Source organism: Pleurodeles waltl, chromosome 5 (assembly GCF_031143425.1).
Source record: "Pleurodeles waltl isolate 20211129_DDA chromosome 5, aPleWal1.hap1.20221129, whole genome shotgun sequence".
Taxonomy (NCBI): domain Eukaryota; kingdom Metazoa; phylum Chordata; class Amphibia; order Caudata; family Salamandridae; genus Pleurodeles; species Pleurodeles waltl.
The window spans coordinates 246,473,273-246,545,361 of NC_090444.1; positions in this window are offsets into that span (position 1 = coordinate 246,473,273).

A 72,089-nucleotide genomic window follows, 5' to 3' on the forward strand; every position below is an offset into this window, starting at 1 on the left:
ACTTGGTGGTAACCATGTGCAAAATTTAAAAATGCATTTAAAATGCATTTTTAAATTGTACATGTAAAACACACATGCCCTTTTGGAATGTGTGCACCTTGCATGTCCCCCCACAAATTTTTGGGGTGCAGCAGAGGGGGCCTTAGCCCCCCAGCACCCTGGGGTTTTGCATTTCCAAAATTGCGATTTCTGGTTCAGAAATCGCAATTTTCTAAATGCAAAAAATTCGCAGATATGGGCCAACATGCCCATAGCTGTGAATGGGTCCGGTATCGCAATTTGCGATTCGGTAATAGCATTTGCAATTTTTAAGAAATCGCAATTACCGATTCGCAAATGTGATACATGCACTTTGCGAATCGGAAATAGCGATTTCTTAAAAATCGCTATTTCCGAATCGTAAAGGGCCTTGATGATACATCTGGCCCTTAGTTTTTAATATTTTACTGCAGATCGCCCACAGATTCGCTATACCATTAAAAAGTGTTTTTTGCCTCGGAGGTACCTCTGGCCTACAGTGTTAGAGTATCTCTACCCTGCTCCATAAATGTTTATTTAATATATTTTCAGGACATGAAATTACGGGCCTAATTAGGAGTTTGGTTGATTGGAGCACTTGTCTGCCGAACTCCCTACAGGGTGTCCGCCACTGTAGAGGCAAATTCCTCCCCGCCGGCCCCATTATGACTTTCCCGCTGGGTTGATGGATGGAAAACAAGGTTTCCGCCCATCAGCCCAGCGGGAAAGTGATGGCAGCATTGTCGCCCGCTCGTAAACGAGCGGCGGCAATGCTGCTGCCCGAAGAGGGCACCAACACCCTTGTAATGCGCACTGTCTGCACAGCAGACAGTACTCATTACGAGGCTGCTGGGCAGGGGGCAGTGCAGGAGGCCCCACTTGTGGCCCTCTACACCTGTTCTCCCCCAGCCTTTTGATGGCGGTGAAACCGCCATGAAAATGCTGGAGGAGAACCGGGTTCTAATCAGCAAGGTGGTGCTACGTGCAGCACCGCCCTGGCTGATTGAAGCCTACACCTACCATCAGCCCATCAGGCTTACTGATTCCGGTAGAGACAGCAGTACCCTGGCGGTCAGACCTCTAGGGTAAAAATTTGCCAGTCAGACCACCACAGCAGTTTGGAACCAGCCCGCACCGCGACTCTGGTGATCTGGTGACCACCAGAGTCGTAATAATGCCCAAAGTCCCAGAGTCTTAGAAAGGCTTCTGCAACATCTTTGTTGATGTTGTGGCAGCCAATCAGATCTTATCTTTTAATCTGTTCTGTCCAGGTATCCTCTGCAACAAGAAATATACATACATTTTCAGCCCTAATCTCTCAAAAACTGCTGAAAGGATTTATACCGAGTCACACAAAAAAAGTTTTCTAGTAAAGATCTAGCTTTCAGTGGACAGTATGGAAATAGCATAAGCCCTTGAAACAACTGTATTTGTGGATTTGAAAAGTTATATTGTGCACCATTTACAGATCCAAGTTTGGGTAGAATAAGAACTTAAGGCCAAAGCCTGTTCGAAAAATCAGTGAGAAAAGTCAAAGCTGCTGTTGACAATACATTAACCACCTGTGTATGTTTGTGAATCACTATGCGAAATAGTTGTAATACAGTGATAAAAACAAATATTTTAAGCTGTGCATATTTATTTCAAGAATGTCACAAATGATTCACGGCATTGCAGATTATTGAATAAAGTAGAATGTTATAGTTAACTAAAGGAACTATAACTCAAATCCTTGCCATGCACTGCTTATGACTTCACCTATTACTTAACCATGACATATTCTATCACATAATTGATAACATCACTTTAATGGTGGTTTGAAATGACACCATTGATGACAATACTGTACATGGCAGGGCTTCAAGTTACAGTTAACTATATCCAGTGAACTCCAGTGGTTTTTAGAGTTTAAAACACTTTGGTGGTCATTACAACCCTGGCGGTCGGTGTTAAACTGGCGGTAAAACCGCCAACAGGCCGGAGGTAAAAAAAATTGGAATCACGACAGTGGCGGAAACCGCCAACATAGACAGCCACTTTAACACTCCGACCGCCACGGCGGTACATACAAACACTGCGGCGGTAACCGCCAACAGACAGGCGGAAGACAATGTACCGCCCACAGTATTGCAACAGTCCAATCTGCCACCTTTTCCGGGGTGGATTCACTGCGAATGAAAACACGGCGGAAACAGGACTTGGAAGCGAAAACGCTCACCTCCATACACCCCACGAGGAACCAGGATGCCATGGAACCGGAACTCCAGATACTCCCTGCCTTTGTCTTCCTGCTCCTCTACCAGGAGCACGAATGCCGGCGGGGAAGACCACAGTGAGTACTGCACCTACGATACAGGGGAGGGGGAAGGGAAAAAAGAGTGACACACACACGCAACACGCAACACCCCCACCCCCACCCTCACCCACGACAACACACATGCTAATACATCATGATACATTGCAGTTACACCCCCTAACCCCCTCGGAACAATGCAAAGACAAAAGGAAATGATTTGAACGTTTGTAATCTATTAAAATCCAGTACTCAAAAATATATATACAATATAAACAAATATATACATCAAGAATACAAGTCCAAGGTATTCCACCATTAAAGTCCGTGGACCACTGGGCCCAAAATGCATGGGCGAGGCCCACACAAGATACCCGATCAAAACGGAGAGAACACTGCTGGGACATCAGATCGAATACAACAGGCACCTCAGGGGGAAAGGAACGGGGGCACCTCAGCTGGATGAGTGCACAACGCCATATCCACGAGGGGGCTCCATGCCCATTGATGTATCCTGGGGAGGGCAAAGCCACAGTCTCTCAAGTGGGTGGTTTGCCCACTGATTTATCCTGGGGAGTGCAAAGCCACAGTCTCACAAGTCTCTCAAGTGGGTGGTTTTCCCACTGCTTTATCCTGGGGAGTGCAAAGCCACAGTCTCTCAAGTCTCTCAAGTGGGTGGTTTTCCCACTGCTTTATCCTGGGGAGTGCAAAGCCACAGTCTCACAAGTCTCTCAAGTGGGTGGTTTGCCCACTGCTTTATCCTGGGGAGTGCAAAGCCACAGTCTCACAAGTCTCTCAACTGAGTGGTTTGCCCACTGCTGCATCCTGGGGAGTGCAAAGCCACAGTCTCACAAGTCTCTCAAGTTGGTGGTTTGCCCACTGCTTTTTCCTGGGGAGTGCAAAGCCACAGTCTCACAAGTCTCTCAAGTGGGTGGTTTGCCCACTGCTGCATCCTGGGGAGTGCAAAGCCACAGTCTCACAAGTGGATAACAGTCTCCACTGGTTCTGGAGGGGTCTTGGTGCCCAGAGTGCTTCATCCTGCCAAGGACTGAGGTAGTAGATGCCTTTCTCCATTGGTTCTGGAGGGGGCTTGGTGCCCAGAGTGTTTCATCCTGCTCGTGGCGGCCTCAGTAGCGTTGGGGCTTTTGGCGCTCATTGGCCTGCGGTGCTGGTGGCGACGGTGTCCTTGGTAGCGGTGCTGGTTGCGGCGGTGTCCTGTGAAATGGTGCTTGTGGCGGCGGTGTCCTTGGCAGCGGTGCTGGTGGCGGCGGTGTCCTTGGCAGCGGTGCTTGTGGCAGTGGTGTCCTTGGCAGCGGTGCTGGTTGCGCCGGTGTCCTGTGAAGTGGTGCTTGTGGCGGCGGTGTCCTTGGCAGCAGTGCAGGTGGCGGCGGTATCCTTGGCAGCGGTGCTGGTGGGGGTCTTGTCCGCCGTGCAGGTTTTTGGCAACTTGCCTGTCTTTCTGTGCCCCTTCCCCACCTTGGACGGTGATGCAGCTGTCTTCCCACTCCCAACTGTACTCCTGGGAGAGGCTTTAGTGGTAGATGTTTTGCCTTTCTCCCACTGGGCACTGGCCAACTTTTTATGCTTATGAGGTGGAGGACTGTCCGTGGTCTGGCTCCTTGGGACACTGGCTGCCCAGCTGCTTGGCGCACTCCAGAAGCCGGTTACTGCTGGCACCACTGTTCCCGCTAATGGTGTGGCTGAGGTGCTGGGTTGGGACCTAGAAAGACGGGCCCAAGGGGACTGAAGGGGTAGGGGAGATGAGGGGAAGAATTCAAGGTTGGACAGGAAAAGTTTTTTGGACACACTGGGACGGGTAAATGGAGGGGGTTTGGGAGTGGAGGAAGAGGTAGTGGTTGTAGGAGGTGTACGTTTGCTGACTTTGGGTGAAGGTGCATGGGCTGGATGCTGTTGTGAGGTGGATGGCTGTTGGGTGGGTGTGTGGCTGCGTTTGTGTACCTTGGGAGGTGGGCTCACAGACACACTGGGAGAGGACACAGGGGATGTGTGAATGGTAGTGGGGGTGGTGACTGCACGTGAGTGGGGTGTGGTGATGGGTGTGCTGGTGATGGACGTAGTGGCTGAAGATGTAGTGCATGCAGGTGTGAGTGGAGACGAGACAGGGAGGGAGGAGGGAGACGTGGAGGAGGGGGACACAGTGGAGGCAGTGGATGTTGGTATGTGTGCATGGGTATGATGCTTGTGTGAGTGCCTGTGGGATGTGTGATGCTTACGTTTGCCAGAGCTTCCCATGTGTGTTGAGGTGTGTGCATGCTGGTCTGATGGTGTGCTTGGGATAGGCTGAGGTACAGGGGTTTGGGTCTGGGTAGAGGACGTTGGAGGGGGGAGGCTGGACACAGGGACAATGGCTGCCATCAGTGCTGAGGCCAGAGTCTGAAAAGCTCGCTGTTGGGCTGCCTGACCAGAATGAATGCCCTCCAGGTATGCATTGGTCTATTGCAACTGCCTCTCTACACCCTGGATGGCATTCAAAATGGTAGACTGACCAACAGTGAAGGACCTGAGGAGGTCAATGGCCTCCTCACTGAGGGCAGCAGGGCTGACTGGGGCAGGGGCTGAGGTGCCTAGGCCGAAGGAGATGCCCACCCTCCTGGGTGAGCGGCCATGGGGCACACGCTGAGGGCTGCTGGGAGGGCGGTGCTGGTAGTGGGGGTGGCGGCTGTACCTGTAGATGCGGTGGGCACAGAGGGGCTCGCCACCGCAAGGGAGCTCCCATCAGAGAAGGAGTCGGTGTCGCTGTTCTCAGCTCCTGTCCCCGCCGTGGAGCTCCCCTCGCCCTCTGTCCCACTGGTGGCTTCAGACTCCGTTGTTGCGCCCTCCAGGGCCATGTGGGATGCAGCTCCCTCCTGCTCCGGTGCCACTGCTCCTCCACCTGATGATGCTAATGCACACAAGAACAGGGAGACCACAAAAAGAGGGGGGAAACAAAAGAAAGACATGTTGAGTGCATGCGATAGCGCTACCGTTGGCGGACACTACAGACACAGAAGCCCACTGCACTACGCTGTGCACTTTGAGTTCACTAATTAATCACAGGGACATGGGGTACAAGGCCTATGCCCGATTGCTGCACACATGGAAGTCACAGGAGCCTGACTAGGTGTAGTTGGCTCTGAACACAGGTGGGGTGGGGTGCCACATGGCCTGCTTTACGACGGAACCTTGCCTACTAAACTCGCCCTGGCCTGGGGGAACTCACAGCCCACCTCCCCCATCCAGACACCTCCACTGCACGCAGAATCAGCTGAATGAGAGTGTACTCACCCCCTTTTGGCTGCTGTGATGCCCTCAAGTGCCCATCCAACTCCAGATACGGCACCGCCAGGATCCAGTACATCAGGGGGGTCATGGTGCGACGGGCACCCCTCCCACGTTGTGAGGCCATCCTCAACTGAGCCTCCGCCATCTTCTTGCTCCAGCGGCGAATGTCCTCCCATCTTTTCCAGCAGTAGGTGCTCCGTCTGTGGTGGACTACCAGGGTCCGGACTTCCTTGGCGATGACATGCCAAATATCCTTCTTCTGGTGGGCGCTGACCTACAGGAATAGTACAGGGGAAAAGGAGAAGATATAACCTTCCGCACCGTCACAGTCATTGGCCCGCATCCCAACCCTTGCCATGACGCACATGCACTCACCGTCGTTTCATGCACGCCTCATTCTCCCCCCCCATCTTCCATCCACACCACTCCACACAGGCATTGCCCATTCAGCATGCTCACAGTGTACTTACCTGTTTGTCTGGAGGACCGTAGAGTAGCGTGTACTGTGGGAGGACCCCATCCATTAGTTTCTCCAACTCCTCCGAGCTGAAGGCAGGGACCCTTTCCCCAGACACATGAGCCATTGTCTCTTCCAAACTGAGGTCACAGCAGCACTTGCAGTGTAGGTCCTCTCCTGTCGAAGATCAGGTATCAAGTGAACAGAGAAAAAATGTTAGTGACGTCTGCGGTGGTGCGTACCGTAACTGCCGGAGTACATCGTCATTGGCTCCTCAGACCCATAGGGTCCAATGTTAACCAATGCAGGATTGCTCTGCGGTCTTCGACCGCCTACCGCGACAGTGTACAACACCAGCGCAGTTACCTCATATCCCCTTGTCCCACAATACAGGTCAGCCAGACGCCATTTCAGGGGCCCACATGGCATTAATTTTAAATGCATCACACATATCTAGGCCTTGCATTCACAAAAATACAGGCACATAGCTGTTTTAAAAAAATTAGGAATAAAGTTGTGTTAACGTACCTCAGTGTTGGTTGACTCTCTGCTGGCTGTTCTCCTCCATAGAGCACATCTGCTGGGGCAGGTGAGGAGGTGGCGGCATCCTCCGGTGTACAGACCACTGGTGGACCTGTCGACAATAGAGGAGCAACATGTAATTGTCACCTACAGACTTGATCGTGCCACAATCCTGGAACTGTGTGCCCAGTTGGAGCCAGACCTGATGTCAGCTATCCGCCATCCCACAGGAATCCCCTCTCTAATGCAGGGGCTGTCAGTACTCCATTTCCTGGCAAGTGGGTCTTTTCGAACTACAGTGGCCATAGCATCAGGGAAGTCCCAGCCTATGTTCTCCAACGTGTTGTCCAGAGTGTTGTCTGCCCTGCTGAAACGCATGCGCAGCTACATCGTTTTCCCTCAGGTGGAGGATTTGCCAACAGTGAAAGGTGACTTCTATGCCCTGGGACATATCCCCAACATCATAGGTGCCATTGATGGGACACATGTGGCCATGGTACCCCAGCAGGAGTGAACAGGTGTACAGAAACTGGAAGAGGTACCATTCAATGAATGTGCAGATGGTGTGTTTGGCCGACCAGTACATCTCCCATGTGAATGCCAAGTTTCCTGGCTCAGTGCATGACGCTTACATTTTGAGGAATAGCAGCATAACTTATGTGATGGGGCAACTCCAGAGGCACCATGTGTGGCTATTAGGTGAGGACATGGACCCAATACAGGGTGACTGGGTGTCTGGGTCTGGGGATGTCCCTAAGAGTTAGTGTGTGTCTAACAGATTCCCCTTGACATTTGCAGGTGACTCAGGCTACCACAACCTGTCATGGCTACTGACCCCAGTGAGGAATCCCAGAACAAGGGCAGAGGAATGCTACACTGAGGCCCATGGGCAAAGTAGGAGGGTTATAGAGAGGACCTTCGGCCTCCTGAAGGCCAGGTTCAAGTGCCTCCATATGACAGGTGGTTCCCTATTCTACTCACCAAAGAAGGTGTTCCAGATCATCGTGGCCTGCTGTATGCTTCACAACTAGGCGTTGCAACGACAAGTGCCTTTTCTGCAGGAGGATGGTCCAGATGGAGGTGTTGTGGCAGCTTCTGCAGGAGGATTGTCCAGATGGAGGTGTTGTGGCAGCTGTGGAGCCTGTGGACAGTGAAGAAGAGGAAGCAGAAGAAGAGGACATCGACAACAGAAACACGGTGAATTCATCAATACTTCCAGTGAGACACAGGTAAGAAGACATCACTGCCTGCTACATCTGATATAATTGTTCCACCTCTCATCTGTCTGTCACTGTCACCCAGTGTATGGACCCTGAGTTGTCACTTTCCCTTTCAGTTTCACCGATGTGGGTCCCACTGTGTGACATCTGCTTTGTTTCCGCATGGGCTAGAGCTATGTGACATAGGTATGTTGACAATACAATGAATATAGGATTTTTACTCAGTTATTGCAAATACACATTTTCGAAAGCACAGACTGACTCCAGATTGTTTTGTGCTTTAAGGGTGTTTAATTAAGTCCTAAATATTGGAGGGTGTTGTAAAATGGTCAGGGGTGATGGTGGAGGAATGTCCATGGCAGAGTCCAGTCTATTAGTCTCACAGGTGCATTGTCCAAAGGGGCATGGGAAGTGGAGCTGGGGCAGTTTAAGGATGGACAGGGTGACAAAGTGGGACAGAAGGATGACAATCAGGGTGGTCTCATTTCTTGGCAGAGGTCTTGGCATTGTTCTCTGTCCTTGTTCTGGATCTCAGGGACTGCTTGCGGGGTGGTTCTTCATCTGCAGGGGGTAGGGTGCTGGTGTTGTGGTCCTGTGGCGGTGCCTCCTGTCCACTAGCGCTGGCAGAGGTGGTGGGCAGTTCATCGTCCAGGCTAGTGTCAGGGGCCCCTTGTTGTGCCACAGTGTCCCTCCTGGTGTTCACGATTTCCTTCAGCACCCCTACAATGGTGCCCAGGGTGGTGTTGATGGATTTGAGTTCCTCCCTGAAGCCCAAGTACTGTTCCTCCTGCAGCCGCTAGGTCTCCTGAAACTTGGCCAGTACTGTTGCCATCGTCTCCTGGGAATGGTGGTAGGCTCCCATGATGTTGGAGAGGGCCTCGTGGAGAGTGGGTTCCCTGGGCCTGTCCTCCCCCTGTCGCACAGTAGCCCTCCCAGTACCCCTGTGTTCATGGGCCTCAGTCCCCTGAACTGTGTGCCCACTACGACTGCCCCCAGGTCCCTGGTGTTGTTGGGGTGGTGGGTTAGCCTGGGTTCCCTGTAGTGGTGGACACACTGCTGTTTGACCTGTCCTGGGTACAGAGGTATGGGCCCGCTGGGTGGTGCTGTGCTGGTGTTTCCAGAGGGGGGAGGCTCTGTTGTGGCTTGTGCCAGTGTGAGGGTAACCGACTGTCCCGAGGTCCCAGATGGGCCGGGCTGGTCATCTAGATCCAGTTTGACAGAGCTGCTGTCATCACTGTGGGCTCTTCTGTGGGTGGAGTGGACATGTCTGGACCCTCCTGTCCGGTGACGTTGGGTAGGGGTCCTGCAGGGGTGTAAAGGCATGATTATTGCATCTGTTTGTGCCATGGTGTGCAATGGGTGGGTGACCCTGTACCCCAGTGCTTGCATTCTTGTGTGGGACCTTGTGTGCTAATTGTTTAGGGGTGTGTGTGGGTATGTGCAGTGGCCATGCATTGGTGATGGGTGCCCATGCTTTGGTGCTGCATGCAGGGCTTGGTGTTGGGATGGGTGGGTTGTGAAAGTGGGACATCTGTGAGGAGTTGGAGTAATGGGGGTGAGGGCGAGGGTGGGGGTATGTGATAGCATGCAGGTAGGGTGGGGGATGTAATAGTTAAGATTTGACTTACCAGAGTCCATTCCTCCAGCTACTCCTGCGAGGCCCTCAGGATGCAGTATAGCCAAGACCCGCTCCTCCCATGTTGTTAGTTGTGGGGGAGGAGGTGGGGGTCTGCTGCCAGTCCTCTGAACTGCAATGTGGTGTCTTGAGACCATGGAACGTACCTTCCCCCGTAGGTCGTTCCACCTCTTTCTGATGTCATCCTGTGTTCTTGGGTGCTGTCCCACTGCGTTGACCCTGTCCACAATTCTGCGCCATAGCTCCATCTTCCTAGCTGCGGTGGTGTGCTGCACCTGTGATCCGAATAGCTGTGGCTCTACCCGGATGATTTCCTTCACCATGACTCTGAGATCCTCCTCAGAGAACCTGGGGTGTCTTTGCGGTGCCATGGGGTGGTGTGGGTGATGTGTGGGGTGCTGTGTGTTGTGATGTGTGGGGTGATGTTTAGGAGTGTGTGGTGTTTTGTGCATGGATGTTGTGTGAGTGATGGTGTTGAGTGCCTGTGGATGCTAGTTTGTAGATGGTGGTGTCTCTCTCTGGCCTTCAGTCGCAATTGTGGTCGTAAGGGTTTGTGGGTGATGTGGGTGTGTGTTTTATATTGTATTGGATGTGTGGGAGTGGTGTGTGTATGTGTCTCAGGTGTGTGTATTTCGATTTGTCCAATGTGGTAGTGTTTTGTAAATGTGTGTGTATTTTGAGCGGGGTGTTGTGTACCGCCAATGGAATACCGCGGTTGAAAGACCGCCGCGTGGATCCGTGGGTCATGATAGTGTGGGCGTATTCCTGTTGGCGTGACGGTGGAGGTTTTGTTATCGCCAGTTTATCACTGACCTTTGGTGTGGCGGACTTGTGTTTGTGTCTAAATTTTGGCAGATTCCGAGCTGTGGGTCATAATAGCTGTGGCGAAGTTCCACGGCCACAGCGGTGTGTTGGCGGTCTTCTGCATGGCGGTAAGCGGCATTTACCGCCAATGTTGTAATGACCCCCTTTGGTTTAATGGATATTTTCACTCTAAAGTCAGTTGAGCCTTCGTTTTTTCAGTGAATTTCTAGGGTGTTTTTTAATGCAAAATAATATTTTATTACCATAACTAAGAAGGCCTATCGCTCAGAGTGCCCCCTTTATTCTGGTTGAGCATGATATAGGGCGGTACAGTGTGAGGTGGCCCAGGGCCTGAACCGACCCCCTCCGGGCAGCCAATCCTGCGTCCCATTGAACCTCTGTGGGTTGCCAACCTCCCATTGTTGGACAACCCCTCATGGTGGCACAATAACCCATAGAAGCCCACCCACTTTTAAAAATGTGTTTGGTCCAACAGTTATTTCACTAGAAGTTTGCATTACTCCCTCAAATTTCCAAACTCAGTATCATAGGTTGGCAGCTATTCTATTTTTTTTGTTTTTCACTTTGACCCCATGGCAGAGATGCCACAGGGGCAAATGGTTCAGGGTACCTGTTAGAGGCTGAGTACTGGCAGGGGTAAGTACACACCTACCAATAACAATACACTCCCAACACAGGGTTGTGCCCAGTCAAGGCCCCTCAAAGTGGCCTCTGGCTCAATCCTTTCAATTTGGTAAAGAGTAGTCAGGCTTAACTCAGGAGACAGGTATGTAAAGCATTTAAGTATACCAATACAGTAAATAAGTAAGGTACAACACACAACACAAATCCCACACCGATTTATAAAAATAGTAAATATTTGTATTTTTAAAATGACACCAAAATAACGAACACACAATATAGGGATCCAGAAATAGAATTTTTTAAAGATTAAAAGGAAGGTTGCACTGGACTGGGACACAGTCATGAGTTCCAGCAGTCCACAATGTAACACTTTTACACTTATTTCCAGAAGTGTTTCTTGATGCAGGAAAGTGATCCACATCCCGAATCCAAGGTTCCAGAATCTCTGAGTTGCTCCTTGGGACGTTGGGACAACAATTCCCACAGTGCACCTGGTCAAATCCTTGCAAGTCCACTGGACACTCTCCAGGCTGGGGACTTTTGTGGAAATTTGTACAGGGAAGCTCTACCTATTGCTTCACAGAGTCCACCCCTGAGTCCTTTTTGAACCAAGGCAAAGTCCTTAGTGCTGCAGTTCCAGTGTGCAACAGGCACAGTCCTTAAGTGTGCAGGCCTCAGGGATACAAACTAGGGTTTCAGCAGGGCAGTCCTTCTTCTTGTGGGTGCAGGCAACAGAGCTGAATTTCAATGCAGGTCAGCTACTTTTATTCAATCATCTTTGGGGGACAGTCAGTGGGCATCCTTGTCCAAGGAGCTGCAGAATACCACCCAGAAATGTGGCAACTTATTTCAAGTGTGGCATCATCTTGTGTCATAAAGCACTGCATTTTAACATTCCAAGATGGGTGTTTTTCATCCAGAAGAGGAAGATCTCGCTAAACCACCCCCCCTGGTGTAGCTCAGTTCCATTAACTTCCCCTCTGGACATCTTCAAATACATTTCCTAAGCCCTTCGTCTCTCTGTGGGGTCCAGGGGTGAGAGGGCAGGCCTGGTTGCATTCCTTTCTGACCAGTATCCTCTTGAAGCCTCAGCCTCAGCTTGATTCACCCAGCCCCCTTCTTGGCCTGGCTTCACCATCTGTCTACCTCCTCCATCAGTTAACCTCTGCTTAGTGGAGACCACCTATCACCTCATCAAAGCAACCTGGCTAATCCTGTTAGGGTTGACCAATTAGGAGAGACCACTAGCAGGCTGTATTTTAGCTCACAGTAAAGAAAGTCTCATAACGTATTTTCTGTATAAGATATGATAAATTCAACAATTGCAAATTGTTGCATTTATCATTACCATTCATTTGAGTCCTTTCATGGCATTTTATTTTTTTCTAGGAAAGTTTAGGCTTATGAAAAATATTTCCATTATAGCCCATGAAGCCAACTTTTTACAATTATGAAAGGTGCAGTTTTTCCCTCATCAGGGCATAGATACATCTTTTATAATGTCCCTGATTATAGTTATTTGACACCCTACTCCTGGGGCATCTAGGGGAGAGCTTGGGGGTGACATCTGGAACACTAAGGTAGATTGTTACTTTGGAAGTACCTTTAATTCCAAAGTCGAATTTGCATACATTTTACACTTTAGACCTGTCTGCAAGGCTGCCTTTAAAAATGACAGCAGACACATCAGCGCACACTCTAGTGCAGAAAATCTACATGGCCTCTAAACTTCCCTGCCCTATTATATACTAGGGACTCATAGGAATTTGTAATCCACCTAGTGCTTTTATCTACTAAGGACTTACCGGGACTGTCATTGCCATTTAGAATTATAACATTGTGCCATTTGAACATATACTTTTTATTTAGAGGACTGGGCCTGGGCATGTTAAGCAGAGCCCAAGGCACAGTCAGGGTCAGTTACCATTAGTATCAGATTAGAAACATTGGGGTGAACATGCTAAAACATTGACTTTCTCAGAGTACCCCTACTCTGCTTCCTTTTTATTTATTTTTTTCTTTTTTTTCTTTTTAGAACATGGGGACTGAGTACCTGAGTCCTAAAATGGTTGCTGCAACATTCCACTCCCTATTTCCATCAGTCAATCACGCCCATCAGTTCCGCAGGACCAGTCTGATCCACCGGATACAGCCAATCAATTTGCTTCATTTGCCATTTAGAATCTCTGTACTCCCTCAATGCTCGCTCAGTATTCCCTTGGTAGTACTGTATTGTTAGATGTATATACATTTTGAAGTTTAATTTCTCTAAAATGTCTAAACGGATTTACACCAAATCACAAAAAAGCAAGCTTTATGGGTATAAATATAGCTTTCCATCAAATTTGGTGTAATTGTGGACGGCAGTGTTGGCTATAGTGTTGTCTAAATTTCCTATGGGAAATTACATGTGGAAACCCTGTTTTGGGACCCCCTTTTTGTAACAGATCACCCCGTAACGTTTTAGAAAGGAACAAAAGTGGCTGAATATTTTTGATGAAAGTTTGGAAACAATTTGCTAAAGGTTATTAGCACACCTCAAATATTCATTTATTATGGAAACAATGTCCTAACTATAACTATCCAGTGATGACGAGGGAACATTTGTTAAATAGGAGGAGTCCTGCACAATGTCGAACCTCACTATGAAGAGGTCTCAAAGTTGTCCTAAGGTTGATTGACAGAAAGACACATGTTGAGAAAGACATCAAAACATCTTTACAAGACATGGTGAAGTTGTATCAGGATTATCTTTGTATCGAGGGAGGGGACACGAGGTGACGTGCCTTGGTCATGCAGAAATTACAGGCCATATCACACATGTGCCTGTTTCAATCTGCAGGGCCAAATCATACTCCTCAATCACCTGTGGTCCATCAACCACTTGCAAAGCCCACCTCTCCCACAAATCCCAGCAGCTACTCACCTGCACCACTCACAAACCCACCTGCTCCCACTTCACAACTTCAACTTGTACCCTGTATTGTGTGGCCAGACTTGTGGACAACCTCCCTCCACAACTGTATGGACAACCTTTAGCCTCAAAAACTGTTTACCTACACCTCAATTACCCATTCTCATAAAACACAACTCTCTTTGGTGAAACCTCTATCACACAACGTTTGATCTATGTATATTTATATGTATCTATAGAAACATTGTCTTTGTTCCGCTATTTCAATAAGCATCACTTGCATTTAATTTTCACTTATGTGTCATCTTGTGTACGCATAGACATCAACACTCTGGAACTTATAATATTAGCCATTCCAACACACAAAAAGAGCAAGGGCGCTACAAAGTTTGAATTTCAAAAGGAAAAGAATCTTCAGATGTAGTTTGAAAAAATGTAAAATAATATTATTAATACCTTTCGTGAAAGTCAACCGGCTGTGGTGGTGGACATAGTTTCTGGGAAGGAGTGATTTTGCTGGTGGTGGTTGTGTTGAAATCTCTGACGATTTTGAAGATTTCTTTGTTGCTGTTGATTGTGGCATCAATGCAGTGTGCTAGGGCAGTCCACTTGGTGTTTCTGATTAATTTAAGGCAGATTTGAAGACATCCTTGTCTGAGGTTTCCTGGCTCACGCTCAACTTGTGTTACAGTTGCTTCCAGTTCAGTGTAATTAAACTGAGTTTTTCCATGTACCAGCTGACCTGGGTGTGTTTTCTTGCAGTTTTGCTTTGTTTGTAAAGTTCCTGGGTGTCAGAGTAGGTATTGATCCTGCTATTTAAGTTCTCAATGTATTCTGTTAGCTTGCCAGTGTGCTTAGGGTAGCTTGGGGAGAGGGCCAGTCCTTCTCTGATATGTTCTTCCATCAGCTGTGGGCCGGGCCTGCAGTGGGTAGTCTTCTGCGGTGCAGGATGTTGATGTTGAAAACAGACATGATTGTGGTAGTTCCAGGTAATGGATGATGGTCTGTTGATCATAATGTTGTTTCAAGAGGTGAACACAGGATCAAGGATGTGTCCAACAGATTTGTTTGGTTAGGATACATGTTGGGAAGGCTGAGTTTTCCCAGGCTTTCGAGGAGGGCAAATGAGTTGGGGTCAGTGTAGTCCTCCAACTGAATGTGTAGGTCTCCACAGAGAATGATAGCACTGGAGTCGATAACAAGTGAAGCAACAAAGTCCTGGAGGTCAGTAGACTAGGGTGCCACATTGGGTCATGATAGATCTCTTGAAGGTTGGTGGTGTAACTTTTGGTGCCCTTGAAAATATCACTTTCAGAAATTGAGTTGCTGGTTGACCCTATATATATATATATATATATATATATATATATCTCAATTTGTACTTAATCCTCTGGTAGCTTGGCACAAAAGCAGTCAGGCTTAATGTAGAGGCAATGTATAGCCTGTTCTGTGCCGAGGACGTAGTGGTTACGTCTTTCGGCACAGTGCTGCTGTGCCGAGGACGTAACCATTACGTCCTCGGCACACAGCCCAGAGGGAGCGCTCTCGCTCCCTGTGTGTGCTTCCCCCTTTCCCCCCAAAGGCAGGGATGAAAGGGGAAGCCCTTCCCCTTCCACCCCCGACCCCACCCCCACCCCCGTGACATCAGCGCGCGAGCGTGCACTGTTTGTCACAGAGCCTCGCCCATCCGCGATCGAAAAAAGCATTTTTCTTTCGATCACGTGGGGGAGGCCCGGAGAGGCTTCAAAGGGAAGGAAATGTATTTCCTTCCTTTTGAAGTCTCTCCAAGCATTTCAAAAGCCGGATTGCTTACAATCCGGCTTTTGAAACGCCCACTAGACACCAGGGATTTTTTTTTTTTAAATTGTCATGAGGGAGCGACCTCTTGGGCAAGGGTCGCTCCCAGGGGGGGCATTTTTTGGGAAGGTCTTTTCTGCCCCCAGGGGGGCAGAAACAGGGGCCCCCAGAGGGGCACCAGGGATATTTTTTTTTTCTTTTGTTTTTGTTTATGTTTTTTTTTTAAATGTGGGGAGCGACCCCTTAGGCAAGGGTCACTCCCCTAGGGGGCAAATTATATTTAGGCCATTTCTGCCCCCCTTGGGGGCAGATTGGCCTATTTTGATGAGGCCATTTTTTTTTAACGTGAATTTCACGCAAGCGGAGCGACCCCTTAGGCAAAGGTCGCTCCCCTGGGGGGCGGAATTATTTCAGGACATTTCTGCCCCCCGGGGGGTAGATCAGCCTATTTTGATTAGGCTGGTCTGCCCCCAAGAGGGACAGAAACCACTAGGCACCAGGGATTTTTTGTTTTTTTTGTTTTACAGATGGGGAGCCACCCCTTGGACAACGGTTGCTCTCCTGGAGGGGAATATTGTACTTAGGCCATTTCTGCCCCCTTTGGGGGCAGATCGGCCGATTTTTGCTACGCCAATCTGTCCCAAAGGGGGGCAGAAACCACTAGGCACCGGGGATTTTTTTTTTGGCACCAATGTCACGCAGGGGGAGCGACCCCGTAGGCAAGGGTTGCTCCGGGGGGGGGGGGGAATTTATTTTAGTCCAATTCTGCTCCCCCTGGGGGCAGATCGGCCTATTGGTATTAGGCCGATCTGCCCCTAGGGGGGGCAGAAACCTCTAGGCGCTAGGGCAAATTTTTTTTGTGTGTTTTTTTTGTTTGTTTGTTTTTTTAGAGATGGGGAGCGACCCATTAGGCAAGGGTCGCTCCCCTAGGGGGCAAATTGTATTTAGACCATTTCTGCCCCCCCTTGGGGGCAGATTGGCCGATTTTAGGTCAATCTGCCCCCAAAGGGGCATAAACCACTAGGCACCGGGGATTTTTTGTTTGGCGCCAATGTCACGCAGGGGGAGCGACCCCGTAGGCAAGGGTCGCTCCCGGGGGGAGGTTGGGGGGGTGGGGGAGCAAATTTATTTTAGGCCATTTCTGCCCCCCAGGGGCAGATCGGCCTATTGTTATTAGGCCGATCTGCCCCGGGGGGGCAGAACCCTCTAGGCGCCAGGGCAATTTTTTTTTTGTTTGTTTTTTTAGAGATGGGGAGCGACCCATTAGGCAAGGGTCGCTTTCCTGGGGGGCAAATTGTATTTAGACCATTTCTGCCCCCCTTGGGAGCAGGTTGGCCGATTTTAGGTCAATCTGCCCCCAAGGGGGCTGAAACCAGTAGGCACCGGGGATTTTCTTTTGGTGCCAATGTCACGCAGGGGGAGCGACCGAGTAGGCAAGGGTCGCTTGCGGTGGGGGTTGGGGTGGTGGGGGGAGCAAATTTATTTTAGGCCATTTCTGCCTCCCCGGGGGCAGATCGGCCTATTATTATTAGGCAAGGGTCGATCCCCTGGGGGTCAAATTGTATTTAGACCATTTCTGCCCCCCTTGGGGGCAGATTGGCCGATTTTAGATCAATCTGCCCCCAAGGGGGCAGAAACCACTAGGCACTGGGGATTTGTTTTTTTTGGCGCCAATGTCACGCAGGGGGAGCGACCCCGTACGCAAGGGTCGCTACCGGGGGGAGGTTGGGCGGGTGGGGAACAAATTTATTTTAGGCCATTTCTGCCCCCCCTGGGGCCGGCTGAGCTAGACGCCAAAATCCACAGGTAGGCACTGTTTTCTATGAAAAAATGTGATGTGTCCACGTTGTGTTTTGGGCCATCTCCTGTCGCGGGCGCTAGGCCTACCCACACAAGTGAGGTATCATTTTTATCGGGAGACGTGGGGGAACGCTGGGTGGAAGGAAATTTGTGGCTCCTCTCAGATTCCAGAACTTTCTGACACCGAAATGTGAGGAAAACTTGTTTTTTTAGCCAAATTTTGAGGTTTGCAAAGGATTCTGGGTAACAGAACCTGGTCAGAGCCCCACAAGTCACCGCATCTTAGATTCCCCTAGGTCTCTAGTTTTCAAAAAAGTACAGGTTTGGTAGGTTTCCCTAGGTGCTGGCTGAGCTAGAGGCCAAAATCTACAGGTAGGCACTTTGCAAAAAACACCTCTGTTTTCTTTAAAAAAATGTGATGTGTCCACGTTGTGTTTTGGGGAGTTTCCTGTCATTGGGGCTAGGCCTACCCACACAAGTGAGGTATCATTTTTATCGGGAGACTTGGGGGAACGCTGGGTGGAAGGAAATTTGTGGCTCCTCTCAGGTTCCAGAACTTTCTGTCACCGAAATGTGAGGAAAACGTGTTTTTTAGCAAAATTTTGAGGTTTCCAAAGGATTCTGGGTAACAGAACCTGGTCAGAGCCCCACAAGTCACTGCATCTTGGATTCCCCTAGGTCTCTTGTTTTAAAAAATGCACAGGTTTGTTAGGTTTCCCTAGGTGTCGGCTGAGCTAGAGGCCAAAATCTACAGGTAGGCACTTTGCAAAAAACACCTCTGTTTTCTTTCAAAAAATGTGATGTGTCCACGTTGTGTTGTGGGGTGTTTCCTGTCACGGGCGCTAGGCCTACCCACACAAGTGAGGTATCATTTTTATTGGGAGACTTGGGGGAACGCTGGGTGGAAGTAAATTTGTGGCTCCTCTCAGATTCCAGAACTTTCTGTCACCAAAATGTGAGGAAAACTTGTTTTTTTAGCCAAATTTTGAGGTTTGCAAAGGATTCTGGGTAACAGAACCTGGTCAGAGCCCCACAAGTCACCCCATCTTCGATTCCCCTAGGTCTCTAGTTTTCAAAAATGCACAGGTTTGTTAGGTTTCCCTAGGTGCTGGCTGAGCTAGTGGCCAAAATCTACAGGTAGGCACTTTGCAAAAAACACCTCTGTTTTCTTTCAATAAATGTGATGTGTCCATGTTGCGTTTTGGGGCATTTCCTGTCACGGGCGCTAGGCCTACCCACACAAGTTAGGTATCATTTTTATCGGGAGACTTGTGGGAACATAGATTAGCAAAACAAGTGTTATTGCCCCTTGTCTTTCTCTACATTTTTTCCTTCCAAATATAAGAGAGTGTGTAAAAAATACATCTATTTGAGAAATGCCCTGTAATTCACATGCTAGTATGGTCACCCCGGAATTCAGAGATGTGCAAATAACCACTGCTCCTCAACACCTTATCTTGTGCTCTTTTTGTAAATAGAAAGGTTTTCTTGATAGCTATTTTTCACTCTTTATATTTCAGCAAATGAATTGCTGTATACCCCGTATAGAATGAAAACGCACTGCAGGGTGCAGCTCATTTATTGGCTCTGGGTACCTAGGGTTCTTGATGAACCTACAAGCCCTATATATCCCGCAACCAGAGGAGTCCAGCAGACGTAACGGTATATTGCTTTTGTAAATCTGACATTGCAGTAAAAAGTTACAGAGTAAAACGTAGAGAAAAAATTGATGTTTTTTTCACCTCAATTTCAATATTTTTCTTTTTCAGTTGTTATTTTCTGTAGGAAACCCTTGTAAGATCTACACAAATGACCCCATGCTGAATTCAGAATTTTGTCTACTTTTCAGAAATGTTTAGGTTTCTGGGATCCAGCATTGGTTTTATGCCCATGTTTGTCACTGACTGGAAGGAGGCTGAAAGCACAATTTTTTTTTAAAATGGGGTATGTCCCATAAAATGCCAAATTTGTGTTGAAAAATGTGGTTTTCAGATTCAAGTCTGCCTGTTCCTGAAAGCTGGGAAGCTGGTGATTTTAGCACCACAAACCCTTTGTTGATGCCATTTTCAGGAAAAAAAACACAAGCCTTCTTCTGCAGCCACTTTTTCCCTTTGTTTTGAAAAAAATGAATTTTTCACTGTATTTTGGCTAATTTATTGGCCTCCTTCAAGGGAACCCACAAAGTCTGGGTACCTCTAGAATCCCTAGGATGTTGGAAAAAAAGGACGCAAATTTGGCTTGGCTAGCTTATGTGGACAAAAAGTTATGAGGGCCTAAGCGCGAACTGCCCCAAATAGCCAAAAAAGGCTCGGCACAGGAGAGGGAAAAGGCCTGGCAGCGAAGGGGTTAAAGTATTTATGCAGCACAGAAATAGTAATATAGTGAAAACACAACAAAAAGAAAACACCACACCAATTTAGAATAATAGAGTACATGTTAATAAACTATCAAAATGATAAATATTCAATTAGTAGAACTGGAGTTCTGAATTTTGAAAATTTAAGGTAAAAATGTCCACCTAAAAGATCAAAACTCAAATAGTGGACATCTGGTCAGGCAAGGCTGGTTCAAAGTTTAAAATATGGCCAACCGCGGGTCGGATAAAAGATTGGATTGGGCTCATCAGCGCTTAGCCTCAGTAATTTTGAAGTAAATGTTTTGAGAAGGTAAAGTTCAGTAGGACAAGGCTGCAGGCAGAGTCCGAGGAGGGGCCATCCTCTTCTGGGAGCTGGCTGTAGGAAAGTACCATCTTGCCTGGCATGTTACCCCCATATTTCACTGTATATATGTTGTTTTAGTCCATGTGTCACTGGGACCCTGCCAGGCAGGGCCCCAGTGCTCATAAGTATGTGCCCTGTATGTGTTCCCTGTGTGATGCCTAACTGTCTCACTGAGGCTCTGCTAACCAGAACCTCCGTGGTTATGCTCTCTCTGCTTTCCAAATTTGTCACTAACAGGCTAGTGACTAAATTTACCAATTCACATTGGCATACTGGTACACCCATATAATCCCCTAGTATATGGTACTGAGGTACCCAGGGTATTGGGGTTCCAGGAGATCCCTATGGGCTGCAGCATTTCTTTTGCCACCCATAGGGAGCTCTGACAATTTTCACACAGGCCTGCCAGTGTAGCCTGAGTGAAATAACGTCCACGTTATTTCACAGCCATTTACCACTGCACTTAAGTAACTTATAAGTCACCTAGATGTCTAACCTTCACCTGGTGAAGGTTGGGTGCAAAGTTATTTCATGTGTGGGCACCCTAGCACTAGCCAAGGTGCCCCCACATCGTTTAGGGCAAATTCCCCGGACTTTGTGAGTGTGGAGACACCATTACACTTGTGCACTATACATAGGTCACCGGGGTACTGCCAAACTGCCTTTCCGGGGTCTCCACTGCAGCTGCTGCTGCTTCCAACCCCTCAGACAGGTTTCTGCCCTCCTGGGGTCCAGGCAGCCCTGGCCCAGGAAGGCAGAACAAAGGATTTCCTCTGAGAGAAGGTGTTACACCCTCTCCCTTTGGAAATAGGTTATGAAGGGCTGGGGATGAGTAGCTTCCCCCAGCCTCTGGAAATGCTTTGATGGGCACAGATGGTGCCCATCTCTGCATAAGCCAGTCTACACCGGTTCAGGGATCCCCCAGCCCTGCTCTGGCATGAAACTGGACAAAGGAAAGGGGAGTGACCACTCCCCTGACCTGCACCGCCCAGGGGAGGTGCCAAGAGCTCCTCCAGTGTGTCCCAGACCTCTGCCATCTTGGAAACAGAGGTGTTAGGGGCACACTGGACTGCTCTGAGTGGCCAGTGCCAGCAGGTGACGCCAGAGGCTCATTCTGATAGGCTATTACCTCTCTTGGTAGCCAATCCTCCTAACTTGGTAGCCACACCTCCTTTTCTGGCTATTTAGGGTCTCTGCTTTGGGGAATTCATCAGATAACGAATACAAGAGCTCACTAGAGTTCCTCTGCATCTCCCTCTTCACCTTCTACCAAAGGATCGACCACTGACTGCTCCAGGATGCCTGCAAAACCGCAACAAAGTAGCAAGACGATTACCAGCAACATTGTAGCATCAAATCCTGCCGGCTTTCTCGACTGTTTCCAGGTGGTGCATGCTCTGGAGGTAGCCTGTCTTCACCCTGCACCAGAAGCTCCGAAGAAATCTCCCGTGGGTCGATGGAATCTTCCCCCTGCTAACGCAGGCACCAAAAGACTGCAACACTGGTCCTCTGGGTCCCCTCTCATCCTGACGGGCGTGGTCCCTGGAACACAGCAACTCTGTCCAAGTGACTCCCTCAGTCCAGTGACTCTTCAGTCCAAGTTTGGTGGAGGTAAGTCCTTGCCTCCCCACGCTAGACTGCAAAGCAGTGTTCCTCGTGATTTGCAGCTGCTCCGGCTCCTGTGCACTCTTCCAGTATTTCCTTCATGCACAGCCAAGCCTGGGTCCTAAGCACTCCATCCTGCAGTGCACAACCTTCTGAGTTGTCCTCCGGCATTGTGGGACTCCCTTTTGTGACTTTGCGTGGACTCCGGTTCACTTTTCTTCTAAGTGCCTGTTGGGGTATTTCTGTGGGTTCTACCTGCTTCTGTGAGGGCTCCCTGAGGTGCTGGGCGTCCCCTCTGTCTCCTCCTCCAAAAGGCGACATCCTGGTCCCTCCTGGGTCACAGCAGCACCCAAAAACCTCCACTCCAATCCTTGCAGCTAGCAAGGCTTGTTTGCGGTCTTTCTGCATGGGAACACCTCTGCAAGCTTCATCATGACGTAAGATATCCATCCTCCAAAGGAGAACTTCCTAGTCCTCTTCTTTCCTGCAGAACTCCAAGCTTCTTCCAACCAGTGGCACCTTCCTTGCACCTTCAGCTGCCATTTCCTCGGCTCCTGCCCACTCTCGACACTGTTGCGACTATTGGACTTGGTCCCCTTGTCTTACAGGTACTCAGGTCGGGAAATCCACTGTTGTTGCATTGCTGGTGTTTGTTCTTCCTGCAGAATCCCCCTATCACGACTTCTGTGATCTCCGGGGGTAGTAGGTGCACTTTACCCCTACTTTTCAGGGTCTGGGGGTGGGGTATTTTTCTAACCCTCACAGTTTTCTTACAGTCCCAGCGACCCTCTACAAGCTCACATAGGTTTGGGGTCCATTCGTGGTTCGCATTCCACTTCTGGAGTATATGGTTTGTGTTGCCCCCATACCTATGTGCTCCTATTGCAATCTATTGTAATTCTACACTGTTTGCATTACTTTTCTTGCTATTACTTACATAATTTTGGTTTGTGTACATATAACTTGTGTATGTAACTTATCCTCTTACTGAGGGTACTCACTGAGATACTTTTGGCATATTGTCATAAAAAAAGTACCTTTATTTTTAGTAATTCTGTGTATTGTGTTTTCTTATGATATTGTGCATATGATATAAGTGGGATAGTAGGAGCTTTACACGTCTCTTAGTTCAGCCTAAGCTGCTTTGCCATAGCTACCTTTTATCAGCCTAAGCTGCTAGAAACACCTCTTCTACACTAATAAGGGATAACTGGAACTGGCACAAGGTGTAAGTACCTCTGATACCCACTACAAGCTAGGCCAGCCTCCTACACTGGTGGACAAAGCTGCAGTGAAGATTTCTTCGTGCGGACTAAAATATTTGGTTGGACCAGACTGGAGGCTATAGATGATGAGAGTTTCACAAAGCTGGATACCCCTTGGGCAAAGGACAGGTGAACAGAATTTGCTACTGCAGAGAAGAACATAGCTGAGCAGCCGTAAAGTCATGCCGACCAATGGTGCACCTTGGGCGGGTAGATGAGCAGATTGGTCCCAGTCTCCTCTCAGTACTCAGAGCAGTTTTTAGCCAAAAATATTATGTCCCAAGTTTTGGATTTTGGTTATCTAGGCACCATTAGCACCACGGATCCAGGACTGGAGGGGTACCACTTGGGGGCTAGGACTCAGACTAAGTCCAGGTGCATGTTCAAGATGGTTGGAGCCTTTTCTGTCCTGAGGCTCTAATCCGGAGGCCAGACTTGGAGTCACTTTCGTAGTCCTGGGTTCAGCAGGAGAAAGAGGGTTCAAACAGCAGGGCAGGCCTCTGAGGGTTCAAGGCCGACTTTGGGCTGCAAAGCAATCCTACCGGGTTCAGCAAGGCAGTCTTCTGAAGTCCACAGAAGGCCACATCAACAGACAGTTCTCTAAAAGGCCTTTGGCAGGTCCAAAAAGTTGAACTGAAGAGTGGGTCTGAGGAGCCTTTTTTTTATACCGGGTGCCTCCTTTGAAATAGGTAAGTTTCAAGAGAATTCCCTTTGAAGTGTTTATAATTTTATGACTCCCCTGTCCTGGCTCCAGGCTGGCTGCATGAACAATGCAGCAGTGGCAAGCCTTGTGTGTGAAGACAGAGCATAGCCTATTCAGTTGCAAGTAGGGCTGTGCCCAGCTCCAATCTCCCATCCTGACAGTTGATGTTCCATCCAGGCACACCTAATCCCTCTATTGTGTGGCTGCCTGGGAGGAATAAACAAAGTCCACTGCCAATCACACCCATTCATGTGACCCAGGAACAGGATGCAAGTGTCAAATAGTCAGGGAACACAAATGTCAACTTTCTAAATGTGGCATTTTCAAAACCGTAACATAAAATTAGACTTTACCATTAAAGAGGATTTTTAATTACAATTTCTGAGACACCAAACACAAAATGCTTACCTGTTTCCAATCAAATGTTAGCAATTATTAAATGTACTAAGGCATCCAAATGCTATCCTATGGGCTAGGTAAGACTCACAGTGGTAATAAACAAATGTATGAGTTTTTTTACTATCAGGACATGTAAACCTTAAAAATACATGTCCAACCTTATAGTTACAATGCCCCCTGCCCTATAGGTTACCTAGAGCCTGCCTTAGGGGTGACTTATAGGCAGTAAAACAGGAGTTTAAGGCTTGGTTAAGGGGTTAGATTACCAAGTACATGCAGCAGTTTAAAACTGCATTCAGGCTGCAGTGGCAGACCTGAGAAATGTTTTCTGGGGCTACTTAAATGGGTGTCAAAATGACTGCTGCAGGCCCACTAGTAGCATTTAATTTACACGGCCTGAATATATGACATACCAATTTACCAGGAATGTATAAGTAAATTAAACATGCTGGTCAGGTGTAAGCAGATTTTACCATGTTTCAGGGAGGGAGCACAAGCATGTTAGCAATGGTTAGCAGTGGTACAGTGCAGTGGTAAAGTGGCTAGAGTTCTAATGCCAACAAAAACAAGTTTCAGAAAACAGGAGGACTGAAGGTAAAATGTTTGGGGGAAGACCACAGCAAAGATGTCAGGTCTAGCATGTGCCCCCCAGCTTAAAGCAGGTAGAACTACCCACCCTCATAGAAGCTGTTATCACTAAGGTGGAAGAACCTGGAGAGACCAAAGTTGTCAGTCCCATGACAGTGTTCCACCCTAAAGTCCATCGCATGTAGGCAGATAGACCACCTCTACAGTTTGGGATTCCCACCCCTCCGTAGTATTAGCCATCTAAGGGGTCAGTGGTCTGTCTAGACCTGGAAATCAGTCCCAAACAAATATGTGCCCATCTTCTTCAGTGCCCAGACTACAGTTAAGGTTTCCCTCTCAATTTCACTCAACCGCTGTTCCCTGGGAAGTAATCCATAAACAAAAACAAATTCAGCAAACAAAGGAGAGGTGAAGGCAAAATGTTTGTGGGTGACCCCACAGAGAAGGCCAGGTCCAACAGTTTTCCTCCTCCTAGCCTGTGTTGGCAGTCCTACCTGATGATCTTGTACCAGAAGAATGGCTATGGCGTTAATCAGTGTTGATGCTGAGATTTGCCTTGTTTTCATAAGGAAGAGGGTGTCAGGGGCGCAATTGTCCAGCACATCTCAAAACTCCATCACATGTTTGCTGAGTGAGTGGTTGTTGAAGAGCATACATGATAGTGAGGAATGGGGTGTAGGTGGAGGCTGGTTTGCATGTGCCTGTGCAGATAGGGTGCATGGTGCTCTTGGTGTGGTTGTGGTTGCTGGCATGAGGGTGCAGGAGAAGAAGCAGGAGTGCAAATGAAGTATCCTCCTGTGTTGTGTGATGCAATGCAGTAGTACCATATTGTCCGCGATCCAGGATTGAGCACCAGGAGTAGTGGTGGGTAGGTGGAGAGCCAGGGTTTCTGGTGCTGGGTGCAGTCCAGTCACAGACATGCTTGCCTTTGGTATGCCTTTGGTGCAGAGGAGTACCTGTTGCACAGTGTCTGCTGCATGTCTGTGTTGTGGCAGCCATTAAGTTAGTCTTGGGAGGGGGCCAGTGTTTAAGGCATGGGGGTGCATGAGGTGCATGAATGGGGAATCGGGTAAGGAGCACTGGGTGAGGGACCAGAGGAAATGGAGCACAAGGCAGAAAAATGAACAACATGGGAACAAAGACTACAAAGTAGAAAAAAAAAAATGGGCACACCAAAGTGACTAGAGCAGAAAGAAAAGACATAAAGGATATGATTCAGAAACAGAGAGAAACATGTACGAATAACGGGTCAGATTTGAGGGAAAAGGCACAAGAACAGTTCAGAATTGAGAGAAAGGCACACAGAAACAGAGAGAAAGGCACAAAGAATGGGCCAGAAACAGAGAGAAGGGGACAAAGAAAAGGTCAGAAACAGAGAGAAGGGCACACAGAACCGGGCAGAAACAGAGAGAATGTCACAAAAAATGGGTCTGAAACAGAAAAAGGCACAAAGAAAATAGGTAAAAAATGGAGACAAAAAGGTATTAGAAATGGGTCAATATAGTGAAAAAGGCACAAAAACAAGGGGCATAAAGCAAAGAAAAACGATGAACAGACAAGGATGAACTTAAGCAGAGAGAGTGAGGAAGAGAAAGAGAAAGAGAGAGAGAAAGAGAGAAGAGCGAGGTGGGAGCATTGAGGCACTCTGCCTCCCTCGAAGGGGCCTTGACCAGTCGGAGCACTTATTGTGGCTATGTCTAACCACCTACTACTTAGTGGCTGGTCCACGCTGTCACCACCATTATGTAGGTCCTGGGAGTTGAGGACCACTGGGGCGGTGGAAGGCCAGGAATACAGATAGGGAGCGCTGGGTGAAGGAGAGTGGGAAACAGAGCAAAGGCAGAAAAACAAACAAAAAGGGAACAAAGGACACAAGGCAGAAAAACAGAATTCAATAGGCACAACAGAGCAAGTAGACAAGCAGAGAGAAAAGGCATAAAGAAAATGGGTCTAAAACAGAGAGACACAGGCATGAATAACAAGACGCAACAGAGAGAAAAAAGGCATAAGAATGGGTCCGAATTGAGAGAAAGGCACAGAGAACGGATCAAAAGCAGACAGAAAGGCACAAAGAAGGGGTCAGGGACAAAGAGAAAGGCACAAAGAATGTTCCAGAAACAGAGAGAAAGACACAAAGAATATGTTAAAAACTGAGAGAAAAAGGCATGAGAAATGGATCAAAACAGTGACAAGCGTACAAAAAATTAGACAAACAGCAAGCAAAAATGATTAACAGACAACAACGAACCTGAGAAGAGAGAAAAAGAAAGAAAGAAAGAGAGAGAGGCACTGGAACTGGCCCCGAAAGGGCCAGTTAGAGGATTGGTTACAGGTAAGTCCTAGGGCACTGGCACTGTTCAAAAAATAAAGAAATCCCAAACATGTTCAAAGGTCATGAGTGAATGTCCAGTAGCAATATAAAAGACGAAAATAAATTTAAAGCTGTCCTCCAGGTTAAAAGGAGTGGAAATGCTTTATTGGCTTGAGTAACAAAATTCCTGGCCTTCTTCCACTTCTTCTGTAGAGATCAGGACCAAGTTCAGCTCCTCTAAAGTCACATTATTATGGGCAAGACAAACACAAGTAGGGAAGGGATAGTAGATGGAAGTGTTGCAGGCCAGTAAGACAGGAAGCAGCAGAGCTCTCTATGCAAGTCAGCATGCGCTTCTTAGTGTGCATTGATTTGTGTTGCTACCCCTCAGAGGTTCAAAAATACATCTGCTAGCCAGCAATCACCAGTTTCATGACCTCCTGGAAAGCAGTCATGGTCAAGTACTTGGAGGGATGGAACACTATGTACTTAGAGGTGTAAGGGTAAATATGACCCATGGCTCTTGACATTCTAGGAGGACACTTGCTGTATGAGGGCAAGTAAGGCAGCAGCTGGGGGCCCCATTTTTGAAGGGGCCTTTCGACTGGAGGAGAGAAGGCTTCAGGCCTCAACGACAGAAGGACCTGCTCCTGGGATGCACCAACCTTATTTCTTTTTAGTCAGGTGGAGTCCCATTGTCTGCCTTCTCCTGACATATGATATCCAGATCAACTATCCCCTTGATGGTCTCCCCAGTCTTCACCATATTATCATGGCTTATGATCAAGTAACTATCCAAGTCAGTGCACCCTCCCTACAGGTGGATATCCCCTCTTTCTCTGTGTTGCTGCTGTGACCATCAAGTATCTGAGGACCTCCTTTTTCTTTGAATCTGATCCCACTGTATCTGCTTTCACTTTGGTTGCCTGATGATTAGGAAACGAAGCAAATAAAAATATCATGATTTCATATGTCACTACATAGTATAAATTAAAAAAAAGAACAGACAAACTAATAATATTAAAGGGGTTGATGCGGAGAAACCCTAGCTATATTTTAGTCACTAAGTACTAGATAGTGGATTTTTCACACTAGGTCGATGAACCAAACTGAATCTGCTTTAAGAATAATGTCATTCAAAATACGTCATAGACATCACATATAACATATGTTAATCAATTCAACTTCAATAACCACTCCAGTTTATTAAGAAGTTAATGATTTATTTCCCTATGTTAACAACACTAAAGTCTCAAAAATAACCCTCAAACACAAATGATACATATAGAGAAACAATAATGGCTGATTTGAACGTCAGATATATCTAAGTTTAATCAATGTAAAAAGACAAATTATCTAAATGGTTATTACACAAAAGCAAAGCAACAGAATCTGAGCAAGAGAAATTGAATACATCTGATAATGATAAGACAAAAATATCAATGACAATACATGAGCATGTGAGTAACACCTCATTAACCACTAATTAGCATCAACATGTTGGGCTTCATATAAAAGTTTTAGTAACACAAATTTAGAAAACCTCTAACTATGGCGCTATCAAAAATAAGCAGAGGTAAATAAACATTTGCAGCTGGTACCTGAAAAACAAAAGACAAATAACAAGTCACTGCTCATACATTTCCCAAACAACAACGGTAATCAGCAACAACATCTACTTCGTCGGTGGGACAGCAACATCAGGCACCAACATCAGGTCAGGAACAGGAATAAGAGTAGGGGTGATGGTTTAGAATTTGGATTAGAAGATACACTAAACCATCTAATCATAGGTTCAGCATTAAACAGACATAAACTAATAAAGTACCAGAATGTCAATAGACTATCTGGAAAACATGAAATGTCAAAGTGACAGATCAAAAGTAATTCTCTAGAAGTCAGGATACATGGAAATCCCAAAGAAGAATGACCCCTGATCACTGGTGACAGATCATTAAATTAAACTTGTTAAATGAAAATGATTGGATAAAGCATGAGTTGAGAAAGTTATAGACAATCAGAACATTAAAATTATACAATTAGTTTACTCCAAGCTCTTCTATTTGCTGTTATTGCATTGACAAAATCTAAACTAATAAATTTGTATCCTGTATTTCCTATTCTCAAGCTTCATCTGTGGATCCATTGCTTTCACTCCACCAGAATACGGAGTCACAGGAAAACGATTACAAAATATGTTAGCAGACCATTTCTTTTTCCTCGAGGAAAGACATACAGGTTAGAAACATAACTAAAAAGAATGAAGTCAGTCAGACTACGGAACACACTAGAAACATTTTATACAGCTTGCATTGTACAGTGAACTTGCATCTGCTTCTAGATCAGTCCAGCAGATGCCACTAAATACACATTTAATCCTGACATTTATTTTAGGTAAGAAACAGACTCTTTTGTAAAGACAGAATAATTTGATCATCTTAACTTAGCATGGACAAAATATAGGCATTACATAAGATGGTGGCCATTTAGTTAGTTACAATTCTCGTAAACACAATATTATTATTATTTTAATTCACACATTAATCTGTAAGTATAATTACATAAAGACTAAACAAATTATCAAGAAAATCTCAGCTCTCACAATCCCTCCTCTGATGGCTACATATGTCATCACTCAAAAACCCAAAATAAATGTATTTTTTCCTTTCATAATTAAGAATCTTAATTCATTCACCTTTTTTATAATTTTTCTTTCTCCTTGAATGTCTCCCATAAAATCTTTCCATTTGAACATCTACCCTTCTCTGATTCTTTTCAAATCTTCTTTTAATTATTTGAAAATTTGTTATATATTCCCCAAATTCTAATTAAACAAAACACAATGATCAAAATCCATTTGACTAGCCAGTTTCTCACTGAAGCAATTCCTTTGCCAGCTTTTTAAGAAATAGTAGTTTCAGTTCATTCTTTTAATTCAGTTTTATCTTTTGTTAAATTGTTAATCAAACCTCTAACTTATTTACAATTGTTCGGTATGTATAAACAACAGTGACGCAGACCAAGTAATTTTCAAACTCCACCCTCTTTTGATAAAAGAATGTCTAACGCAAGGCGGTTCTGAAGAGCCATAACTCTTGTAGCAGCCATTTCAGTATCTAAGAGGAGAATAGCTTCTGAATAATCCTGTAGACAACTTCTGTATTTTTATTGAATTCAGAACTACTCCCACTGAAGGAATTATTGCTCCAAATATGTCTCCCACAATGCTTGAAACTGATTCTCCCTCGTGTCTCATTTGAATTTCAGCAATTTAGGAAACTTACTTAGGTCTTCCTGCTGGTATATTTTTGGAAAGACTATTCCTAAATAACATGCCACACCATCCTCTAGGCCCTAGAGGATGGTGTGGCATGTTATTTAGGAATTCAAACTTTTTGATGCCGGGACCCCCCCTTAAAAAAATGTAGGTGTAAGGACCCCCTCCTGATAAAAAGTTCTAGAACCTGGTACTCCTCATCATCAACAATAATAAACATCCCCATTTCTCACAGCAAATAATTTTTACTGTGAGGAAATAATATTAAACAGTGTTTAGCGAATCAAAGATCAGTGAGTGTGGGGGTCATGGTCAAGGGTGTGGCTAAAAATAAAGGTCCTCATTTATTAGGAATTGACATGGGGCAGAGATGCAAGGCTTCTTGCTACACTGCCACACTCCAATACAAAAGGGCAGGAATGGACCGTATTTCTGAAATACAGTACATTTCTGTCCTTTCCCCCTGCGCTGGTGCACAATCGCTGCCTAGTGCCAACATAGGCAGGGTTGTATTTGTGCAGGAAGGGGCACCTTCCTGCACAAAAACAATCCAGAAATACATTGTACCTCTTTCTACATGTGTGGCAGATAGCAGCACGCATGGAAAGAGAAAAAAAACAAGGAGAAATTAAACATTTCTCCTCATTATGTGTGCTCTAGGGAGACGTAAGGTTTTGGTACTGCTCCAGTTTACGTGATTTTGTAAATCTGGGGCAGTGTCAAAATCCATCTGTGTTGCATAGGAACACCCACCACTACGACCGTAGAACGCCTCCTTGACGCAAAGTAAGGCAATGCAGCAACTTGCACTGCCTTGCCTTACTCCATATCTACAAGGCCATTCAATCCACTCAGGGTGGCTTTGAGTCAGCTCATAGGTACGATTGAGAGGCTTGTGATGCTGGAGCATCATAAAAAGTGATGCTCCAGCAGCGCAAGCCTCTCATAAATAAACCCAAAATATTCTCTACATTTTCTTAAGTCTTTCACCGCCAGGTAGCTTCATATAAAATAATAGCCAGCTGAAATTAAAAATAAATAAAATAAAGTTGTTACTCATTGGGAAATGCACTGTAGTGCATTATGAAACCTCTATTAGTTAATGCACTGCAGAGGTCTGTGTTTAACCGGAGAGCAACAGAACTAAATCTTTGTTAGGGGTGATGGTTTAGAATTTGGATTAGAAGATACACTAAACCATCTAATCATAGGTTCAGCATTAAACAGACATAAACTAATAAAGTACCAGAATGTCAATAGACTATCTGGAAAACATGAAATGTCAAAGTGACAGATCAAAAGTAATTCTCTAGAAGTCAGGATACATGGAAATCCCAAAGAAGAATGACCCCTGATCACTGGTGACAGATCATTAAATTAAACTTGTTAAATGAAAATGATTGGATAAAGCATGAGTTGAGAAAGTTATAGACAATCAGAACATTAAAAGTGAGAATAGTGACTTGTGAATAGTGACTTGTGTATTTTTAGTGCCATGAGGTCACAGCCTATGACAGAAAGCACTGTGAATACATAAAAAGGCATTATTTTATACTTGTATTGCACACAGTATAATATAGGCAACTACAAAAAGGTTTATTAGAAAACTGTGCTTCCAAAATGTGGATTTAAGTAATATCAAAGCATATGCAATACCTTTTTTTTTAATAGCTGTCCCTTCAACACCTCCAGGTGAAGTGAGCGCTGTGTAAATACAATTACAGGCATGCACTTCACAGCTCAGTTGTTTACTTTTCGCACTACCCCTCAAAAAAATAAATGTTTGTCCTCATAAAGCTTTGATCATTTAAAGCTGCTCCCAAGCACCCTTTACATTTGTAGATCAGCTCGTAGAGCACATTTGCTTTTCATTCAGGAAGCAGAAGCCCTGGGCTGAAAGTCTCCTTAGCTGTCTGTGCGGCTTTCACAGCACAGGAGACTCAAATTAAAGTTCAGCTGAGGCATTTTAAGGATCAGCTGGGGGAATGTGCGACCCCCTATCCAGGTCTCCATGGCCCCCCTGCGGGTCCCGACCCCCAGATTGAAGACCTCTGCTCTAGGGAGCTGATAATATAATATCCTTCAGGCAATGGAGGATCCTGACCATTTAACATGAAATTCCAGTTACTCTGAAAACAAAACAAAAACACAGGTCTACATTCCCTCCTACCCACATATAGGGGGTCATTCCGACCCTGGCGGTCATAGACCGCCAGGGCCGGGGACCGCGGATGCACCGCCAACAGGCTGGCGGTGCATCCAGGCCAATTCTGACCGCGGCGGTAAAGCCGCGGTCAGAAAAGGGAAACCGGCGGTTTCCCGCCGGTTTTCCCCTGGCCTGAGGAATCCTCCATGGCGGCGCTGCAGGCAGCGCCGCCATGGGGATTCCGACCCCCTTCCCGCCAGCCTGGTTCTGGCGGTTTTGACCGCCAGAACCTTGCTGGCGGGAACAGGTGTCGTGGGGCCCCTGGGGTCCCCTGCAGTGCCCATGCCAATGGCATGGGCACTGCAGGGGCCCCCTAACAGGGCCCCACACAGATTTTCAGTGTCTGCATAGCAGACACTGAAAATCGCGACGGGTGCAACTGCACCCGTCGCACCCTTTCCACTCCGCCGGCTCCATTCGGAGCCGGCATCCTCGTGGAAGGGGGTTTCCCGCTGGGCGGGCGGGCGGCCTTCTGGAGGTTGCCCGCCGGCCCAGCGGGAAACTCAGAATTACCGCGGCGGTCTTTTGACCGCGCTGCGGTATTCTGTCGGGGGAACTTTGGCGGGCGGCCTCCGCCGCCCGCCGAAGTCAGAATGACCCCTATAGTCTGTTAAAATAACTTAACGCCCTATATATACAAAGCTTTACCTCATGTTGCGCATCTAATGCTAACTTCCCTTGTTTAGTGATGTCAGTGTAAGTATGATCAATCCCTGGTCCCTTATCTATATAAGCTTTGGTTGCTATTTTCCTATCTTCTGTGTTATCTAGAAACTTCTTTTTTACAGGTGAAAGTAAACAGGTAAGGTTATTGCGGTGCACGGACGCCGTTCCAAAGGTTAATGTAGGTTCTAAGAAACCCATTACTAAAACTATGTCATTATCCTTGCTACTCTACTTAAATATCTAATAATAGGTACAAAAACAATACTACATCATAGTTTGAAAAGAACTATTGAATATATTCTTGGTTATAGAACTGTGTTAGTAAAAGACTACAGCTTATAGCATGAGTAAGCGGTAAACTATGATAAGCAATTCCCTCCTCAACAGAGGCTGGAATCTGCGTACAGACATAGCAATCTTTTGCATCCATTACATCAACATACTTACGCAATAAGCGATAGAAAACATTGGAAGAAAGTTATTTCTCTTCATGTAAGTATTTACCATCTATTTTAAACCTATCTATTGCTGAAAGAGTAGTAGTAGACTCTAAGTGCCAGATGTACCAAACTTTTTGCATGTCGCAAACAGCGAATTTAGCTGTATGCGACGTGCAAAAAGCACATTGCGATGCCCAATCCCCATTTTGCGATTCGGTAACCTGGTTACCAATTCACAAAACGGGACTGCGAGTCACAATTAGGAAGGGGTGTTTCCCTTCCTAATTGCGAGTCGCAGCGAGATGTTGTATTATTTTGTGACCGCAAACGTGGTCGCAAAACAATCGCAGTTAGCACCCATTTCAAATGGGTGCTAACCCATTCGCAAAAGGGAAGGGGTCCCCATGGTACCCCTTCCCCTTTGTGAATGGCAATGAAAACATTTTTTCAGAGCAGGCAGTGGTCCTATGGACCACTGCCTGCTCTGAAAAAATGAAACAAAAACGTTTCATTTTTTAGTTTTGTAATGCATCTCGTTTTCCTTTAAGGAAAACAGGCTGCATTACAAAAAAAAAACTGCTTTATTAAAAGCAGTCACAGACATGGTGGTCTGCTGTCTCCAGCAGGCCACCATCCCTGTGAGTGCTGCGAGTCTCAAGGGGGTCGCAAATTGCGACCCACCTCATTAACATTAATGAAGTGGGCCTTTGCGACCCCCTTGCGAGTCGCAGATGGTGTCAGGGACCCCATCCTACATTCTGAATTGTGACTCGCAAATTGCGAGTCTCTCTGACTCACAATTTGCGAGTCGCAATTCAGACTCTACTTACACCTGGCCCTAAAAGACTAGTAGTTGTGAGTGTTTCTGTAGTATGGTTGGCTCCATTCGTCTAAAAAACTCAGTACTAAACATACTATTACACAAACAATTGCCAAACCAATACCTACATATTTACAACAACTATTTTTAGTGTGTTGATTACTAAAGTTTCCCAGGGTCTGTCAGAATCAAAAAAGTAGAAGTAAACAAAAATGATGACTGTGCAGCAAAAGTAAAAAACAAAACAAAAACAAAAGACAAAAATATAAAAAAAATTCTTCAGCTTTCAAACTTCAATTCCAACCCCTCCTAATTTTAGTGTTGTTTTTTTTCAAAAGTTCATTCACACCATCAGGATTCTCCTTGTCAAAATGTGTTAAAATTTGTCAATTCAGTTTAGCAGCTTGGTAATTCAGGTTATCAAAGTCTTTTTAGGTACATCAAAGTCTTTTCATTTAATTAAAAAAATTTAGCATCAGTCTTTTTTTTCTCTTCACGTACCAAAATATAAACTCGGAATGCCTCTGTAAAAAACAAACATTTTAAAATTCTTCTTGCCATTCATTTGTAGTTACATATGCCCATTTAGGACCAGAGTATCTTCGATTTGCAACTCTCTTTCTTTTCACTTTCTAACTACTACCAGCTTTTTCTTCGCTGAGATTTTCTCCTTCTCCTTCGTTTAACTTGTTTTCTTCCTGAATTGGTGGAATCATGTTTATCTTCCCTGATTCTGAGCTTTTCTCTGGCCAGTCGCAACTCTCTCTCTCTCTCGAAATTCTCCTAGTTTGTTTTTCAATTAGATTACCCAAATATTTCACCTCTCTCTGACAATACTGCAATTTAGCAGCGGACACTTTATGACCATTGTCTCTAAGTAAATTCAACAAAGCAATCCTATCTTATTTACACCCTTCCTTTGTCTTTGATGCAATCAATAGATCATCAATGTATTGCACCACTGTCACTTGGTAAGGCATTACCAATGACTCTAGATTATTTTTCAAGATCTGGTTGAAAATATATGGTGACACTGAAAACCCCCTGTGGAATTCTACACAATTAAAAACAAAAGAGATATCTACTGTCCTCATGAAGAGGAACAGAGGAAAATGCTTGGTACAGGTCTAACACAGTAAACCATTTAGCATCACATGGGATTTGAAACTGGATTTGGTACAACTGGACAACACTTAATCACATTTTCATTTATGTTCCTCAGATCCTGCACAAGACAAATGTTCCCACAAGGTTTTCTCAAACCCATTATTGGTGAATTATATGGGCTCCTCAACACCTCTTTCAAAATTCCTTTCGCCACGAACTGTTCAATCAAAGGTATTATTCCCTCAATTGCTTCAATTGTCATTGAATATTGTGGAGCCTGAGGGAAAACCACATTAGGCTTCACTGCAACCCTAACTGGCTCTACTCCTTTGATTAACCCAATATCCTTTCCAAAAAGATCTTAACAGTCTTCTTCAAATCAACCGGAAGATCTTTTATTTCAAAGACTGGAAAGAAAGCAATCAAAGGTGCTTCTTCATCTTCTGGCTCATGGAAGCTATTCAAAGGAAAATTCCAAGATACCGACTCATCAGTTAGTGTCAGATCTTCATCATTACTGTTTGTCTAAATCTCAATTCCCTCATCTGTACAAGTAATTGAACATCTTGTTTCACACAGCAGATCTCTTCCCAGGAGTGACACTGGACTTGAGTCACAAACCACAAACTTGTGCACACCCTTAAAATTACCAATCTTAACTATAACTGGTTCTGTAATAGGATTTGTCAAATGTTTATTTGCAACTCCCACAATCTGAACTGTTCTCCCTGACAAGAGTAAATCTGGAACCTCTGCAGATCTCACTGTTGAGTGTGTAGCTCCAGTATCAACCAGAAAAGAAAATTTGTAACCATGTATTTTCCCTTCAACATCAGGAGCTTTCTGGTCCACTTCTAATGATGCAGCCATCACATACTCCTCCGCATCTGAACTATCCGACAGCCATATATTGTTTATTTCATTCTCACTATGTAAAGGAAATTAAAGTACATTAGTGTCACTCTGGTTTAATTTTTGACTTGTGATCACCTGAGAAAGCATCACCTGTTGCTGATCCATAGGGCTCTGTGGTATTTGCAATTGTCTTGGCATTTGAATTTGTTGTGCAGGCACCATCTGCACTTGTGGCTGTATCTGCTGTACTTGGGGCATTTGTACCTGTTTTACCTGCGGTTGCACATTTTGCACATGTTGCCTTGGTTGTAAGGGTTGAAAATCCTGCATTGGATTTACATCATTCTGAAAATTTTGAATATGATCTCTTATTCTTGGTCCTTTTATGCTCTGAAAAGTATTGATACCATTTGTCTGTTGAACAACACCTCCCTGATTTAGCATTGGTCACTGCCGTTTTAGTGTCCAATTGCCCCGCAAACATGACAAGGTAACATTCTCTTTTCTTGCTGCTCTCCTTTCATCATCACAGAATTCAAATCCACACTTCAATTAACAATCGGAAGTGTCATTCTACTATGTCCTCTACCTCTGCCTTGATTCTGAAACATACCATTTTCTTGCTGCTGCTGCTGAAAATGTCCTTGAATCCCTGTCTGTGCAGCTTTAATCTGCATCAGCATCGCTTTCTGTTTCAATTCACAGTGTTTTGCATACTGCAACACCTCATCAATCGGTTTTGCTTGCCAACAAATCGAATGATTCTTAATCATCTGGCTAATCTCTGGTCTCAATCCTTCGACAAAGCTGAACACAAAATTAATCATGTCGTTCGGCTCAATTGTTTCTGTACCATTGTAATGTTTAAATGCTTTCATCAACCTTCCATAGTACGCATGAATCGATTCTTTCCCTTTCTGAGCTGTTCTATCCATGCGTTGCCAATCAATGTTTTTCAGCTAAATTCTCTTCTTCAGGAACTCAATGACCTTATAGCAATATTTCATTCCTTAAGGAGATGGTGTACCTGTTTTCTGATCTCTTTGCGGTTCACTTGTAGGCCAATCTACACTCCTTTTACACTCAGTCCACAATTCTGCTGGAACAACTATCTCAAAAAGAGTATTCAAGTCCTCTCACAAGCATTTTGCAAGTTTCACAAACCTTTCGGTCTGCTGATACCATTCCACTGGGTTTCTCTCTCAACCTGGGGTAATCATTTGTAAATGATAAAACATCACTTCTGCTCCAAGGTACATGTACAAAATTCCCTTCCGGAGTCTCTCTCATTAGTAAAAACGTTACTAGTTCTTTTCTATGCATTATATCTACAAGTGGAGTAGCTGAACCTTTCCTCGCTCTTTCTCTTTTCTTTACCCATCTGCCTTCCCATTTTTCTAATGCTCTCCTGATTTGCACTCTTTCAAGTAACTCTCTATGATGTGTTTTCGTCCCTGCAGACATGTGTTCAAAATCTTCAGTCTCAAAATGTAATCTATAACTTCTCTTCAGGTTCTTTGTTTTTGTAAGATCTATTTCATATTTGTCTGCTAATTCTTGTAATTGGTGATGCACTTCAGCTCCTCCCTCTGTAATTAAATGACACACATATCTGAAATGAGCTTCAGTATATGATTCAAGTCTATTTGCTCCCATTGCCCCTTCAAGGACTGCTGAAGAACTCTTTTTAGAGTTCTTTGAAATTTTGTTTGTCTCCTTTTCATTGTCTTTTGACGTTGCTGGAAACAATTTAGCACCTTGTAAGGTATTGAGTCTCTGCTCACTGTCCCCTCTAGCTTCCGCTAGTGATTTTTCTGTCCTTCTGATTCTTCTCTCAAATTTCAAAGACTGCTGCTGTCTAGCTACTAACTCACAGATCACTGAGGCTTCGAGCTAAGCTGATCTTGGTGGAGGTCTCAGACCATACATCTTCTGCCTCAAAGTCTCCAAAATTCTCAAATTAAATGTACCATATTAAGGAAAAACTAAACAACCTTCCTTTTTGTGATCCTAATCCAGTGTTTTAATCAAAGACATGCTCCAGTACCTTTCTCCTCAATTATAATATATGCCAGAGTACATTCTGGCAAAGAAATATCTCCTTCCCTTGCCGGAATATACTCATCTCCTCTAATAGCACTTTTTAAAGCTTTGAAAAACTTCATTTTAAAATGTTTTATTCCAAAATTTGATAATCAGGGAGTGACTACAATCCCACAATCCTCTTCCACACCCTTCTCATTCAAGTACGCTTCACGATCATCTACCAATCCGTGCGCAACCCTTCTTACTAACCAGCCTATCCCAGCGTGGCACAGAACTAACATTACACTTACACACAGCAGCTGACAAAGTCTTGCGGCTTGTCCTCCTAAACTCAAAAACACTCTAACCTAATGCAAAAATTAATTGCGAGCACTTCTTCAAAACCAAGAAACACACATTTTTCTATTTACTACAGGTAGGGTAACACAATCGCTTCAGGAACCTTCTAAATTTCACTGCTGGCTTTTATTCTTGCAGTTATTCTTTTTCTTCAGTTCCCCAGATTTGCGAGCAAAATTTGATCTGCAAATTTCACCCTCAGCTGATCACTGGAGACAGTCCTGTTGCATGTTGAACTCGCCAAATCTCACTCAAAAATTCCCAAACACACAATTTACCTAGCAGCCTCGACTTACCAACCACGCTCGATTGCTCTACTAAGTAGACAAATTACAACAAAAAACAATCAATATACTCTGGAGTCTTAGACCTGCCCTGAGAGGTCCGTCTTATCAACAACCACGTGGACAATTTTTCCGAGCACCGGGCGCCACACACATGTGAAGTTCTCCGACTTCCCTACTCACATACTTCAGATTACGCCAACTCTTTCTTTAACATCTTCTGGAGTACGCCAACTCCCATAAAACTCACAAGCAACTCAATCAAATGCAAATTAGCTAAAGCTGGGCAAGTGCATATTCTATTCACTCAAACTAACAACAAAACGCTGAGAACATTCCCTATCAATCTAGGAAACCTCCAAGGACCGGGGAAAGTCACTTTAGGCATTTAGCAATTCATTTCATAATCAAAACACACCAATTAATTTTCACAATTTATGATATGTTACCAAACTCTGCTACCAAAACTGTTGACGCAAAGAAAACCTAACTTCCAGACTTGGGCCTCAGTCTAGAGCTACTCAGTGGGTTCCCACATATCTGGAAGAGATGAAAAAGTTTTTAGGTTTGACTTTTTTGATGGGGTTGATAAGGAAGTCGTCACTGGCTTCTTATTGGTCTACTAGTCCCTTGATGGCAACGGCTATATTTCCTGCAACTGTGACTCGTAATCGCTATTTGCTTCTTCTTTGTATGCCGCATTTTGTAGACAATGCTTTAGCCTTGCCACAAGATCACCCTAATTGTGACCGTCTTTTTAAGATTAGGCCTGTCCTTGATCATTTTGTAGATCGGTTTTCAGAGGTCTATGTTCCAGGCAAAGAGATAAGTGTGGACGAGTCTTTGGTCCTTTTCAAGAGGCATTTAGTTTTTAAGCAGTACATTCCTAGTAAGAGGGCACAATATGGAATTAAATTGTATATGCTATCAGAAAGTAGTACAGGATACATGTATAATTTCCTGGTCTACACTGGTAGGGATTCCAGCGTTGACCCTCCTGGTTGTCCGCCCACTTTTGGAGTTAGCAAGAAAATTGTGTGGAAACTTGGTAGACGACCGTTTAACAAAGGTCACCATTTTACATAGATAATTTCTACACTGGAGTGCAGTTGTTCAAGGAGTTGTTTAGAGTGGACACTGCTGCTTGTGGCACAATCCGTTCTAACCGGAAAGGCTATCCAAGGGCGCTTGTCTATAAAAAACTTGAGAGCGGACACTGCAGTGCCTTGCGGAATAATGAGCTGCTAGCTCTGAAATTTTCAGAGAGGAGGGATGTGTACATGCTATCTACCATCCATGATGAGAACACTTCCCCTGTGACTGTTTGGGGTCAGGTTGCTGAAGTGCGCAAACCTGCGTGCATTTTGGACCTCAATAGGCACATGGGTGGTGTTGATAGAGTAGATCAGAGGTTGGAACCTTACACTGCTCTTCGTAAGTCTTACGTGTGGTATCAAAAGTTGGCCCTACATTTATTTCAATTGGCAACTTTTAATGCTTTTATTGAGTTTAAGGATCGTTCACCTGAGTCAAGGATGAAATTTGTTAAATTTAAGGAGTCAGTGATAGAGATCCTTATTGTGATGGAACAGGCAAGAGTTCCTAGAGTATCAGTGGTGGAGGATGTGGCTAGATTGAAAGATCGCCACCTTCCAGATCACATTCTGTACCTCTGTCTTCTGCCTTCCGCTCTCTCCTCCAACCTCTCTCCGCACCTCTGCTGTCCTTCTTCCCTTTGCTCTCTGCTCCTCTTCTGCAGCCATCTTGCTGCGGGTGCTGCTCTTCCTCGGCCCCGCTCCTCTTCCTCACCGCGTTCTCTTCCTGCTTCTTTCTTCATCTTTGGTCTTCTTCAGTGTTCTTCATCTGTGTTCTTCTTTCTTCCCTGCACCCCGTCCTGCGTGTTCTCTCTTCTTCTTTGTCCTTCTTCTGTGTTCTTCATCTGTGTTCTTCTTTCTCCTCTGCACCCGACCTGCGTGTCCTTTCTTCTTTCTTCATCTGTGTTCTTCATCTGTGTTCTTCTTTCTCTTCTGCACCCCGACCTGCGTGTTCTTTCATCTTTCTTCATCTGTGTTCTTCATCTGTGTTCTTCTTTCTTCCCTGCACCCCGTCCTGCGTGTTCTTTCTTCTTTCTTCATCTGTGTTCTTCATCTGTGTTCTTCTTTCTCCTCTGCACCCTGACCTGTGTGTCCTTTCTTCTTTCTTCATCTGTGTTCTTCATCTGTGTTCTTCTTTTTCCTCTGCACCCCGACCTGCGTGTTCTTTCTTCTTTCTTCATCTGTGTTCTTCATCTGTGTTCTTCTTTCTTCCCTGCACCCCGTGCTGCGTGTTCTCTCTTCTTCTTTGTCCTTCTTCTGTGTTCTTCATCTGTGTTCTTCATCTGTGTTCTTCTTTCTCCTCTGCACCCCGACCTGTGTGTCCTTTCTTCTTTCTTCATCTGTGTTCTTCATCTGTGTTCTTCTTTCTCCTCTGCACCCCGACCTGCTTGTTCTTTCTTCTTTCTTCATCTGTGTTCTTCATCTGTGTTCTTCTTTCTTCCCTGCACCCCGTCCTGCATGTTCTCTCTTCTTCTTTGTCCTTCTTCTGTGTTCTTCATCTGTGTTCTTCTTTCTCCTCTGCACCCCGACCTGCGTGTCCTTTCTTCTTTCTTCATCTGTGTTCTTCGTCTGTGTTCTTCTTTCTCCTCTGCACCCCGACCTGCGTGTCCTTTCTTCTTTCTTCATCTGTGTTATTCATCTGTGTTCTTCTTTCTCCTCTGCACCCCGACCTGCGTGTTCTTTCTTCTTTCTTCATCTGTGTTCTTCATCTGTGTTCTTCTTTCTTCCCTGCACCCCGTCCTGCGTGTTCTCTCTTCTTCTTTGTCCTTCTTCTGTGTTCTTCATCTGTGTTCTTCTTTCTCCTCTGCACCCCGACCTGCGTGTTCTTTCTTCTTTCTTCATCTGTGTTCTTCATCTGTGTTCTTCTTTCTTCCCTGCACCCCGTCCTGCGTGTTCTTTCTTCTTTCTTCATCTGTGTTCTTCATCTGTGTTCTTCAGCTGTGTTCTTCATCTGTGTTTCTTCTTTGTCCTCTGCACCCCGACCTGCGTGTTCTTTCTTTCCCCTCTACTTCTCAGGTCTCTCCTCTTCCGCCTGACTCCTCTTCCTTGACTCTTCTCTCCTCTTCTTCTTTACCCTTCTTCTTGGCTCTTCTCTCTTCTGTTCTTGACTCTTCTCGCTTCTGTTCCTGACTCTTCTCTCCTCTTCATCTGTTCCTGACTCTTCTCTCCTCTGTTCTTCTGTTCTTGACTCTTCTCTCCTCTTCTTTTTTACCCTTCTTCTTGGCTCTTCTCTCTTCTGTTCTTGACTCTTCTCTCTTCTGTTCTTCTGTTCTTGACTCTTCTCTCTTCTGTTCTTCTGTTCTTGACTCTTCTCTCTGTTCTTCCTTACTCGCCTCCACCTCTGTAACCACCCCCTCCCCCATGTTTTCTCCCCTCCCCTCTACCTGACCCCCCACCCTCTGCTTTCCCGCCGCCACATCCTGCTCGGCACCGCCCCCCCTGCTCCCATTCGCCGCCCCCCTCCCGCCCCGCCCCCGCTGACCCCTCCTCACCCCTCCTCCCACTTATGGCGGCCGCTGCGCAGCCGCACCAAAGGCAAGCCCATCTGCGCCCTTCCGCACCTGGACTGTGCACAGCGCCACAACCCCTGGTCCCCAGCACTCCCAAACCCCACAGCACCGCTACGACCCCATCACCCTCCACGCCCTCAACCCGGGGCGCTCCAGCACCTGCGTCCAAGCCAACCAGAAACGCACCCACGGACCCTTCGCATGCCACACCTGCAAACTCACCTTCCACCGCGAAACCACCACGCCCGCCAGCCCACGCGCCAACAACCACCTCAAATGCATCCTGATTAACGCACGCTCTGTCCAAAAGCACGCCGTTGAACTATGGGTCCTCCTGGACTCCACCGCACCGGACGTCGCCTTCATCACTGAGACCTGGATGAACGCCTCCTCGGCCCCCGACATCGCCATAGCCATCCCCGACGGCTACAAGATCTCCAGGAGAGAACGCACCAACCAAGTAGGTGGAGGAATCGCCATTGTCTTTAAGGACTCCATCAAAGTCACCACCTACACCGAAGACACCCCCCTCGCCTCCGAACACCTGCACTTCCAGATCCACACCGACCCCAGGACCACCCTCAGAGGAACTCTCATCTACAGACCCCCTGGACCACGAGCCCTCTTCAGCAATTCTATCACTGACTTCATCTCCCCGCACGCACTTGCCTCGCCGGACTACATCCTTCTCGGTGACCTCAACTTCCACCTGGAACAGAACAACGACCCCAACACCACCGCCCTGCTCAACAACCTCGCCAACCTCGGTCTCAAGCAACTGGTGAGCACCCCCACCCACATCGCCGGACACAACCTCGACCCCATCTTCTCCGCCAGCAACCACGTATCCTTCAGCCACTCCTCCGTAATACACTGGACCGACCACAGATGTGTCCACTTCACCTTCCGATGCGAGACTCGCCACCTCCGCACACAATCCATCCCACGCCGACATTGGAACAAAATCCCCACGGAACAGCTTCTCTACACTCTCAGCGACAACCAACCCACCCTCTCCACCGACCCCAACGACGCAGCCCTCAGCCTCACGCATTGGATCACCAACTGCGCAGACAACCTCGCTCCCCTCAGACGCCTCCCAAGACAGACCAACACCAAAAAATCTCTCTGGTTCACAGACACCCTCAAGGAATCTAAAAAAACCTGCTGCACCCTCGAGAAAGCCTGGCGCAAGGACCACACCGCAGATAACATGGCTGCCCTCAAGAACGCTACCCGCGAACACCACCAACTGATCCGCGCCACCAAAAAGAAATTCCTTCACAGACAGACTGGACAAGAACACTCACAACAGCAAAGAACTCTTCAACATGGTCAAAGAGCTCTCCAACCCTAACGCCAACGCCATCACGCCCTCACGCCCTCACAAGACCTCTGCAACTCCCTCGCCACCTTCATCCATTGTAAGATCACCGACCTACACGACAGCTTCGGACACCAGACCCAGCCAACCACCACAGAACCTACAACCCCAGCCATCACCCTCAACGTCTGGACTCACATCAACACAGAAGAGACCAAAGCCACCATGAATTCCATCCACTCCGGTGCCCCCTCGGACCCCTGCCCACACTTCATCTTCAACAAAGCCGACGACATCATCGCCCGCATCTCCAGACCATCATCAACAGCTCGTTTGCTTCTGCCACCTTCCCCAAGAGCTGGAAACACGCAGAAGTCAACGCCCTACTGAAGAAACCTACGGCGGACACCAGCGACCTGAAGAATTCCGCCCCATCTCGCTCCTCCCCTTCCCTGCCAAAGTCATAGAGAAGACCGTCAACAAGCAACTTAGCAACTTCCTTGAAGACAACAACCTACTCGACCCCTCTCAGTCTGGATTCCGAGCCAATCACAGCACAGAAACCGCCCTCATCTCAGTCACAGACGACATCAGAACTCTGATGGACAACGGAGAAACAGTCGCCCTCATCCTCCTCGATCTCTCGGCTGCCTTCGACACCGTCTGCCACCGAACCCTAATATCCTGCCTCCGCTCCACCGGGATGCAAGGACAGGCCCTGGACTGGATCACCTCCTTCCTCTCCAACCACTCCCAAAGAGTCTACCTCCCACCTTTCCGCTCAGACCCTACCGAGATCATCTGCGGCGTCCCACGAGGCTCCTCACTCAGCCCGACTCTCTTCAATGTCTACATGAGCCCCCTCGCCGACATCGTACGCAAACACAACATCAACATCACCTCCTACGCCGACGACACTCAGCTGATACTTTCCCTCACCAAGGACCCCACTAGCGCCAAGACCAACCTGCAAGATGGAATGAAAGACGTCGCAGAATGGATGAAACTCAGCCGTCTGAAACTGAACTCAGACAAAACGGAAGTCCTCATCCTCGGAAACACCCTGTCCGCCTGGGACGACTCCTGGTGGCCCACGACCCTTGGCACTGCACCAACCCCCTCAGACCACGCACGCAACCTCAGATTCACCCTGGACCCACTTCTCACCATGACCAAACAAGTCAACGCCGTATCATCCTCCTGCTTCCTCACCCTCCGCATGCTCCGGAAGATCTTCCGTTGGATCCCTGCCAACACCAGAAAGACCGTGACCCACACCCTCGTCACAAGTCGTCTGGACTACGGCAACACCCTATACGCAGGAACCACCGCTAAACTCCAGAAACGTCTGCAGAGAATTCAAAACGCCTCCGCCCGCCTCGTCCTCGACATACCCCGCAACAGCCACATCTCCGCCCACCTGAGACACCTGCACTGGCTTCCCGTCAACAAAAGGATCACCTTCCGACTCCTCACCCACGCACACAAAGCCCTCCACAACAAGGGACCCGAATACCTCAACCGTCGCCTCAGTTTCTACACACCCACCCGTCAACTTCGCTCCGCCAACCTCGCTCTCGCCACCGTCCCTCGCATCCGCCGCACCACGGCAGGTGGGAAATCCTTCTCCTACCTGGCGGCCAAGACATGGAAGTCCCTCCCCACCAACCTCAGGACCACCTCGCATTCCGGAGGCAACTCAAGACCTTGCTCTTCGAGCAGCAGTAACCCCATCCCCCTAGCGCCTTGAGACCCTCACGGGTGAGTAGCGCGCTTTATAAATGTTTATGATTTGATTTGATTTGTTTCTCCCACTCCCAAAAAAGACTTGCCCACTAAGAAATGTACAGTATGTGCCCGAAGAGGTATCCGGAGGGAGAGCCGGATGTACTGCCTCGATTGCCCTTCAAAGCCTGGGCTGTGTGTGGCTGGCTGTTTCAGGAGTTACCACACAAAAAAAAAAAATTTAGAAATACTGTGAGCGTAAACTGCCTATTTTAGATTTTCATATGTTCAGTTTCACAGTTGGTATTACTGTCATGTATTTAGTTAGAGCTTTTGTGTTTGTAATTTTGTACTTATTTTATAATTACTAAGCGGTTTCTTTGTTGTTTATAAACAAAAACAAAGTGATGGCGGTGTGCGTGGAGAGGCGCATGGCTGGCTGTGTGTGTGGGGTGGCGCTTGGCTGGCGGTGTGCATGGGTGGCGCTAGGCTGGCGGTCTGCGTGGGGGGACGATTGGCTGGCGGTGTGCGTGGGGTGGCGCTTGGCTGGCGGTGTGCGTGGAGTGGCGCTTGGCTGGTGATGTGAGTGGAGTGGCACTTGGCTGGTGGTGCCAGCCACATGTCAGTCCACACACTCCCATCAGCTAGTGTGTATCAGGCATGTGAGCGTATGTAAGTGACGGGTCGTTGAGTGGCACTGTCTGTCGATGCAAGGGTTGTAATGTGCTGGGCCCGTGGCTGGCGGCGTGAATGGTCTTGTGCATGTCATGTATGAAAGGTGTGTGAATGGATTGTAAAACGGTTGGTGCCTTGACGAGGCTTTACAGCTCACGAGCTGTGAGTCGATGGGTTCCGTTTTTTGGCCTTTCAGTTCTTAACAGTGCATTTCCCTTTTGTGAAATCTCTTGTTAATAAAATTTGATCTACTGATCCATCACTCACCCTCGTGCAAAATCCAACCAGCATGTGTGGTACAAATGACAAAACCTGCTCCCATGTAATCAGGCGTCGCAGCACACTTGTGACACATTAGGTGTCTCAGGTGGGACCCTAATGATGAAGCATGCCACCAACTTGGTTGGTGGGTGAGGGGTCTTTTTCACATAACCTAAGTGCACTTCTTTTCACAATTTTAGTGTTTGGCACATCACAGAAAAACGTGGACACATCAAAAAGATATATTACAAAACTACCTGTGTTTGGGGGGGGCACCTATGTTTTTGGTCCTGGGTGCAGCCTTCATCTAGGGAAACCTACAAAAGCCAGACATTTTTTAAAACTAAACGCCCCAAGGAGTCCAGGGAAGTGTGGCTCGCATGGATCCCCCAACATTTTCTTACCCAGACTCCTCTACATACCTCAAGATTTGTATAAAAAAGCACATTTTCCTGACTTTTCTTTGTAGGATCACTGCTCTGGCACAAAATTCCTAGTCCCCAGCATTCCCCTCAGTCTCCCAAGTAAAATGACACCTCACTTGTGTGGGTCCCCAAAGCAGAGTCAGCCTCAAGATGTATAAAATAAAAATATGTGCTTATCAACTCGCTGTGCTGTCCCCTCAATCTCTGTAGATTTTTGGCCTTTTTCTGTTGCAGGCACATGGCCCACCCACACAATTGAGGTATCATTTTTATCAGGAGACTTGGGGAAACGCTGAATGAAAGGAAATTTGTAGCTCCTCTCAGATTCCAGAACTTTCTGTCACCGAAATGTGAGGAAAAAATATATTTTTTGCCAAATTTTGAGGTTTGCAAAGGACTGTGGGTAACAGAACCTGGAGCGAGCCCCACAGGTCACCCCATCTTGGATTCCCCTACGTGTCTAGTTTTCACAAATGCAAAGGTTTGGCACAGGTTTCCCTTGGTGCCCGCTGAGCTAGAGGCCAAAATCCATAGGTAGGCACTTTGCAAAAAACACCTTTGTTTTCTTTGGGAAAATGTGATGTGTCCATGTTGTGTTTTGGGGCATTTCCTGTCGCGTGCACAAGGCCTACCCACACAAGTGAGGTATTATTTTTATCTGGAGACCTGGGGGAGTGCTGGGTGGAAGGAAATTGGTGGTTCCTCTCAGTTTCCAGAACTTTCTGTCACCGAAATATGAGGAAAAAGTGTGTTTTTTATCCAAAATTTGAGGTTTGCAAAGGATTCTGGGTAACACAACCTGGTGAGAGCCCCACAAGTCACCCCATCTTGGGTTCCCCTGGTGTCTAGTTTTCAAAAATGCACCAGTTTGGTGGGTTTCCCTAGGTGCCGGCTGAGCTAGAGGCCAAAATCCACAGGTAGGCTCTTTGCAAAAAACATGTCTGTTTTCTTTGGGAAAATGTTATATGTCCACGTTGTGCTTTGGGGCATTTCCTGTCACAGGCACTAGGCCTACCCACACAAGTGAGGTATCATTTTTATCGGGTAACGTGAGGGAATGCTGAGAGGAAGAAAATGTGTGGCTCCTCTCATATTCCAGAACTTCCTGTCACTGAAATGTGTGGAAAAAGTGTTTTTTAGCCGAATTTTGAGGTTTGCAAAGGATTCTGGGTAACAGAACCTGGTGAGAACCCCACAAGTCACCCCATCTTGGGTTCCCTTAGGTGTCTAGTGTTAAAAAATGCACTCAATAGTAATTGACCAGTTTTGACCAAGATCCGCTCCCCCCGGTTATCTGATTTAGACTGACTAAATGATGTTCCTCCCTTAGTGTTCCCCATTACAGTTGCTACGACTCACAGAGGCAAACGACCAAGGGCTCTGAATCCCATCGTACCCCTGAGAGTTAGGCCCACACTTGTGCCCCCTGTACTTAACATTATGTCTTGGAATGTGGCTGGAATAAAAAAAAAGATGGGAGATCCTGGATGGGTCGACCTTATCTCTAAGCAAGATTTATGCCTCTTTCAGGAAACCTGGGCGGAAGAGATAATACATGTTGAGGGGTTCATAACTTATTTTCTCGTAGCTCAGCCTGCCTCTGGAGGCTTTGGTAGGCCTATGGGTGGGCTCATGATTTTAGTGAATAAGAAAGTGCAATGCGACCACTCTGCACTATCCCTTAATTCGTTAGATTTATTGGGTGTTAGACTCACATTTCAGCCTGGTTTTATAGTGACTCTGGTCAATGTGTACGCGAGGTCCGTCCCCCCCCAGTATGGAATCAAGGGTACTTGCTCAGCTAGCTGAGCATATGGAACTTTTGCATCCTTCTAACCATCTGGTGATAGGGGGTGATATAAACTGTTCTTTTGTATCCAAGAACCTTGTAGGTAATCTAACAACTGAAGAAGATGAATCTTGGGGTATTCCCCAAGTGAAGAACGATTTTCTTAGCATCGGTTCTTGTGCTGCTACACAGATGGCCTCCCTTTGCCTACGGTGTGGACTCAGGGAATGCAATGGTCGGACTAGATCTGATCTAAATCGTGCCCCCACTTTTAAGCAGGGGTGTTCTTCCAGCACTATTGATTATTTTTTTGTCGACATCAGGCTTTGGTCAAACACTCTGGACATGAAGGTGGAACCCCGCCATGATAGCGATCACCACCCCCTATGTCTTACTTTTTCCAACAAAGCTTTTGGGAGAACACAACACCTAGAGACCACCGATGTTCCTATCCCTTCTCTGAACTCCAGGCAAACTCGTGTTAGTTGGCCAAAGGTTACATCTAATCCACTCTTGGTCAAACAAATTTAATCTTCCTTTTTACAGCTGTTCTTCGGTCTTGAAAAGCAAGAGGTCGATAGTCTTCCAATCCTGAAAATCCATGCTGAATTGATAAACATTCTACAGAATTTTTTTTATAAAGAAACCACTGTTAATCATACTCCTGATACTATCCGATCCAGAGAATGGTTTAATAAAGATTGCGACCTTGCTAGGCTCAATCTTAAATTGGCCCTGCATAAGCACTCACAGGAGGAGATCAGTGCCACTAGATCTAGCTACACTAAGGGCCTGGACCTAGCGAAGAAAAATTGGGAATTCGAGATCTGGCAGAAGCTGCTGGAGGCAGTCGAAAATCGAGACGAGGGCTCCTTTTGGAGGTTGTTGACCCACAGGCATAGAGAGGGTAATGCTACTCCAAATCTTCATATTCAACCTGAAAGATGGGTGGCTCATTTTTCCGAAATTTATGTTTCATCCATGCAACAGGACCATGAGGACCATAGGGGTGTCGAACGCAGACCTTTTATCGAAGGTCCTACGGAGGACATCGTTTTTACAATTGCTGAAACCACAGCAGCTATTAGTTCTCTGAAACCCACTAAGGCTCCTGGTCCTGATAAGATACCGGGGGACCTGTTTAAGTCAGAACCCGTTATTTGGGCGTGGTATATTAATACTTTATCAAACGCCATCGCAGCAGGTGGCCTCATTCCGAACTCGTGGCTCGGGCCCGAAATGATCCCTATTTATAAAAAAGGAGATGTGGGACTGCCCGTCAAATACCGCCCAATTAGCCTCATTGATAATCTTCAAAAGATTTTCTCTAAGCAAGTCCTAGACAGGCTCATGGACTGGGTCCAAGCCAATCAGGTCCTATCTCCCCTCCAGGCTGGTTTTCGTTCAAGAATTAGCACTATGGACCAAGTTTTTAGATTTTTTCTGTTACTCTGGAAATACGTTACTTTGGCCAAACAAAACTTGTATGTTGCTTTTGTTGACCTAAAGTCCACTTTCGATCTTGTTCCAAGACAGAAATTGTGGGAAGTCCTAAAGAAAATTGGCGTCCCGATGAATTTGGTGCACCTAATTCAAAGATTGCACAAGAACACCTATGCTCGAGTAAGATGGGGTAGTCAGGGGGAACTCACTGATCGCATTAATATCAGGCGGGAGGTACGCCATGGCTGTGTCCTGGCACCTACTCTTTTTTCGCTGTTCATTAATGAAGTGGTGCAAGTTGTAACAGATTGTCAAAACGATGCCCCTTCATTGAACAATTCAAAAGTTCCTATTCTTTTATTTGCTGATGACTCCCTCCTGATCTCTAAAACACCTATGGGCCTCCAGGTCCTCCTGGATAGGTTCGGTGTGTTTTGTGCAGACCATGGATTGGAACTTAATTCTAGTAAAACAAAACTTATGATCTTCGGTCTTGGTTGCACAAAACGATGTAACATCTTATATAACAAGGTTCCTCTGAGCAAGGTATGCTCCATTGATTATTTAGGGGTGAGAATCAGCAATGATATGAACTGGCAGGCCCAGGCAGGAAAAAGCCTAGCTCTCTAGGCACACAGGTCAGGGGCAATTTTGTGTTTCCAAATGTCTAATACCATGAAAGTTGTTTCCCCAGCTATTAAAATGTATCTAGCCAAGGCTCAGAGTGCCGCAAACTATGGCACTGAGGTCTGGGGTTGTTCCAAAACTAGCAAGTTATCTGTGGGGGAGAATAATTTTGTAAGATCGCTCTTGGCATGTCCTCGTAGCGCACCCTTAGTTCCAGTGTTTTTGGATCTAGGGTTCCCCCACATTTCTGCTGTAATAGCTTTAAGGCCTTTTAACTTTCTGGGTTCGCATCTGGACTACCCCTGAATTAGTCATATACAAGGAGTCTTTGTAAGACTTATTGGATAGACCAAACGTACTTTCTATCCCTTGGTTCAAGTACATTTCGGAATGGTTCCATACCTTGGCACTCAGTGATTTCTGGAGCCAGCCTAATAATCTAAGGAGGGTTCACAAGGACCACTTAAAATCAGTTTATTGGTCCCATGTTAGGGAAAAATATTGTACTTCACATGGTAGGCTGATGGCTCAATTTCTTGATTACAAGTGGTTTCCCCACTTCGAACCCTTCTTGGATTTAATTACTGATCAACTAAGTAAAAGCTTGTATGTTCGGTTCAGGTATGGATGCCTCCCTCTGAAGTCCTTTTCCAGTTCATGGTGCTCTACCCCGCTATCTAATCAATGTCCAAGTTGTAATGGTTCTGTGGAAACCGTAGTGCACTTTATGTTTATTTGTCCTGCCTATGGCACTGCCCGGCGGAAATGGCTCTGCCCCGTTTGAAGGAATATGGGGTTGAGAAAGTACAAAGATGCCCTAAGGTTGATGTTGAGAGATTGCTCCTCTTTCCTAACTTGTTCGGTCAGCAAGTTCCTTGCGTCCGCTCGGCATATACGTACACATTTTTTAAAAGATCACAGTGATTTGTTATTAACTCAAACTTGATTCTAATTTATTTAATCCAACAGTTTTATTCATTGAATTTTTTTATAAAATTATTGATGAGGATGTCAAGGCAGCCAACAAAAAGGAATTCTGTTGTTTCCCCCTCATCTATAGGATGGGAGACACATGTGAAGATTTATATCTATTTTTTCTCCTTTGTACATTCGCAGATCTCTCATTTTATCTTTATCTTATCCTCATTATTTACTTTTTAATCTTGTTATTATATATTTATTGTCTATAGACAATGGTTTTACTGTTGTAAGTTATTGCTTTGATGGTTTAATTAGACCGAATAAAGCTTGTGTGACTTGAACAGAACCTGGTGAGAGCCCCACAAGTCACCCCATCTTGGAATCCCCTAGGTGTCTAGTTTTAAAAAATGCACAGGTTTGCTAGGTTTCCCTAGGTGCCGGCTAAGCTAGAGGATAAAATCCACAGGTAGGCACTTTGCGAAAAATACCTCTGTTTTCATTGGGAAAATGTGATGTGTCATGTTGTGTTTTGGGGGATTTCCTGTCGCAGGCACTAGGCCTACACACACAAGTGAGGTCTCATTTTTGTCAAGAGACTTGGGGGAATGCTGGGTGGAAGGAAATTTGTGGCTCCTCTCAGATTCCAGAACTTTCTGTCACCAAAATGTGAGGAAAAAGTGTTTTGTTAGCCAAATTTTGAGGTTTGCAACGGATTCTGGGTAACAGAAACTGGTGAGAGCCCCACAAGTCACCCCATCTTGGATTCCCCTAGGTGTCTACTTTTCAAAAATGCACACGTTTTGTAGGTTTCCTGAAGTGACAAGCCATACGACGGTGAACGAGTTGAGTGAGTCTTTAATGGTTTATAGCACAGAATATAAGTATACAGGATAAAAGGGCACAGAGGAAAATCAGACGTGTGCCTCAGTCCGTTAGTGTCATGTGGAATGCCAAGACATCAGCAAGTTCCGTCATGGGCATTCCACATGACACACAGGCATTCCAAGCCACATCACAACATCTCCCCCTTTTCTTAAATTAAACATTAACATTTTCCAACAAATAAATACAATTGAACACACATACCAACCTAAATGAGAAATACACTTCTAGGACCAAAATGAATAAAACTAAAATACATGCACAATATACCATGCACATTCTAAGCACATAAACAAACAACTAACTTAATGAGTGATCAACATATTAACAACTGAACTAATGAGTGATCAATATATATATATATTGTTTTCACGACAAAACATAATCACAAAACTTAGCAGGTCTGCGGCATTCCCGCTTACATCTTTGCCCAACAGTTCTATCCTTCCTTACACATTCAGAATTACGAGCTTCAACTTCATTTCCATTGGTTTGATTGAACATACGAGCTTCAACTTCATTTCCATTGGTTTGATTGAACAACTTGTAACTATCACTGCACTCACTATTCGTTTGAACACTAGGATCTAATGCTAAGCGTGTAATACCCCACCAACTCCCATCAGTCAACCTAGCAGCATTTCTACGTACTTCTCTAATTTGTTGGGATTCTTTAAACTTTGACAAGCCTTTTCTGACTAACAAAGGTTCTTTAACTCGCACCCAATCACCAACCTGAAGAACATTTTTTTTTCCCGGTATCACCTTCAACCTTTTTCTTCCCATAACATCGGAACTGTCCTTCGCTATCTGCCAAGCCTCCTTAAGATCACACCCTTCATGAAATAATTCAATCATCCAAAAAGGACACAATTCTGTCGTCGCAACCCTCCCTCTCATTAATTCAAAAGGGGTTTTGCCAGTGGCTACATGAGGTGTAGTGCGATAAGACCAAATTAGCTCTTTAATAGCTTGTCTCACAGACAAGTTGCTCTTAAGAGCTGCTTGGATACACTCAACAAGCACGTGATTGAAACGTTCTACTACACCATTACTCTGGGGATGATAAAGGGGGGTTCTTATATGTTTAATACCACACCTATGCAGGAATTGACACATTTCTGTGGATACAAATTGTACCCCATTGTCAGTCATTATTTGCTCAGGCAGACCTTCCCGGCTAAAAACATCTTTCAAACACTTGATAACACTTTGTGTGGTGGGAAGTCTTATGGGTAAGACCTCAACCCATCTGGAGAGATGATCCACCATCACAATGAAATATCTCATGTCTGGTGACAACACATGATAAGGACCAAGAAAATCCAGACTAATTTTCTGCCACGCTCTGGCTGGTGATGGAACAAAAGAATCACTGACTCCCTGAGTAACAAGGACCTTGTCACTTATGCAACACCTGGGACAATTCCTCACTAATTCTTCAATTTCCTTATCCATCCTAGGCCACCAGAAGTTTGACCTAAGCTTCCTTTTGGTAATAGTAGAACCAAGATGTCCAATGTGTGCTTTAAGTATCAAATCCCTTCTGAGACATTCCGGAGGAACAAGTTTGTCACATCTAATGAGCTTGTCACCTTCAACAGATAATTCCTCCGATACTTTCCAAAAAGGTTGTAGTTCGGGCGAAAGAGTTTTCTCTCCCGGCCACCCCGTCTTAACATAATATATTACATCACACAACAACCTGTCATTTTGCAAAGACTCAATCCAAACATTCTCATCCAAGGTTTCAGCGATACATGCGATAAGACACTCTTCTATCTCTGTTTCCCATTCTAGTAGTTCTTCCTCATCTGAGATAGGAAGACGGGATAAACAATCCTCTCTACTGTTCTTACCCCCCGGAATATACTCAACCGAAAAGTTGAATTCTAATAATTTGGCAGATAACCGAGCTATACGAGCAGTAGAGCGCTTAATTTTTTTCCCTGATAAAATATCCACCAGAGGACGATGATCAGTTTTTAAAACAAAATGTCTACCCCAGAGATATTGTTTGAATTTTTCTGCACTCCATACACAAGCTAGAAGTTCTTTTTCAATTACAGAGTACTTCCGCTCAACCTCTCGCAAAGTCCTTGAGGCAAACCCAACGGTGCTTTCTTTGCCTTCATCAGAAATCTGTGTCAATACTGCACCCAATCCATATTCGCATGCATCCACAGTTACTATAGTTTTTTTACTATCGGAAAAAGGTTGTAACGCAGGAGGATTGATAATGTGTTGTTTTATCTGCTCAAAAGCCTCATTGCACTCTTTAGACCAAATAAAAGTATGTTTCTTTTTAAGGATTACCCTAAGACACTCAGTAGTCTTAGCAAAGTCCTTTATGAACTTCGCATAAAATTCACATAATCCCAAGAAAGAAAGTAACTGCTCTTTTGTTTTGGGTGCAGGAGCTTCAAGGATGCTTTTCACTAACTTAGGTCTAGGTTTGACACCCTGCTCGGATAAAACATGCCCCAAGTACTCAATCTCCCGAGTCTTAAAGAGACATTTGTCCTTTCTCAGAGTGACCCCTCTTTCATCTAAAGTTTCCAAGACCTTCTCCAAAACTCTGTCGTGTGCCGTTTCTGTGTTAGCAAAAATCAGGATATCATCCTGAAATATGACTACATTGGAATTGTTAGGAAACATGTCAGTCATTAACCTTTGAAAAACAGCAGCAGCTGACGCCAAACCAAAAGGTAACCTACAAAATTGGAAAGTCCCATCAGGTGTCACAAATGCTGTAAGATAACAAGAGTCAACATCTAGTTCTACCTGATGGTATGCTGATCTAAGATCTAACTTCGTAAACCAACTAGCAGAACCCACTTTTGCAATAAGATCATCTATCCTGGGCAACGGAAAACTATCGACCCAAATTGCCTCATTCAAGCTTCTTAAATCCACACACATCCTCAGATCTCCAGAGCTTTTCTTCGCTAAAACAATAGGAGATAACCACAGGGTAGCTTCCACCTTCTCTATTATGCCCTGTTCACACATGTCCCTCAATAAATTGGACAACTCTGCCCTCACACTAAAAGGGACATTTCTCAGTTTATGTTTAACAGGAACTACTCCTTGTTTCAACTTGATGGTGTGCGTGAAGTTTGTTATTTTTCCCAACTTGTCCTGAAACAACCCTTTAAATTTCTGTTGCCAAGGACCCGTCATATCAGATAACGTTTTGATAGAATTGGTGTTGTCCCTGTCAATAGACACTGGTTTATCTCTTCCTGGCTTAATAATTAATTTAAAATCGGCTTGATGAATTAAGCCTAAAACATTAATCCCTTTTCTTGCCACATACACTTTGCCACGGAGGGTCTCACCAAAGATGGACAATGAAGTCCAAAAATACCCAACCAAATCAATTTTGCTCCCCTCAAAAGCTAATGTGGTAACATCAGGAGGTAAAAGAGTTTTTTCACTCCAAAATTCATTGAACTTTTCTAATGAAACAATAGTAATCCTAGCACCAGTATCCACTAATAATTTGACAGCAACACCACCCACCAACACCTCTATGTCAGGATCAATTACCATTTTGCTACCAGAGGACATATTGTCCTTGACAACTAACACCAACTCATTATCATCCTGTTGTACACTTTCCTTGTCTCCATCAAGAACACAATGGACACTACTTCTTTTCCCTCCTCTACATACACGTGAAAAATGACCTAATTTATTACAGTTCCTGCACTGTTGATTAAGCGCAGGACAATTTCTGAAAGATGAAACCTGGTTCAAAGAACCACACCTGTAACACATAGGGCCTGATTCTAACTTTGGAGGACGGTGTTAAACCGTCCCAAAAGTGGCGGATATACCACCTACCGTATTACGAGTCCATTATATCCTATGGAACTCGTAATACGGTAGGTGGTATATCCGCCACTTTTGGGACGGTTTAACACCGTCCTCCAAAGTTAGAATCAGGCCCATAGTCTTTTGGTTGATCTTGGAAGACAAAGTAATCCTTGAAGTTGGAGTGTAGTCCTGTTTTCTCTCAGCACGAATCTGTTTCTTGTAATCATTGTTCTGTGTATTCATCACTGCACCTGAAATAGAAATATTAGACAGAGACACCTCCAGCTGTTTGGCATCCTCCAACGAACACTCAATGCTATTTGCTATGTCTATAGCTTTGTCTAAAGACGGATCCTTACACGTTAACAACTTTTCTTGGATTCTTTTAGAGTAGCATCTCGCTACAAGTTGATCTTGTATAAGTTGCGAAGTAAAGTTTTCAAATTCACACTTGGCAGCTAACACTTTTAATGCTATGATGAATGAATTCACACTTTCATTAGGATTTTGCGCCCTAGTAAAAAATTTGTACCTATGTACAACAACATTCTTAGTCTTCGTGAAATGCTTGTCCAGCTGCCCAACAGCCATTTCGAACTCATCTAACTCCTCTTCCTCACGTAATTCGTAAATTGGTAGGTGGTCAAAAATATTCTGTCCTTCAACCCCCAGATAATAGTACATTAGACTTTTCTTTCTTTCCGGCTTAAATTTATGACCGTCTATGGCTCCCAAATAAGCCTTGAATGAACGTAGCCATAATCTCCATTCCAAAGGAGGATCACCTGGATCTTGTAAAAAAGGTGAAGGTGGTAACACATTCTGCATTTTCACAGTTTAATTTCCTCAAAAATAAATAAATGAAATATATGTATATAAATATATATATTTGTGTAGGTCCAAAGAAAGATGGCCAACTAGAAACCCATTTTCTATGTTGAAGACAAGTGATCTCTTTGCCAGAAGTCCGTCGTCTAAGTTGATGACAAGGAAATCGAATTAAGTGTCTTTCTTCTATTTCATTTCTGATTCCCCTTTTTTTTTCACTTGTAACAGGAAGAAACTGGAGATCGACAGGCACGAACACGTGTTGAGGGCAAGCGTTGTTGAATAATAGATGCGTTTGTGCAGACGAGCGCACACGAGCTGGCACTCTTCAGAAGAGCACGAGCTACGACAATGGTTCCTCGCGCCGTGTATGAAGAAATACACGCGCGCTAATCCTCTCGCGCTGAACACACCTCGCGCCGTGTATGAAGAAATACACGCGCGCGATAAACCTCTCGCGCTGAACACACCGTTGAGCCTAACGGTGTGTTCCTCAGACACTCTGTGCCCCAAATACCTGTCGTATATAATTGAAGACACGGCTGCCGATGATGTCGAAATGAAAATAAAAATCAGTTGCTGCACGGCCAAAGCATGAAAAACAGGAAAACAAGGCTGGAACCAGCAACGACGTCCCACGAAGCTTCACCCTCGTCGCCAAACTTGAAGTGACAAGCCATACGACGGTGAACGAGTTGAGTGAGTCTTTAATGGTTTATAGCACAGAATATAAGTATACAGGATAAAAGGGCACAGAGGAAAATCAGACGTGTGCCTCAGTCCGTTAGTGTCATGTGGAATGCCAAGACATCAGCAAGTTCCGTCATGGGCATTCCACATGACACACAGGCATTCCAAGCCACATCACAACATTTCCCTAGGTGCCGGCTGAGCTAGAGGCCAAAATCCACAGGTAGGCACTTGGCAAAAAAAACTTCTGTTTTCTTTGGGAAAATGTGATTTGTCCACGTTGTGTTTTGGGGCATTTCTTTTCGCGGGCACTAGGCCTACCCACACAAGTGAGGTATCATTTTGTATCAAGAGACTTGGGGGAATGCTGGGTGGAAGGAAATTTGTGGCTCCTCTCAGATCCCAGTACTTTCTGTCACCGAAATGTGAGGAAAAAGTGTTTTTTTAGCCACATTTTGAGGTTTGCAAAGGATTTTGGGTAACAGAACCTGGTGAGAGCCCCACAAGTCACTCCATCTTGGATTCCCCTAGGTGTCTAGTTTTAAAAAATGCACAGGTTTGCTAGGTTTCCCTAGGTGCCGGCTGAGCTAGAGGATAAAATCCACAGATATGCACTTTGTAAAAAAAAACTGTTTTCTTTGGGAAAATGTGATTTGTCCACGTTGTGTTTTAGGGCATTTCTTGTTGCGGGCACTAGGCCTATCTACAGAAGTGAGGCATCTGTTTTATCGGTAGACTTGGGGGAATGCTGGATGGAAGGAAATTTGTGGTTCCTCTCAGATTCCAGAACTTTCTGTCACCGAAATGTGAGGAAAAAGTGTGTTTTGTTAGCCAAATTTTGAGGTTTGCAACGGATTCTGGGTAACAGAACCTGGCGAGAGCCCCAAAAGTCACCCCATCTTGGGTTCCCCTAGGTGTCTAGTTTTCAAAAATGCACATGTTTGTTGGGTTTCCCTAGGTGCCGGCTGAGCTAGAGGCCATAATCCACTAGTAGGCACTTTGCAAAAAACACCTCTGTTATCTGTGGGAAAATGTGATGTGTCCACGTTGTGTTTTGGGGCATTTTCTGTTGCGGGCACTAGGCCTACCCACACAAGTGAGGTATCATTTTTATCAGGCGAGTTTGGGGAATGCTGAGTGGAAGGAAATTTGTGGCTCCTCTCAGATTCCAGAACTTTCTCTCACCGAAATGTGAGGAAAGAGTGTTTTTTTTGCCAAATTGTGAGGTTTGCAAAGGATTCTGGGTAACAGAACCTGGTGAAAGCCCCACACATTACCCCATCATGAGTTCCCCTAGGTGTCTAGTTTTAAAAAATGCACATGTTTGGTATGTTTCCCAAGGTTCCGGCTGAGCTATAGGGAAAAATCCACAGGTAGGCACTTTGCAAAAAACTCCTCTGTTTTCTTTGGGAATATGTGATGTGTCCACGTCGTGTTTTGGGGCATTTCCTGTTGCAGGCACTAGGCCTACCCACACAAGTTAGGTACCATTTTTACTGGGAGACTTGGGGGAACATAGAATAGCAAAACAAGTGTTATGGCCCCTTGTCTTTCTCTAAATTTTTTCCTTCCAAACATAGGACAGTGTGTAAAAAAGACATCTATTAGAGAAATGTCCTGTAATTCACATGCTAGTATGGGCACCCTGGAATTCAGAGATGTGCAAATAACCACTGCTTCTCATACCTTATCTTGTGCCCATTTTGGAAATACAAAGGTTTTCTTGATACCTATTTTTAACTCTTTATATTTCAGCAAATGAATTGCTGTATACCCGGTATAGAATGAAAACCCACTGCAAGGTGCAGCTCATTTATTGGCTCTGGGTATTAAGGGTTCTTGATGAACCAACAAGCTCTATATAACCCACAACCAGAAGAGTCCAGCAGGCATAACGGTTTATTGCTCTAAAAAATCTAACATCGCAAGAACAAGTTACAGAGTAAAACGTAGAGAAAAAAACATTTTCACCTCAATTTCAATATTTTTTTATTTCATTTGTTATTTTCTGTAGGAAACCCTTGTAGGATCTACACAAATTACACATTGCTGAATTCAGAATTTTGTCTACTTTTCAGCCATGTTTAGATTTCTGGGATCCAGCATTGGTTTCACACCCATTTCTGTCACTGTCTGGAAGGAGGCTGAAAGCACAAAAAATCATAAAAATGGGGTATGTCCCAGTAAAATGCCAAATTTGTGTTGAAAAATTGGGTTTTCTGATTCAAGTCTGCCTGTTCCTGAAAGCTGGTGATTTTAGCACCAGAAACCCTTTGTTGATGCCATTTTCAGGGGAAAAAAACCACAAGCCTTCTTCTGCATTCCTTTTTTCCTTTTTTTTTTTTAAAAAAAACGAAATGTTCGCTGTACTTTGGCTAATTTCTTGGTCTCCTTCAGGGGAACCCACAAACTTTGGGTACCTCTAGAATGCCTAGGATGTTGGAAAAAAAGGAGACAAATTTGGTGTGGGTACCTTATGTGGGCAGAAACTTATGAGGGTCTAAGTGCGAACTGCCCCAAATAGCCAAAAAAAGGCCATCATCTAAGGGGGAAAAGGCCTGGCAGCGAAGGAGTATAAATTACATTTTGATCAACATAATCACATGAAAATAAACAAACAAGTGAAATATGACATTGCAAAGCTTTAAATGTACTCCTAAAATATAATACAAAACTTCCCACCTTGAAGCTGCTCTTTGCTATGGACGGCTGGCTGCACTGTTTTCACGACCGTCTGATGCAGTGGGGACAGCTTTGGGAAAGTTATGTGCGATTGAGGAATATTCCAAGCTTGTTCTGTGCCTCCAGTCAGGCCCACTGCCGGCAATCGTCCCAGTGCTCTTGGTACACGCTGGCTCTTTAAACGTGAGCACTAATTGCACTGCAGTGGATGGCGATGGCCTGCCATATCTCAGTCCATGCTGGATTGTTCAACTGGGTCTCAGGTCGTCTGTACACATGAGGATATATTTGGGGATCCCCACCCTGAGGATATACAGTTATTCTGGAAAACCAGGGGAGGTGCTGTCATCATGATCCTCAGCCATTTTTGAGATTTCTGGAGTTAAAGGAGCAGCAGAGTGGCTAACAGTTGTTTTAAGATCCTTGATTGCCACAGGAATGACCTACTTCCAGTTGCAACATGTCATGTCCTGTTTCTCACCATAGTTAGAGAACCCAATACCAGCTAAGGAGTTCTCAGCATCAAGAATGGATTTCTCCACCTACATAGCAGAAAGAGTGTAAGCCAACTAAATAGGTATAATAGAAAAGGGTGTTGTGGGTTTGAAAATATCTACAGTGTTACAAGAACTAGAAATTAAAGAAAATGTTTTAATTGCATGTAGAAGAACATGCTTGTTATAATATCAATGTGTTAGTATAATCAGGCATGATACAATACATGTGGTGTATTGCAACAAGTCTTCAAATTCTTAGTGTGCATGAAGTATATACAAAGTCATAATATGCAATCTATCTATGAATGAATGATTTGTTAGTTGATGCATATCACATTGAGACTTGCAAGCTTGGATTTCACTTCCTGGTGTTGCAACAATAGTGTCTACGGATGGTATATAGGGAAGGTGACATAGGGTCTGATTTAGATCTTGGTGGTTGCACCACCAAGCCGCGTTGGTGGTGTACCCGAGAAGACCATCAAGTTGACAGTGTTCCACCCATCATATTTAGATGTTACAGCGGGGGATGGGCAGTGCATCTCTGACGGAGGACATTGCACAACCCAATGGATAGCAGACAATGGCAGTGGCTGTGGAATAGAGGTAAGTTACACACACATACGCACACACACTCTACCTTTGCTGTATGTGTCCCCCTACACAAAATATGGCACAACACACCAGATATACACCCCTATCCATTGCCATTCCACCACAACACAACACATACATGCTGCAAACAAACATTGACAGACATCCATGACACAACATACATTCACCATTGACACTGCACCTACACTAGACATAACCACAACAAGCAATGCAACTACACACTCATCTACACAAACAAACTCACACACAAGCACAACTACACACATCACAAAACCGACAACCACACAATACCACTTACCTGAATATTGCACAAAGCAATACAACACAGCATACACAACATCATAGCAATATGCAAGTGGCAGACATACTGACACAACCACAGCACCGACTTCAGCTCCTTCCCCCTCATCCAGCCAACCGGATCGCATGGACACATACACATACTGGCTCACACACACAAGTCGCAGCACAACATGACAGGTACAAGTCCCCTTGGCCATCTGTACACATAGACATAGTTGACAGGTGTGAAGGTACCATCACTGTGGTGCCAGCATTCATTTGCCAATGAATAATGACACCATAATGATGGTTGTGTATATGTGTGATATATGTTGTGAACCAATGTGTCCCCATCCATGTCTTACCCACTTGTGTCCCCGACATATGCATGTCACAATTATTTAAAAAACAATTACTGTGACATGTATATGCCTGCAGCGGTCCTGACCTCCTATGCAGTTCTCACGCATCGTACCCTAGCAATGCAGCATCCCTATCTTTGAGTCCTGCATCCTGGCAGAGGGGGGTTGTGTTTTCTCCGTGGGTCAGTGGCATCATGGCAGCAGTGACAGCAGGTGTTGTCCAGTCATGTTCAGGCAAAGATGGGGGTGGAATGGGAAAAAAAGATGAGTTTTCACCCTTTCCCCCCTCAATCTGCCAACTCAGACATGGAGGTCAGACCACCACTTTGTCTTGGTAGCAAGGCACATCCAAATCTCCATGGTGGGAAGGGTGGCTGGGGTTCTCCTGGCATTCCCTTTTTCTTCTCCCGCCATCGACATGGAAGGAATTTCTTGGCGGACACAACGGTTCGAATGCAGGACCACCAACATCTAAATACAGTGGGCAGACCATCATGGCGGCAGGCGGATTTCCAGTTGAAAAGTTGATGGTGGGACCATTACCACCAAGATCTAAATAAGGCCTATAGCCCACCATTCATTATTGACTCAATGCTGTCCAGTCACTTTGATGCAGCATCCCAATTAGCTGCTTAGGTATAAAATGAGGCTACCAGTAAATCATGCACCTGTATACTCTGACTTGTTCTATATTTCGCTCTGAGAAACTGAATGGGTCAGTAGTTTATGGGAAAGGTCTACATGTAAGCCCCACTACATGTTAATGTTGTGCAATAAGATACAATAATCTTGCCTGCAACTACTGGAGAAATACCGACTCTCCCCTCCCCAATATCTAAGACATCTGAAGCATAATTTGGGATACCAAATGTGGGCTCAATCATGGCTTGCATTCTTATGCACACCCTATTGTGCCTCTTTTGAGGTTCTGTGGTAGGACAACGAAGTGGGAGGGGATGAGAAGAGAGGGTACAACTCTTTGTTAGAAAAGGCATGAGATACTAGTTACATTGTGGTAAGTAAAGAATGTAGCACCCAATCTATACATTCATACATTCATTCAATCGTAATACCAATGGTGCCTACTCTGATGTGATGAGCTTATGAGTGAATACAGTAATATTTCCATGCCACAGGTACACACGCAGTCCCAAATGGTGAATTGGCTAATATTTTCTTCTAACCACACATTACCAAAAACCCAGCAAGCACCTGACATGCAATAGGTGGCTGTCAGAAAACGTAGCTGTTGAGTGTGCTTCCCTTGCATCACAATGTTGACAGAGTGCCAGTAGTGTTTGCTGCAGAACTTATGTTTTCGAATGGAATGGGCATAGCATGTTCATTTCACGTTTTGCCTTTTATTAGAGAGTGCAGCATGGTGATAAAATGGTACATTCTGCTGATGAAGTATCTGAGTACCCGTCACAAGCAGTGTGATTTGATTGCCTGTGAGATTCCCATGATGTTCCCAATGACCCTTTGATAAGATCCATTGGCCAGGAAATCAGGTGCAGCCAATATTTTAACATGTGCAGGAATGACTTGGGAGTGGGCCATTGTTAAACTGAGGTTCTGTTCCCAGTCTGCAACCTTGTCAGGGAGCATTTCAGGGAAAAAACAGTATCTAGCCATAACTGCCTCCCTGGACATCTAAATGATGTTCATCTCCAGCCTGTAAATCCTCTCTCTCCTTCACAAATATTTTCCTCAAAAGAAGAGTATGGCAACAAAGATATTCACCAACATGGTTAAAAGAATGTTGAAGGTTTTTGTCTTACTGTTTTTTGTAGGTAGACTGTGTGTGATTGGTTAAATTTTTAATTGACTTTTCATCTGTTGATGGCGGTGGTGGAGTTCTGACTGTTCACCTCTGTTGCAGTCTTAAAAGTAAATGGATTATTGTTGGGATATATGTTCTCTATTACTTGTAGATACATTTTAGGTTTTTGTTTACATAAAAAATATGTATTTATAAAAATTGATAATTATTTTATTTTCCACATCAAAATTAATTTCCCTTTCTTTTCCTGTGTATCCACTATGTGGTTCTAGTTTTATTCCTTGTCTCCATTTATTTCTACAAGTCTGCAGTACTAGAGACTGGCCATATGTTGGGTGTGACTTCCGCGAAGGTTTGACTAGAGTAGATTTGAGCTTGCCATGTCAGTAACATTACTGAATTAAATGTGGATGTAATTTCAAGGAACTGACTTTCTCTTTTGTGGGTCTGTCTTGTTATTTTCAAGTAATTCCCTAAAGCGCTACTTGATTTTACCTTAGCTTAGCTCATTTAGTAGGAGATGTTCCCCAAGTTCCTACTACTCACCCTGGCCCAGCTCACATTCACTCCTAAAAGGAAGAGCTTCACATGCCGATTCACCACACGTAAGAGATAGGCTTCCACTGGAAATCTCTGGCTTGAGTTTTGTGAACAGCATTTTTAAGTATATAAAGTAGTACCTCTGGAGTACTAATTTATGTACTCAAATATGCTTTCATGAACAGGCCCCTGTGTTTAGGGACCACATGTCATTTATATATTTTACCGCACAGAAACTATAATCAAAAGCCATCAAAGAAAATTATTATTCTGACACAATAACACATATTAGAAACATTGAAGGACAAGATGGTATTCCCCGTTTTTTACTTCATTGTTGGACAAAAATTCACTTGGAAAACAATTTCCCTAGATCAATGTTGCCAATCCCTTCTTTTGGAGGTGGGAAAAATTATTGCATGGCTAAAATCATTGCTTTTGCAAATTGTAGTTTACATTCCTCTTGAGAGTGCCTCCTACAGCATCGATTGAGTGACTGTTTTAGATCTGTAAATATGTACAGCTAATACAACTACAGTAAGACTTAAATCAGATAACTATGATTGTAAAAAAATAAAATAATGGAAACTGATGCCTCTGATCAAGCCTCAAGAGAAACAATTTTGATTGGTCAACTGCTGCTGGACATGGCTGATGGTTGAGGAATATGTGAACAACTCTTCCACGTAGCCAACCTCATTGCTCAGAGCCGAAATTCCTGTGCCATACGGGATGGATGCAAAAGATGTCTTGCAGCCAGGTCCTGTGCCCGGCTACCACGGGTGGTCGACCCCTGCTGTGCATAATCTTTAACAAGGTCCCATGACGAACCTACTGAATTGCATGAAGGATGAAATAATGAAATATGAAAGGCAGAACAAGCCAAGCCTTATGAAAGGTCAAGCTCCACTCTGGCATTGTAATTCAGGGGTTAGCCGCAGGGCCTGCAGTCAGGCCTTGTCTCCAGCAGGTTGAAACGGTCCCTCTGCTTAAACCTATGGAAGCATCCACCATTGCTGAGAACTATTGTTAAAGAGCTACTTTTCCTTGTAAATCCATCAAGAAAATGTGTGCTGAACTCTTACAGTTTGGACCTTTCCTGTTCTCTTGACTTTACAGCTCACTGAGGCACTCCATGATACTAGGTTGACCTTGTTGGAATTATTTACATTGTGTCTGGTTTGTATGTTCTGCATCTCTTTCATGACCTACAGTGATGGAGGTATTCAGAGGGCCAGGCCTTACACCCAGTCTTTCGGTCTATATGGATAGAGAAATGCAGGTAAGGTAGGTGAGCAACTTATGAATAAACAGGAGCTACTTGGGATTTTGGGAGATGATTTCTGATTTATGTCTGACCTACAGATTACACAGGCCCTCATTACAATATTGGCGGTAAATGCTGCTTAACGACGTGCAGAAGACCGGCAACACACCGCTGCAGCTGCAGAATTCTGCCACAGCTATTACGATCCACAGCTCGGAATCCGCCAAAATCTAGACACTCACACAGGTCTACCACACCAAAGGTCAGTGATAAACTGGCGATAACAAAACCTCCACCGTCACGCCAACAGGAATACGCCCACACTATCAAGACTCACGAATCCACGCGGTGGTCTTTCAACCGTGTTATTCCATTGGCGGTACACACCTCTGTGCTCAAAATACACACACATTTACAAAACACAACCACATTAGACAATTCCCAATACGCACACCTGATACACATACACACACTACTCCCACACACCCAATACAATATAAAACACCCACCCACATCACCGACAAACCCTTACTACCAAAAACATAGATGAAGGCCAGAGAGACAGCACAGCGAAAACAACACCAGCATACAGAGGCACACAACACCATCACACATACATATCCATGCACAAAACACCACACACCCCTAAACATCACCCCACACATCACAACACACACCACCTCACATATCACACACATCACCCCATGGCACCGCAAAGACACCCCAGGTTTTTTGAGGAGGAGCTCAGGGTAATGGTGGAGGAAATCATCCGGGTAGAGCCACAGCTATTCAGATCACCGGTGCAGCACACCACCATAGCTAGGAAGATGGAGCTATGGCGCAGAATCGTGACCGGGTCAACGCAGTGGGACAGCACCCAAGAACACGGGATGACATCAGGAAGAGGTGGAACGACCTACGGGGGAAGGTGCGTTCCGTGGTCTCAAGACACCACATCGCGGTTCAGAGGACTGGCGGCGGACCCCCGCCTCCTCCCCCACAACTAACAACATGGGAGGAGCGGGTCTTGGCTATACTGCATCCTGAGGGCCTCACAGGAGTAGCAGGAGGAATGGACTCTGGTAAGTCAAATCTTAACTATTACATCCCCCACCCTACCTGCATGCTATCACATGCCCCCACCCTCACCCCCATCACTCCAACTCCTCACATATGTCCCACTATCACAAACCACACATCCCAACACCAAGCCCTACATGCAACAACAAACCATGGGCACCCATCACCAATGCATGGCCACTACACATACCCACACAGACCCCTAAACAATTAGCACACAAGGTCCTACACAGAAATGCAAGCAGTGGGGTACAGGGTCACCCACCCATTGCACACCATGGCACACACAGATGCAATAATCATGCCTTTACACCACTGCAGGACCCCTACCCAACGTCACTGGACAGGAGGTGCTAGACATGTCCACTCCACCCACAGAAGAGGCGCACAGTGATGACAGCAGCTCTGTCCAACTGGATCAAGATGACCAGCCCGGCCCATCTGGGACCTCAGGACAGTTGGTTCCCCTCATACTGGCACAAGCCACAACAGAGCCTACCCCCTCTAGAAACACCAGCACAGCACCCACCCAGCGGGCCCATACCTCTGTCCCCAGGACACGTCTAGCATCACTGTGTCCACCACTACAGGGAACCCAGGCTAACCCACCACCCCAAGAACAGCAGGGACCAGGGGGCAGTGGTAGTAGGCACACGGTTCAGGGGACAGAGGCCCAGTAACACAGTGGAACTGGGAGGGCTGCTGTGCGACAGGGGGAGGACAGGCCCAGGGAACCCACTCTCCACGAGGCCCTCTCCAACATCAGGGGAGCCTACCATCATTCCCAGGAGACGATGGCAACGGTACTGGCCAAGTTTCAGCAGACCCAGCGGCTGCAGGAGGAACAATATTTGGGGTTCAGGGAGGAACTCAAATCCATCAATACCACCCTGGACAGCATTGTAGGGGTGCTGAAGGAACTTGTGAACACCAGGAGGGACACTGTGGCACAACAAGGGGCCCCTGACACTAGCCTGGACAATGAACTGCCCACCACCTAGTGGCACTAATGGACAGGAGGCCCCACCACAGGACCACAACACCAGCACCCCACCCCCTGCAGATGGAGAACCACCCCGCAAGCGGTCCCTGAGATCCAGGACAAAGACAGAGAATGAAGCCAAGACCCCGGCCAAGAAATGAGAGCACCCTGATTGTCGTCCTTCTGTCCCACTTTGGCACCCTGTCCATCCTTAAACTGCCCCAGCTCCACTTCCTATGCCCCTTAGGACAATGCACCTGTGAGACTAATTGAATGGACTCTGCCATGGACATTCCTCCACCATCACCCCTGACCATTTTACAACCCCCTCCAATATTTAGCACTTAAATAAACACCCTTAAATCACAGAACTATCTGGAGTCAGTCTGTCCTTTCACAAATGTGTATTTGCAATAACTGAGGGAAATAGCAATGTCCATTCTATTGTCAATATACCTATGTCACACAGCTCTAGTCCATGAGGTTACATAGCAGAGGTCACACAGTGGGACCCACATCTGTGAAATCGAAAGGGAAAGTGACAAATCAGGGTCCATGCACTGGGTGAAAGTGACAGACAGATGAGAGAAAGAACAATTGTATCAGATGTAGGAGGCAGTGACGTCTTCTTACCTGTGTCTCACTGGAAGTATTGATGGATCATAATGTTTCTGTTGTCTATGTCCTCTTCTTCTGCCTCCTCTTCTTCACTGTCCACAGGCTCCACAGCTGCCACAACACCTCCATCTGGACCATTCTCCTGCAGAAAAGGCACCAGTTGTCGCAAAGCCAAGTTGTGCAGCATACAGCTGGCCACGATGATCTGGCACAGCTTCTTTGGTGAGTAGTAGAGGGAACCACCTGACATATGGAGGCACCGGAACCTGGCCTTCAGGAGGCCGAAGGTCCTCTCTATAACCCTCCTAGTTCGCCCATGTGCCTCATTGTAGCGTTCCTCTGCCATTGTCCTGGGATTCCTCACTGGGGTCAGTAGCCATGACAGGTTGGGGTACCCAGAGTCACCTGCAAATGTCGAGGGACAACTGTTAGACACACACTAACCCTTAGGGACAACCCCATACCCAGACAACTATTCACATAGTATAGGGTCCTTCTCCTCACCTAATAGCCACACACAGTGCCTCTGGAGATGGCCCATCACATAAGGGATGCTGCTATTCCTTAGAATGTAAGCGTCATGCACTGAGCCAGGAAACTTGGCGTTCACATGGAAGATGTACTGGTCAGCCAAACACACCATCTGCACATTCATGGAATGGTAACTCTTCCGGTTTCTGTACACCTGTTCACTCCTGTGGGGGGTACCAAGGCCACATGTGTCCCATCATTGGCACCTATGATGTTGGGGATATGTCCCAGTGCATAGAAGTCACCTTTCGATATAGGCAAATCCTCCACCTGAGGGAAAACGATGTAGCTGCGCATGTGTTTCAGCAGGGCAGAAAACACTCTGGACAACACGTTGGAGAACATAGGCTGTGACATCCCTGATGCTATGGCCACTGTAGTTTGAAAAGACCCACTTGCCAGGAAATGGAGTACTGACAGGACCTGCACTAGAGGGGGGATCCCTGTGGGATGGCGGATTGCAGACATCAGGTCTGGCTCCAACTGGGCACACAGTTCCTGGATTGTGGCACGATCAAGTCTGTAGGTGACAATTACATGTCGCTCTTCCATTGTCTACAGGTCCACCAGCGGTCTGTACAAAGGAGGATACCGCCATCTCCGCACCTGCCCCAGCGGACGTGCCCTATGGACGTGAACAGTGAGCAAAGAGTCACCCAACACTGAGGTATTAAATAGAATATTTATTGCACACATTTGTCAATCCGCTATGTGCCTGTCTTAGTGTATATGCAAGGCCAAGATATGAGTGACGCATTTACAATTAATGCCATGTGGCCCCCTAAAATGGTGGCTGCCTGACCTGTAATGTGGGACAAGGGGATATGAGGTAACAGCGCTGGCGTTGTACACCGTCGCGGTAGGCGGTCGAAGACCTCAGCGCAATCCTGCATTGTTTAACATTGGACCCTATGGGTCCCAGGAGCCTATGACGATATACGCCGGCGGTGACGGTAGGCACCGCCGCGGATGTGACCGCCATTTTCTAACTATTCACTCACTTGATACCTGATCTTCGACAGGAGAGGACCTATGTGACCTCAGTCTGGAAGCGACAATGGCTCAAGTATCTGGGGAAAGGGCCCCTGCCTTCACATCGGAGGAGTTGGACAAACTAGTGGATGGGGTCCTCCCCCAGTACACGCTACTCTACGGTCCTCCAGACAAACAGGTGAGTCCACTGTGAGCATGCTGTATGGGAACTGCCTGTTTGGAGTGGTGTGGATGGGAGATTGGGGGGGGTGGAATGAGGCGTGCATGAAACAACGGTGAGTGTATGTGCGTCATGACAAGGGTAGGAATGTGGGCCAATGACTGTGACGGTCCGGACAGTTATATCTTCTCCTTTTTCCCTGTACTATTCCTGTAGGTCAGCGCCCACCAGAAGAAGGATATTTGGCGTGCCATCGCCAAGGAAGTCCGGACCCTGGGGGTCCACCCACTGCCAGAAAAGATGGGAGGACATTCGCCGCTGTAGCAAGAAGACAGAGGAGGCCCAGCTGGGGATGGCCTCCCAACGTGGGAGGGGTGCCCGTCGCACCATGACCCCCCGAATGTTCCGGATCCTGGCGGTGGTGTATCCGGAGTTTGATGGTGCTTGAGGGCATCACAGCAGCCACAAGGGAGTGAGTACAGTCACATTCATCTGATTCAGCGCGCATTGGAGGTGTCTGGGTGGGGAGGTGGGCTGTGGGTACCCCTAGGCCAGGGCAAGTTTTGTAGGCAAGGTCCCTTCGTAAGGTAGGCCATATGGCACCCCACCAGTGTTAGGAGCCATCTACCCCAAGTCAGGCTCCTGTGACTTCCATGTGTGCAGCAATCGGGCATAGGCCTTGTACCCCATGGCCCTGTGATTAATTGGGGAACTCTAAGTGCATGGCGTAGTGCAGAGGGCTGCTGTGTCTTTAGTGTCCGCCAACGTTAGCGGTATTGCATGCACTGAACATGTCTTTCTACTTTCTTTCCTCCCCTTTTTGTGGTCTCCCTGTTCTTGTGTGCATTAGCATCATCATGCGGAGGAGCAGTGCCACCGGAGCAGGAGGGAGCTGCATCCCACATGGCCCAGGAGGGCGAGACTACGGACTCCGAATTCACCAGTGGGACGGAGGGCGAGGGGAGCTCCACAGCAGGGACAGGAGCTGAGACCAGTGACACCGACTCCTCCTCTGATGGGAGCTCCCTTGCGGTGGCGGGCCCCTCTGTGCCCACCGCATCTACAGGTACAGCCGCAACAACCCCTACCAGCACTGCCCTCCCAGCAGCCCCTTAGCATGTGCCCTGTGGGCGCTCACCCTGGAGGGTGGGCATCTCCTTCGCCCCAGGCACCTCAGCCCCTGTCCCTGTCAGCCCTGCTGCCATCAGTGAGGAGGCCATTGACCTCCTCAGATCCCTCACTGTTGGGCAGTCTACCATTCTGAATGCCATCCAGGGTGTAGAGAGGCAGTTGTAACAGACGAATACATACCTGGAGGGCATTCATTCTGGTCAGGCAGCCCAACAGCGAGCTTTTCAGACTCTGGCCTCAGCACTGATGGCAGCCATTGTCCCTGTGTCCAGCCTCCCCCCTCCAACTTCCTCCACCCAGCCCCAATCCCCTGTACCTCAGCCTATCCCAAGCACACCATCAGACCAGCATGCACACACCTCAACACACAAGAGTAGCTCTGGCAAACATAAGCACCACACATCTCACAGGCACTCACACAAGCATCATACCCATGCACACATACCAACATCCACTGCCTCCACTGTGTCCCCCTCCTCCTCGTCTACCTCCTTCCTTCCTGTCACGTCTCCACTCACACCTGCATGCACT